Raw genomic sequence first — 72089 nt, forward strand, 5'->3', positions numbered from 1 at the left:
CAGCAGGGAAAACACGGTATTTAAAGATTTCTAGCTATGTGAAATTTCTGGAATCTTCTGTAAGTTCTGGAACTATCAGTTGTGTTTAGAATTGACACCACCTTGGCAAAGATTTGTTAAATCTATTCCCAAAATCCCTGTAGGTAAAAATTTGTAGAGCCCGAAGTATTTTTTTAAATCCTTTGTAATCCTTGCAGTTAAAAAGCTTTTTTCCAGTAGCTAACCTAAACCTTATCTGCTTGAAATTTAGCTAATCTTTTATTATTCTGTCTCCCCACTAAACATGGGAATGACTGGTTACCTTTCTCTTCAAAGAAACCCTTTACATTCTGTCATCATATCTCTTTTCCTGTGATCCTCTTTAGTTTCTTTTTTTCCCTCACAGATCTTTTATTTCCTATAGCTCTCCTCTGCTCTCTCATTTGGCTTCATCTTTCTCAAATCTGAATGCAGCATTGCAATTGAAATCTCAACAGTGTTGAACAGAATAAATAATTGTCATCCTTTTCTTGCATAGGGTATTTCTGTTAATGCATCTCAAAGTGATAGCTGCCTTTATGTATCATCCTAGAAATGAGTCAATGGTCTGTGCTCCTTTAACACTTCAAATCCTTTTCTTCAGAAGAGTTCCCTACACTAGTTTCTCAGATTTGCACTTGATTTAGCCTTAATAAATGCAGTACTTTGCATTTGTTTTTGCACATTCTTTTCATTGATGACATTGGATTTTTTTTTTTTTTTTACTGTAATAGCAAACCATTCCAGCTTGATGTCATTTGTACGTTTTGTGTGTGCTGACCTACCTTCTTCAGGAAAATAATTAACAGAACTGGACTTCTGCAGGGTCTGAGCTGAAACAGCCTCCCTTACCACAGAACTGCTGACAAAAATATGTTTTAATTTTGGCCCTTTATTATCAACAGTAAGTGCTCTACAGCATAAACAGTTCCAAGCTCGCAGCAACAAATCTTCATTTTATGTCATTTGTGACACGTGGTGCAATCTTTCAAGACAGTGTTCTGCATGAAAGTACATTTTATAGTCAAACAGAACAACTTGATAAAAATCTCCGCCATCAATGGGTTATTTGCTTTGAAAAAGCGTCGCTGGCAATCCAAAGATTCTAAATCCACCCAGGTGTTTCTCAAGGGATTACATGATTGACACATCTGTGTAAAATGAGAACTTGCCTTATTGAAGCGCTTCTTCTATCCCATGTTTTAAAGAGACCTCCACCACTTCTGTTTCTCTGGCACAATGATGGAGGCAGCTACAACCCAGAGAAGTTAGGAACAGCACTGCCAAGGTCAGGCAATGTGTCCCTCTAGCCCATGAGCCTGTCTCCAACAGTGGTCAGTAGCAGTGCCTCAGTAAAAATCACAAGTACAAAGGCAAGCATACAGTAATTGTTGTTCCTTCTCACCTCTTTTCCCCAGGTAATTTCTCAGTTTCCAATGCTTTATGGTGTCAAGAGCTTTCCTAAGCAGAGGTAATACTTTTGTATAGAAAATTATTCCTGCTTTTGTACAGATGATTTGATTGATTCAAATCCACAATCTCACATTTATCTGGATTAAGCTTTGCTCTTTTTTTTTCAATCTATGCTAGATTCAGAACAAAGGTAGGATGTAGAAGTTTGACATTTTCAAAGCGGCTGTCAAAAATCTTCCCTCCCTGCAATTCTTTGCTATATGCACTACATACTGTAGTCTCAAACTTTGCCTATTGATCTGTCCTAGCTTGTTTAATCTGAGCACAAGGACAGCAATATTGATGAGGAGAACGTGAAATATTTGCCCTCTATATGGCAGCTGTACCAGTAATTATACTCCCTTTCATGAAAATATATCTGAATAGTGTCACTGTAAATGAATGAGGATTCATTGTCAAATGATTTCCTTGTTACTGTTGCTTTTTTCCTCCCATTTTTTAGACACAGCTGTAAAGGGAGTTTTTTTTTTATTGAATTAATTTTAGACACTACTTTGAAATTGTTTTTTCTTAGTTCTAGAACTTTTTTAATAGTATGTGTCATATTTCATACTGAACTTAGCACATAAGCTTGAATTATCTGTGAGGAACTTTTTCTTTCCCTTTGTTTTTTGTGTTTCTTTGTCTTTGTAGATTTTGATGTTGGTTGGGTTTTTTTGGCCTTATTTATTCCATGGGAAATTAACAGTGAGGATGACAAAGGTTTGTCTCTAGCTGCTCCCACCATTACAACCACACTGGCAGAATCCTCCTTGCAGTGCTATCACCCAGACAAAGGGAAGCAGACTGTTCTAGCACAACTGTATGCCATTTTTGACTAATGTAGTTTATTACTAAATACTAACATTTTGCAGGATTTGCTTTACTGGTGGGCAGATAGGGGTTGGTTTCAGTTTTAGTTTCTTCTCTTTTTTTTTTTCCCCGCCAGGCTTGTAGCTCATAAACCACCTATCCAGCAAAAGTTTACAAAAAGGACCTGATGGAAAGCTCCCCATTTTGACTAGAAAATTAGTTTCAAGTTTTGCATCTTCTCCTTTTTTTTTTTTTTTTTTGCTTATTAGTTTTCTGCTGGATTAGCTAATTGAACAGGCCCATCAAGGGGTCAAAGAAGTGTAGAGCCAGAACCAAAGGAAGAGAAGCAAAGTGTGACAGGAGAGAAATGGAGGGAGCTGCTTGTTCTTGTACCTATTTTGGTAGCAGTAAAACTACACAGGCTTTGCAATCTGGTCAAACTGCACCCTAAAATATGCTGATTTACATGTTGGTTTTCCCAGTTGCTGGAAATAAGGATCTTCCAGGGAGTATTAAGCCTCAGTGAACTTTAAGCCAATTTATTTCTGAATGAGAGCATTCCCATAGGTATGTAACACGCTTTGGTTTCTGCATGCTAATTTCATGCCTTTAGCCTCCTTAACTTCTCAGTGGTCCCCCACATAGAACTGTACCAACTGCATTATTGTTTTCATTGTTTTGAATTAAAAAATGAAGGGGAATGTGAAAAAAAGCAAATAAGGCTAGAAAAAGTGCTTCAAAAGTTTTCAGCTCTTACACATCTTATCTTCGGTATCTAGGCACTGTGACTAAGCCAAATTCTTAACAGAGCAGTGGCAGATCTCTGCCATCATGCTTTTTCTAGACAATTGTAGGTTTCTGTTCAGCACAGATGCAAATTAAAGCAACTGCTCGGGCTATTTTGACTTGATGCCATGCACCCTCTTTTGCAGAGGCATTCCAAGGCAAGTTAATCCCAGCACAACATGACGAGCGCTCCAAAGGCGGGGCACTCTCTGGAGGTCGGTGTTGCTCTCCTGCTCTGCTTCTCTTGCACTGCACTGGAGTGGAAGGGGGTGGGGGCGGTGGCAGCGGGTAGTGAACCATGGTGACAGATCCGACAGCTGCAGAAGCTAGAAGCTTAGGCTTTGAGACAAAGCTCTGCCTCCCAGCCATCTGGGAGGCAGCTCTTTTTCCTTGGCTCTTCTGGTGGGTGTTGCCATTCCGACTGCTGGGGCATGGTCTGCTGCCTGTGAGCGTGTGCAGGCTCTTCATCTGCTATTAGGTTGCAAGTATCTGCTTGCTAACATATGGCTGCATTGAAAACACGCAGAGAGGAGAATAAGCTGTAAAGCAACAGTAAAAATTCTGTTCAATGCTCTTCCATGGTGAGAGGGCTACTGGCTCACCCTCCTCTTCCCCTAAGTCTTTACAGCTACTGGCTTAAATAGGTACACCTGCACCAATTATAAGCCCCTGTCACTTCTCCACTGAACTGCTCCAAGCAAAGACATGCTTCGCTGCTTGACACTCTGAATCCTGTATAATTCAGGGTGCTTTTACCCTCTGCTACTGGAAACAGGAGGCTAAAGGAGGAATTAAGAGAGGTGGGATTTGCTTTGATTGAGATATTTTGGAAAAGTTGCCTGGCTTGCTGGATTGATCTGGTGAAGCAGTGGAGGCTCTTCTGTCCTCTGAAAGTGGCTAATTCTCTCACACCACAATAGGAGAGAAACATGTAGCAGCATCACTAACAACAGAAATAGGTTATTTTGCAATATAATTGTCTGTATGGCTGAAGAAGAACAAATGCTTTCCTTGTTCCCCATGGAACTAATAAAGAAAGGCAAGTTGAGGCGTCTAGTATAATTATTTAGTCATCTTAAATATTTATGAGCTACAGCATACAGTTTAACAGGGACTTGACAATTGCAACATACATCATCTTGTTTCACAGGGGCTAAAAATACTTAATCTTACTCCTTTAAAATAAAAGCATTAATCCTAAATATGTCTTATGCCAAGAACGAAGCTGTAAACTGTGAGAGGAAGGAGAAAAAAGGTTTTTTTCTTTTTTATCACTGCAAACATGCAGGCTGGGGAAACCACTGCAGGAATAAAAGTTTTGTTGAGAAGATTTTATGTGAACTTTCTGAGAGTGGTGATGGTGGTAGGGGGTGTGTAATTCTTGATGTTAAACAGTTTGGCTTCACCAAGATCTGGGGATTTTTTTCTGTTTAGTAGGCTGGAAAAGGGATAGACTTTCCAGCTTTGTTTTGGTGACAGTAAAATCATTGTTGCAAATCCAAATAATCAGTTACATGGGATAACTCTCCCCTTGCTATCTCTTTAAAGGACTCTGGAGCCACAAATCCATAACACAAAGTCTCTTCTCTCACTTTTTCTGGCTTTCACATGGTTTTCTATTCCATGTGTGACTTGATGCACAGCTCTTAGTGGAGAAATTCTCATTGAAGGACAGCTTCCACTGGCCGTGGAATCCGACATAGTAGAACTTAAGTTTTCTAGAACAGGTTGCTTTATGTTGGGCATTACGATTGCTAGAACAGACTTGCTGAATTTTGGATTTCATAATTTCTGTCTGCATCGTAATCTCCAAATTAGTAGTGGTAGTAATAATAAAACCTCAGTTACATGGGCTTGTAGGTAGTTGTTAGTTCATTTTGATGAGAGCAGCACTGATGTGGAAGAGACCTATAATGTCTCTGTTTCTTATTTCCTCACAACTTGCACAGTAAACAACTTTGTAAGCATGAACGGATTTGGTCTTATGTATTTTTCTCCATTTGCAACTCTGTGCAGTCAGCATAATTGAAAATGTTTCAGTACTGCTGAATTTGACAGCCTATTTAATTTTTGGCTCTTACAATTGGCAGTTGTCTTCATCCATTGTGATAGCTCAAGAGTGGCCAGGATTAAAGCTACCAGGCATTTGGGTTTCCTCAGACATATCTTACTTTTCTGCCAGGAAATTTTATCTTGGAGTAATTTGAATGCCTTGGCTTTAGGATAGAATGCAAGTCTATATGTGCAACTAGAGTAAGTTTGCTTGCTTTGTGATACCTGGGATTCAGTGTGCATGCACATATTAAATGCACAGAGGCATGTCCAAAAAAACCAAGTGCTCTGAGAGTGTCTTTGCTGAGAAGATGTGCCTTTGCTGCTCAGTGTCACAGGACACACGTGAGCTGTATGTGTAGCATGAGTGCCAAGGAGCTGCCTGGTACTAGAATTCCCTGTCTGACTGCACACAGTCAGCACATGCATTGATTTATGCTCAGAAATCCATGGTCATGCTCTGAAGACAGTCTCTGCTTTGCATCAGTTATAACTTATGCATATGGAACAATCTGCATTGGAAATTATCAAGGAGAACAAATGTTCTCCATCCTAGCATCTGAAATACTTGATCTCCTTTGTGCCAAATGCAAAGTGTTATATGCTTTCACAGAAACGTGAGGGTTTTAATTTATTGGAATGAAAATGTAGACAGTGTAAAGGGAAAGACATTGATTTTGATCAGTGTAAATTGTATAGGTGGGCTGAATGTGCTGTATATTGAACATCTCAGAGCAGGGAACCCAGGAGGTTGCTTATGTTGCAGCTCACTTTCCATTGCTGGAAAGTGGAGGGTTTTAAACAGAACACTTGCCTGAGCTTATGCCTGCTGCATACCATGATACATGCTCACATTTTTCTGGCTCAGTGGCAGCAGCAGTGGAATCTAGAGCTTGCTGCAAAAAAAGAAAGACAGAAAAGATGAGGGAAAGCTAAATGTGCTTTCCAATTAGATAATGACAAAATCATACTTGTACTTGTGGAGGGTCAGAAAGGTAACAGCTGAAGGAGTCAAATAATAGACAAATTGATGATGGTAACTAAGGAAATGTAAAAGAGACTCAATCTCTCTCTCACTGATAAAGCTGTTTGAGGTGCAGTAGATCAATTTAGCCATGACTGTTGTTAGGAAATTGCTCTTGTTTGATGTTCCACAAGCAGATCATGCAGTTTCCTAGGAAACATCTTTTTCCACTTAAAATCTAATTTTCTTACATTGCTAGAACTGATGAGTCACCCTGCCTGGCTTTTACTTACTTCCCCTTACCTATTAAAATGTACTCACCAGATAGAAATCCAGGGATTTATTAGTCTTTATCACTTGGCTGTTCAATTAACTCTTCTAATTCCTCTCTGTTATCAGACAGTGTGCTTGATATGACAAAACAAAAGTCATAGGTTAGAAGACAATCAAAATCTGAAATAAATCATGGATCTCTTAATGGGACAGGCCTCCTAAGCTGCAAAGAATTCCCATACTGAATAATGATCCACTATGAAATTCTCCATGTTCCTTTGTCAATAACATGCCATCATATTTTCATTACTGTTTTGTTAATAATTCCCTTATTCAGCTGATTTATAAGTGGGCTTCAACTTAGCAATGACAATTGCAGCCAGTTACTGCCAGAAATTGGGTAGGTTCTGTTAAATATTGCAAACTATGGTTAAAATCTAAAAGCCTCACTTGGTTGAGATGCTGAATTTTAGTTTTAGGTAATGACTGGCACTTAGGCTGAATGGAAAGTTGCCATTGAAAGAGGCAAGGCTTATTCACGGCTGTGGTCAGAAGAACAGAGGTCAAAGAATGGGGTGGCAGCCTGAGTTTTCAGTGACTTGTGGAATTAGTTCCAGTTTGCCAGTACAAAGGTAAATGCTACAATTAACTGTTACTTGTTGTTTGGGCTATATATAAAATCCTTGTAGTTTGCAGATGCCTAATGAGCCCCTGTGGCTACATCATTAATAAAAGGTTGGTCCAGCAGAATACAGCTTCCATAAAATCCTCCATGGGCTACAATTCTTACCCTTTTTCCATATGCAGCTGTGTCATAATCAGTATTCCTGCTGTTTCCCAGTGCCTCTGATGCCTCAGTTTTCAGTATCCTACTGATGTGCCAAACCCTAGATGGTAGTGCTGTGAAGCTTCAGCTGCTGACAAATGGTTTTCTATTCAAAGGGCAATCTCTCTGCAAAAGTAAGGCTCAATGTGACTCTACATCCCAAGAAAAGGATGGGTAAAATAATTCCCCACCCTAACTTTGTTTTAAAACTTATGAAACTTTTTGATGTAAGATTTTGGTGTAGTTGTTTATTATTGGATGACATATTTGTATCTTACTGTGTGTCTATTTGTCTCTGCTAGCACATGGCTTGTTCAGCTGCAGCTGGTGAGTGGGTGGCCTTATCGTATAAGGCTATGCATAATGCTTAAAAAATGTGGTAGGCTTATCACTTGCATGGGTTTGCACTGGGTTTAGCTTATATTTCCTAAATATTAAAAATTAGAAGGAATGACCATAGCTTTCAAGCAGCTGTTTCAAAGTATGGTTTCAAAGCAATTTCTCTAAACTAATACTAGATTATGAAGTCTGTGGAAATGGTTCTTACACACTTGTGATCTTGTAGACTTTTAAAAACTGTCTTTTTCTTAATTAAAAGCTTTGACTTCTTATGATTAATTCAATTAAAATAGGCCTTTCAAGCTAAATTTCAAGTTATTGATGACTATTTTGAGGATTTTAGGGACTAGAAGACTGAGTTTCAGCAGAACATAGGCTAAAAAAAGTTCACCTGGCCCAAAGAGCAGCAAGGTTCAAGCCATACATTTCTAGTTTGATGGCTGTGTTTGCACCCAAAAGGCATGTGTAATATCGACAGAAGGATGCTATGTGACTTAAGACTTCAGTGAGTGTAAGTTTTGCTGGCTTAAAAGACCTGTATAGATTGCACATTTGCTTTGAAATCTTGCAAATGGGAAAGATGACCTTCATTCAGAGTCTGGACTCTTGAAAAATGTTGCGTGGAAATGTGTTGGTGGCTTTGATTATTATTTTTTTTTTTAATGAGTTACAGGAAAGGAGAGGCAAGGGAATAATAAAAAGGACATGCTTTAATGTTGTCATTGCTAAATGAAGTATTTGCCAAACATAAATATTCACTCAGGCTCTGGGACTCACCCTTGTTGAGGGAAAATACATTGAGCCATACTCAAGCCATTGATTGCAGGCATTTGCTGAGGCCATTTGCCATAAATTAACTTTCTGCGCTATGCTACAATAAACTCAGTATAACTTTCCCACTCTTTAAAACAAGAAAACAGGTTGCATCAAAACTCTGGCAGCATAATCCACTGCTTCCAAGTAAAATGATGAAACTACTGGTAATTTAGGAGAACTGGCTGCTGCACTCCCCTTTTATTCTGCAGGTGATGTATAAGTGTACTTGGTCTTTTCATTCCTGCCTCTAGCTCTCTGTCTCCTCCTTGATTAAGAATTGTGGTATACCACTGTGTGCTGCCTATGTGGCATCTGGTTCAGGTGTCTGTCACTCCAGGGGCTGGTTGCATCTGGGTATGACATGAAATGCCAGCCTGATGTCTTTTATCCTGATCAGTGGCTCTTCATGGTCTAAGGTGAAGGCAGCTGAATTATAGCTTTATTTACTTATTTGTGGAAATGTGCTGAACGTCTCAATAAAACATTCCTAATACACAACAAAGGCTTTTTGCTGACCTGTGGGTCACCAGAGTAATTCACAGCCCAAACCACTGACCCACTTCAGAAGCTGTCCCCAGACCACAATTTGTTATCAAGGAGTACGGCACAAAAAGGAGGCTAATTTACAAAACTTATGCAAAGCATCAGCACTTCTTGGTTCTTCAGTTAATGTAAACTTTTTCCCTTGTTTTGATTCACATGGGTCATGCCTGTGTGTTAAGATCAAAATGAAACAAATTTTCTCTTGGTCTCCAAGAGAGAAATAGTTATATGTTTATTTCCTATCCAACCATTTCACAAACTGCACATTTATTATAGCAAGACTTGCAGAAGGCCCCAGCTCTGCTGAGAATCTTCCTGCAGTTGTTGACCGGTAACATACCATGAATAAGTGGGTATAATTTATATGTATAGAACATCTAAATCCTGTTAGGCCAACAAAGTCTATTGGTGAAAATTCTCACCATTTGTTCTTGTTTCTTTTGTCTATCCTGTTGGCAGGAAATCATTTAGCCTAACCTTAGTGTAGCTCACGCCATCTCTGTATAATCTTTACTTCTCTTGCATTTGTGTAGTGAGAAGTCATTCTTGTCCAGAGACACTCTTGAGATTCTGGAAGTAAGGCCAGACTTTTCTCTTATGGATGCAGTATTGCTCTTGGAGAAAAATGGAACTATGCTCACTGTGCTAATGGTATAATTATGGGGTCTCTCTTCCAGGAGTAGAAAGAAGATATTAGTTATAATAATGTGCATGAACTTGGGCTTCAATGCAAAATTTATAAAGACGAAACAAATGAATAATTTTTACTAAATAAGGTAGGTCTTGGTGAATAATAGCATGCAAAAATGTGCTCAATAAATGTAATCTGTGCACTTATAGATGTGCTTTTTTTGTTTTGTTTGAGGCTGTGTGTTTGAAGTCTTTGCCGTAATGCTGATTGCAAGTATTTGAAATGTAGTTATTGAAATTTGATCTCTCATTTAGGGGTAGCAACAAATCACATATTGTTGTTTCCACTTCTTGACTATACTATCAGAATTCTTGTAATCAGTGCAATGTCTTAAGAATGCTACTGGGAATTTTAATCTATCCTTCTTAGTAACAGAAAAAAATAGAGCATTTGAAAAAACTTGTCAACCACTTTGTCAGTCCTGAGTGTCCAGCCCTTTCCTGAAACATTGCACATAGAACATTTTAGTTCCTTCCTGATATATTGGCTTCACACAGAGTTTAAAATTTACCTTGTCACCATATTTGCACAAAAACATTACATATGCAAGAATGGTCCTAATTGAGATAGATATTTTTCTACCTTTTTAATTAGTTCTATAAAGGTCTTTGAAGGGGTTTACAAACTTAGATTATGCAGTGTCCCAATTGCCTAAAATCTATTGCTTGTCTTTCATTCATATGCGTGCTTAAGATTACTTGTCTTTGTGTGCATATGAGAATAGATATTGATTCCTTCACAGTCCATGTTAAGCAAACAAAAACCCAAAGGAAATAAGTTTTCAAGCCTTTGTGACAGGTTTTGCTGTGTTTGCTGTGTATAGAGATAAAAAGATGAATGATTTGAGATGAAACGAAGGAACCTCAAAGAATTAGTGAGATATAAGTTTTAGCCAAGGTGAAAAATTTCCAGTATATTTCTAGGTTTGTCCTGGAAATAAACATTCTGAGCCTACACGACTGAATGAATAATCTTCCAGTTTAAAAATAGATATGTTCAAAACTTCCTACTTTTGGGATATATATACATCAACATTATTCTTCAAAATTTTGCTGTATTGTTTGTTCCCCCCTCCCAAGACACACCCCTGCCCCCATGTTCCTTCCTACCCTAGGAGGTGGAAAGTAGTATGAAATATCCATTCACAGGAGCAACATGCACAGTTACCATACACAGATAGTGCTGCCATAATGATACATCAAAGCAAGAATTCAGAATTGGAACATTTCAGAATTGGAACATTTCAGAATTGGAAATTACCAGAATGTAGGATTTTCTAAGTTTTGAGGAATTAATTTTTTAACCTCAATAATGCTATTTTAATAGAATCCTTTTTATTTAAGAGGTGGTTTTAAGCTGCTTAGAACAGCAATCTCTTCTCTTCCCTCATTTTGTTTTTGTACTATACTATCATATGAGACAGCTGTAAAAGCCATCAAGAGAAATAGACTCTTCAGGCTGATGGCTCCAAGGCCTGGTACCAGAAGAAAGGTGGTGCAGCGTCAGATCTTTGTTCCCTGTGTGAACAAGTACCCAAAAGGGGAATTAAACATTTTCTACGTTGTGGAGATCTGTGGGCGACTTGGAGTGGTGAGCTTCAGGACTCTTTTACTCTGATCTGGCTGAGGAAGAATGTGTCACCTGCCCTTTTGCTCATTTCCTCATGATAATACCTCTTCCATCCCTTGTGCTTCTGGGTTGTCTGAGTCCTTTTTATTCTTTGTTATGATGATTATGATTTGCATTGGAAGGAACCTTCAAGATCATCTAGTTCCAAACCCTTGCCCTGGGCAGGAACAACTTCTTCCTCACTAGAACAGTGGAAGGTGCTCAAAACTCCATCCAATCTGGCCTTGAATGCTTCCAGGGATGGGGCATGCGCCACTACTCTAGGCAACCTCTTCCAATGCTTGACCACCCTTTCAGGAAAGAATTTATTCCTAATGTCTTATCTAAACTCACCCTCTTACAGTTTAAAGGCATTCCCCTTGTTCTGTCACTGTATGCCGTTGTTAAAAGTCCCTCTCCAGCCTTCTTGTAGGCCCCTGTTTTGTACTGGAATGTGCTTCCTGTTTTCTTCTCCAGGCTGAGCAACCCCAGCTCTCTCAGCCTGTTTCTACAGAAGAAACCATCTTTGTGGGTTCATCTGGACTTGCTTCAATGGGTCTATGTTTGTCTTACATTGGGGCCCCCAGGGTTGGATGCAGCACTCCAGGTGGGGTCTCATGAGAGTGAAGTAGAAGGTGAAAATCACCTTTGACCTTCTGGTCACACTTCCTCTGGTGCATCCTTTTGGCCTAGCTGTATACAGGGGACCCATTTTCAACTCTTCAGTGGGTGCTTTTTACTGCTAAATACCTTTCTTTTTAACCTTGCCTTGCTCCTATGAGTCTGGAGGTTTAACTTCTGACAATCCATGTGTTGCTTCCCATGCCCTTCACCAAGTTCCTGCTCCCATTTCTCTCCACTCCTTCCTCTTGTAAGATGTGTCCCTTCCTTGCTACTTCCATGTACCACACTAACCATGTTTCTGATTCCCAGTTCTCTTATCAGCCTCCTTCCCTGCTCTTATTCTATTACCTCCTCGAGGGAGATCTCCCAAGTATGATCACCAGCTCTGTGTGTGATAAATATTTATTCGTCTACCACCTTACATAGCTGGGTCTGATTTTAGTGAACTTGAAGGTGATCAAAAGAAGAGACAAAACTTGAATGAATTCTACAAAGCTATTTGCTGCCTCTGAGAAGCTGGTTGCTTGGTTTTGTTTTTTGGTTTTTTTTTTTTTTTGTTTTTTTGTTTGTTTGTTTTTTTTTCTTTAATTTGATTGGTTGGTTATTGTTTTTTTTTTTTTTTTTTCACAGAGTATTTCTTTAGTTGTATCATTTTCAGATACAAATATTATGTGGAGGCTGCTCTTGGTGCCCCCATTTTTCTTGTGAATAGTTTTGTTTCCCAGCCCAAGATGGGATGTCTGGCAAATGACCTTCCCCTAAGGGTCCTTTCTTTTGTGCTGAAAAAGGCAGAGCTGGAATTAGAGTCAATGTAACTGTCAAGGCAATGCGGCACCCAAGTTAACAGTGACCTACTAAATAATGTGGCTATAATGCTATTTTTTTTCTCCATATAGCATTGGCGTGAGGGGATAGTCTCAGCTATAATGTGTTGCAAAGTGTGGACCATGGAAATTTGCTTCACTATAACTATTCACCAGCTTTAGGCTTTAGGGTGAGTGCAGTAGCTGTGTACTAAATGTCCACTATTAACAAATAATTTATAACCCAGGTGAGTCTCCAACAAAACACCACCAATCTCATGTGCTAACTGTGTGACAGAGACAAATATAGTAAAAATCTCCAGGGCCTTCTTACTTCCTGCCTGCCAACTTCATAATGTGGAGACCTTATCACATATAGTATGACAATGTGTGTCTTTCCCCTGAGCTTCCTTCCAGGCATTGGGACTTTGGTCATCCTTTTGCCCAGGAGACTTTATAAGCTTGACACCTTCGTTGAAGGCAGAGCATATGAAAATGAACTGCAATGCAGCATGTGGTATGAAAATGATTTAAAATTCTGTCATTATCACAGTTTAGCATTGTGGCCAGAGCTTTTCCTTAATTACTCCCTAGAGGGAAAAACTGCTGATACTATGACTAGATTGAGGCCATCTACTAAACCCAAAGCCCTTTTTTAATTCTGAAAATTAAATATTTATTGTCCACAGGAGCATTTTGTTAAAAATAAAAAGAGAGACAGAGGAAGAAATAAGTTTGTGGGGTTTAGTTCATCGCCTCATGGGTGTGGGTTGGCAGATATGGATGCGCATTGCTTCAAGAGGTCAGACTCCCTGTTGGCAAAAGCAATCGGATATGTGACTCCAGACAGGTTAAAAAGGTAAATTGTAGTTATGTATATTACAAGACTTCACGGCTCTGAAAGTTGAATTTCAGGAGCCCAGCAGCAGTCATTTGATCTATACCCTCTCACTTTAAAGAGATTGTGATTTTTTAAACCTCAGCTGCAGAGGACATTTCATGTGAACTCCATAGACTTCAGAGCATTAAATTTGCTCTGAATGTCTTTGTGATAACTTAGGCCAGCATATTCTAGCCTTGATTTTAACCTTTGCTTTCGTGTGTCGTCCTATATGATGATGAAACTTTTTCCTAACTTTCCTATGCTGCTCTCTTCATAACTTCCATTTCTCCATATTTCCATGTACTCTTTTTCTCCATCTTCTTTAAATAGTTTTACAATGAATAAATGTCTTAACAAGGTGCATGTATTTTCCAAGTGAGAGCTGTCCTGCGGTCATTAGCTCTTAGTCTAGCAGATGACATTCTAGCAGTGATGAGATCTTGGTATTACTCTTAATCTTGCTTCTAATTGGGTGTATAATTTTAGGCAAGTCTTGCCTGCTGGCATCGATTTCTAATGAAGGGGAGATTAAAGCTGGCAATTGGTAACTTGACTAAGGAACAATCTGGCACACAGGGCAAGAAGGCCCAACTACAAGAAAGGGTTAAATTGGCTGAAAGGAATGCCAGAGGCAAAGCAGATTCCTTGCAAGTGTGGAAAGTTTCCCTTGGTGGTGAGAGAAAAAACAGCCTCAGCATTATCTTGTGGCCATTGTGGATTGCAAGTGCTCAGGGGCTACCTTTGGGCAGTAGAGCCAGGGCTGGGATGAGGTGCCCAGTGCAATAGTTCTCAGGATGGTGCTAGTGCAAGAGTATATAATGAATCTACTTGTGGCACATCTTTTCAGACTCCACATTTGAACTGCATGGTGTGGTAGGACTCTGCCCAGTGCATTGTTTATTACATTTTTCTTTTATGTTCAAGTATACAAATGTGTTTTTAATTCATCTTGAGGGATACCATAAAAATTTCTTAACATTTTCTTAGTGTTTGTCTCTTCCATGTATGGTCTTCCTTTTTCACTATGAAGGACTCTCTTACCATGTGATTTTGATGTGGTTTTACACAGTAAAACACAAACTTTTCTGGGGCTTGGTGCTGATGGTAAAGGACAACTGAGCAAAACACTGAAATAAGATTCACAAGATGAGCTCAGCTTTTCACAAATTAAAATAAACTCTCAGTTCAGCTGGCAACATTTTTCTGGAATTCAAATGTTTCTGCAGATCTTTTTAAGCAATGTAATACTTAGCAGGCCCTTGCATGGGGAACAGACTTGTCTCCTCTCTCTGTAGACTTTCCCAATTCATCCTTTTTTGGTTTTAGCTTTGCTGCCTGAATAACAAGTTCTGTGTAGACGAACCAGTTTTGTTCAAGTTTAGAAAGATTACAGTTTGGGGATTAACACAAGTGTAGGAATGGTCAGGGAAAGTGAAATTCTCAGAGACTTTGAAGAAGTAGTGCAAAAGGGAATAAGTACAATGAAAGTAGGGATATTAGCCTTGCCTCAAGAAGAGCCTGTAATTTTTGTAGCTGTAGTCACCTATTGCAAGATGCAATCCCAAGGAAGATGAAGGTATAAATAATTTTTATTTTATGTTGTTAAGCTGTTTCTCTAAGGCCTTCTTTCAGGGTTTACCTGGAGCTAAGAGGCTTACAAAGCACCTTGTCCATATCAAGGTCATTCTATAAAAAGGCTTTGTTTTAACTAACCCTAGACTTACTGATCTTGACCCTTCCAATAACCAGAGCTTGTGTTCTGGACTTAATAGGCCTTCTGGAAGAATGGATAGGAAAGTTAAGCTTAATTGCTTCATTTAATTTTCATAAAGCTTGGTAATTTTCAGTGAGTGTCTTTATGCTAGCTCTCAAGCCAATTTTTAATTATTTAGCAAAACATTTAAGTGCATACTTTGATCCATGCTATTCATCAAAGCACTTTAGAACCTGCTTATGTGCCACTTGAACAGGTTGAAAGAGATACTCAAGTGTCTGCTGAATAGGGAAAGTTTATAAAGTCAGGACCTTAAGAGGGAGCTGCTTGAATACAGTGATCAGAGATACCAAAAAGTGACCATCTCTGAGAGCATTGCAAAGATTTGAGACCAGAGTTGAGTACATAGCAATGTAAATGCCCCCCTCTACTTCCCCCCATATGCTTTGGGCATATTTCACACACAGTCTTCAGCTGGTTTTGCTCATAAATTGATTTTTATGTGTGTGTCTGTGTAATTTCAGTGTCACCAGCCCGGCATGCCTGACACTGCAGTCTTTTTCAGAAGCAATAAGCCATGCAGTCTGATGTAGAAACAAGTCTCCATGGAGCTAATCGGCTTTGGTTTTTTTGCTCTGAGCACTTGCTGTTTTTTTTCCCTTGCAGTGGTATTGGAGCACTGTGTTAACTCTAAAAGAACTACTGATTGACAAATTAATGCCATGGAGTTGGCTTATAAGCTAAACTATGAGAGTAACTTAAATCTTACTGTGTCAGAGGGGCAAAAGATAAACAAGCTCAGTTGGGGTTACAGTAATTTTTAGATTAATCATACTTTCACTTTTCAGTGTTTTAAACAGTAAATAATTTTAGGAATATTGGACCAGGGACATGGCTGAGGGCACATCTCCGCTTTCATTTTATGCTGTTTATTGTCAGCTCAGGCCTAATTTTTTTAGTCTGCCCTGCAATACAACATGTATTTTTATCAAGTCATTGATGTGGTTGCAACAAGTCAAAATAGGCTAAGGTAATATAGTGAACTTTCCTATGCAGGTTTTCTTTCTGCAATCCCTGTAGCTAAAGCATATCTCCAGAGAGCAGCACAAAAAATAGATGCTTTTTGCTCTTTTAGTATTTTCTTTTGTTCTTGTGATTTCCTTTAGAGAACCAGGGTGTTGTCTCTGCATAATATCTTTAAAATTCCAGAGAAATGAAGAACCTTTATTGAAAAAACTGCAATGACAAAATTCATTTCACTGGCAAGGCAAGAGGTCCTTGGGGTTTTGAGCATGTGTACAGGATCACGTATGTTGAGGCAGGAGTTGTGGGGTATTTTATGAGAAGGCACAGATATTTTAAGGCATACTGGACTGCCCATACAGACTTGCTGAAGAATTAATAATGAAACTTGAATTTCAACAATTTTGTTCGCAATAGAAGTACAATCCCTCAAAATTAAAAACAAACAAACAAACAAAACACGGCGAGGGAAAAAAAAAAGGAAAATAAAAGGATAGGTTTCCAGGATAATAAAGGAGACCTGGCAGTCTATTAGTGGGACGACTACAGCAGCTGACAGGCTGATAGACTGCTCCACAATCCCAGCACACCTGTGTGGAGCCACCTGTCATAGGAGTGAAAAATGTATCCTCAGTTATAGAACTGCAAATTCAGCAAAAATTCTGCAGGGGATCAGAGGAGTGAAATGGCCCTCATGCTAAGGTTTTGTTGCCATAAGATTTCTCACCTAAGGAAAAGAAAAAAAAACCTACGAACAACTCACTCAGAAAGTAGTTTTGTCATTTTTACAGTGTTAGGACTACTAGAAAAATATATTACCATAGTAATGAAAAATGTCCACATCTAAATTATCATGTATAGTCTATGTAAGTTGGTTTAATCACATAAAAATACTCTCTATATATTGTTTTACCTGAAAAAAAAAAAGCTTCAGGAAAATGGTGAGCTGGAGAGTGGAGGGAACACAGAACAGGAAAATCAAGGCTTGCAGAGGGATCAAGGAGGAATCATCCTGTACTCACTATGGATGGCAAATGCTTCCTAGCTCTCAAACTAATACCACAAATGGACTATGCTGCAGAAGAGATCAAGGCTATGGACAAGGGCTATAATCTACATAAGAAATCTACTAGGTAAAATTCTCAGATGATTTTAGGAAACTGAGGGTACACCAATGGACAGGAAAACAGTCCTTATTTATAGAATCCTGGAATGGTTTGAGTTGGAAGAGAAATTAACATCAATCTATTTTCAACCCCCTCTACTATGGGTGTTGATAATTGATCCAAATAATCTGACTTCAGGGAAAACTCTTACATAAACTGATTTCTGCCTGTTTCCTAAGCTTATGAATGCAACTCTTTGCCTAAAAGAATTTTGTGGGCTTGGCAAGCCAGTTTACATAGCCCAGTGTTTTCTCTCTAACTGTGGCATGCTCCAGTACTGCTGTGGGAAGTGAAATAAAAACAGCAGAAACTAGTTGTGGAAGGGCTTTTTCCTCGTAATTGGTAGAAGGTTCAAGCATAATTGCTTGTAAAAATGATGTAAACAAAAGATGATTGAATCTCCTCCAAGGCACTTAAGTTATCAGCGCATCAGGTACCAAGGACTCAAATTATAAATTTAATTTCTCATTGCTGGGATTTTGTAAACAGTCCCTTTCAGAAATTTAGAAAACTCACATCTTCAAATGGCATTGATCCCTTCTCCTGATGACTCTTCTTAATAATTTCATCACTCTCCATATGATTAAAAGTTTCCTGCATTAATTTACCTCCAGCATAGTCTAGTTTTTGTCTTTTGGTTTACACTTTGCTGCTATTTTCATATTTATCCCTACAGCATGTTATTAAGGAATTAGCATATATCATATCAGCCTTTGGGTAAATGTTACAATCAGCTCATGTAACTTCATGTTAGATCTTTTGTATTATGGCTATTCCCATAACCAGGCATTATACATTTTCTTTACCTGCTGTAGTATAAATTTACTTTTGTTACCATAACTATCCCAAGCAACTGTTCCCAAAGACAGTAACGTCTCATTTCAGACACTGCTACTGGATGAAATGCTTTCCTTCTTTTAAATATTTTGCTTTATGTAAACATGCTAAACCCACGTTAATTTTTTCACAGCTGTAGTAAATTATGGGCATTTCCTTAAAGCCTCCAGCTGATGAGCCCAGTTCCAGATTTATGTCTTGAAGTATTTACATTCAAAGTACGTTTACATTTATTCATCTTTGGATACATTTGTACTTTTGTCTGTTCAGTACTACTCACGCCTTCATATTTTTGGTTCTGTTGTAAGCCAGAAGGGAAAGGTTTTGTGATCTTGTTCCCTTTCTACTGATGGTTCACATAAGGAACTTCTCCCCTAAACTCTGTATGCAAGACATGGAGGCTAAATATTGGAATGAGAAAGACACAGGAAGGGGGCAAGTTTTGTTGTTAAATGTTTTATTTATTGAAAAGTACAAATCTGGGTTAACTTCATCTATTTATGAACCCAAATATACTTTGATTCCCTATCCAACATTCACCTGGAAAAAAAAATTTGGAATGTTTCATTGAAATAAAAAAATCCTTAAGTCTGTACTTTGATTTTAAATAAAATTGTTTTTATTTTGAAAAAAGCAGTGCTTCTCTAACTCAGAAACATAATGGGGTGATTTGAGAATATTGACATAACCGCAGATGTTTGCTCAACAATGCTTTCATTTTCACTAGAATCCAAACATTTTTTCCTTTTGGGTAATCTGAAACCAAACTCAGGCAGCAAGTGAAAACCAATCGTATTTGTACAGCTTTAGTTGATATTAAACTGCTCCTATTTCTTGAGGTGATAACTGTGCAGAGAGTTCATAGAAATCTCACCCCTTGTGCCATATGTTTCTTTTTGTAACTCATTCTTTGCTAAGCAGAAATAAATTTCATTCTTTCTAAGAAATTTTCCAATTGATAGTTTTCCATGGAAACTCAAACATTTGTCAGAAACTGTGGAACCACTGAATATAAAATGTCTCCTTCAACTCCTCTTCATTTTTAATCAACTCCAGCCATAGCTAAGGCTGCTTTCTGCAGAAGCAGCCCTTATGTTGATGCAATTGCTGAATATTCTAGGACATGATACCTAATCAGAAAGTCTCACTCAGGATTGAGATGGAAGGTGTGACCAGACGCAGGCTTTCTCTCCTTATTATTTATTTATTTCCTTGCCATTAAGAGCAAAATGGAGAATATTCCCATATTTATAAATTCAAAACTTAAGTGTCTTGATAGTTATAAAGAATAAAAAGTGTGTGGTAAACATTTTTGTCTGGAAAAAGCAAAACTAGTTTCAGTTCTTGTCTGTTACACTACTTTCCAGTGTGACTTTGGTCAGCTCAGTAAATCATTCTCAGCTTAGTTCCAGCCAGCTGTAATGCCAAGAGAATAGTGTTTCTTTTCTTCCACCTGTTCTGTAATTTATTACAAACTCTTTGAGGCAGCAACTGATTTTTCTTGTATGGCACTTTCTGTGGACACTTAGCCCAGCTTTCTGGAAATAATTAATTTTTCCATTCACAATCAATCTAAGTACTATAAAAATTGTATGTGGGTTAAAGGAACAACTTTCCCCTGTTTACTGCATTAACCAGGTAAAAAGTAAATTTTGGTTGAGTTCATTACAAACCATTATTTTTGCAATTTAAAATTAATGTTCAAATAAACTGTAAGGAAATAGTAATGTAAATAATAGCTTAAATATATATAGTATTATATGACTGAAAGCTAAGTTTGAATTAAAATTAGGAGAAGATTTTGTGACTAGAGGGATATTTTCAGTTTTTAAAAAAAAATTCTGGAATGAATGTCTGAAACATTAGCATTATAGTTCTTCTAGAAGAACATTTTTCAGCATATGATCCAAAATTTGATCCAGCTGTGTCCAGCATGGTAAAAAACTGTTTTTTTTTTTTTTTTTTTTTTTTTTTTTAGGGGAACTGGAGGTGTTCTGTAGCAGTATGAGATATTGACCTCACCATGTTTTAAACTCAGCCCTTCCCTGTAGGGATGTAATGAGGACTCAGAGTCTGACCTGCTGATCAGGTAAGGGAGTTCAGAAGCCATTTCTTCAGCCTTTTGGAAAATTGCCTTTAAATTTGGTAGTGATTTCCTGTGTGTATACATGTGCATGTCCTGACATGGCTCAAACACTGAAGTAATAAGGAAATATTGACTTCCACCCAGATGTCTGCTTCACTGAGTGCGTGTTGGTCAATGGATTGATGCACTATTAGCAAGCATCTGACTCCCTGCTAGGGGAGAACTTCCTGCAAACTCGCAGGCATTTCTCTGCTGAAGTGTCTTTGGAGTAAAGTAAGGGAGCATATGTGGTTACTGGATATCAGAAAGACTTCAGTTATTTGAATGACATTTTTAAAAAATACATCAGTTTTAGCATTTTAATGAATTCTACTGGTTTTCATGATGCCTAGATTAAGATGTGTGGACTTTTAACCCATTAATGTATCCCTTTAAGTCAGAAATGTGACAAGGTGTGCAGTATTAACACCAAAACTATTCAAGGATACAAAAGCTAATGCTGCAGTAGTAACGTTATCTCCACTGGGCTACACTAGTCAGTGTGGACTACATTCAGCCAAAGGCTTGACCAAAACTCTTAAAGAGTGAATATAAACTCCAATTAAAGTCAGGGGACTGCAGCTCCATCTGCTCTGAATCAGTGTAATTCCACCAAAAAAAAAAGAAAAAAAGTTGACATAGTGTCAGTTTGTATGTGTTGACCCCACAGGCTTGGCTCAGTTTAAACCTCTGTTAAATATGGATGTGGATGCTTTCAGAGAATGGCCCTGCAGCATAGTTGGCAAGTGGATGGATAGTTAATACCCTGACACAGAAATACTTCTTGGACATGTGCTTAAATGCTGTTGCTAATGAAGCTAATGGTCCATTTAGATCCACAGGAGGCAATCTCTGTCTAAACCCCTACATTCACTTCTGAGCATGGATCATGGTTTTATTTGACTTAAATTTTGGTGCTGATTTGAGGGAGATGCGTTTCAAAATGTGGATTTTCTCTGTGCATGCATAGTCCTTGCTGTGGGATTGAATTTCACGGGCGTTGTGTGACTCCTCCAATGCATCTGTTAATGGTTGCTGATGTACCACAGCCTCGCACTCTTAACTGCTAACAAAATTGCTCAGGGTTTATGTGCAAACACGTTAGAAAGCAGTGGCTGGCTTCCTATGTGTCAGAAAAATGTCTTCAGAAACAGTTCAGTGGTAAAGTCACAAGTTAGAATTGTTTATCATCATCAACAGGCTGAACTAATAGCTTTTGTCATGAGAAATGTTAAGATTAAATAGGAGCGTAAGGGAGGAAAAGCTTTTATCTTTGGGAGTGCTAGTATGCATAGTGTGTTAAATACCATCTTTTCACATGGTATGACATCCAGGTATGAGGAATACCTAAAGGATTTGCTAACATCACTGGTCTGCAGTCTGCAGGAATTAGTACAGTTGGAAAGGAACACAGACCTTGCTAAAACACAGCATGATCTAAACTTCTTCAGGTTGTTTTAAAAGTAGGGCTCTGATGACACAGACTCAGTAAAGATTTCAGTGCACCTCCTGTAGAAACAGAGTGTGTTAGATCATCAGTTGTGGAGAAATCTCAACTGGGTCATTGCATTTCTCAAGCTTTTCAAAATTCTTCCTACTTTTTCATGGGGAAAATCTTGTTTCAGTTGTATATGGGATTTTTCAGGCTCATATTTAGTCTGTCACATTATGTGCCAGTGTTTTCTTTTGCCATGGACAAGGTTATATAGCTGTGACACATATAAATTGTTTATTATGTGGCTAGGACATGAGAGAAAAAATGTACCTGAGAAGAAATAGATCTATTGTAATCCTGTGACTGCATCATTTATCTTTTGCTACTGACTCTAGACTCTACCTTTTCTGGGATTTATTTCAATATTTTCTGTTCAACTTTCAGGACCAGCCAGTCTTGTAATACACATCATTAAAATTTATCTTCCAGGAGTTATGTGTGTGTGTGTGTGTACGCATATATATATGTACGTATGTATGTATGTATATGTATACATCCTTTGTTTAAAACCTCCTGAAGTACAGCTTTGCTGTTAGGCATGTGCTCCACAGACTTTGCAAGATGGCAGAGCACAGGGCCTGTGGTCAGATCAGCTTCACTCCTTGTCAGCAGTGTGGCAAACCACAACACACAAAAATGAATGAGCTGCTCAGGAGGTAACAGCCTGAATTGTTTCGCTTTGTTTTTCCCCTCTGTGCTGGAGTGGGCCTCAAGCATGCCCGCACTGTGGCTCCAGCAGAAGTTTAACAGTGTGCCGAGACATCCAGTTTGGCTTCCCTCAGTGAGGGGAGAGGTCTGAGGGAAGCCTAGGAGCAGTTTTTTTCATCTTCAGCTGAAATATCCCATGACTTTGCTGTGATGTGTGGGCAGTCAAGAGGAACTCAACTCCTGTCAGTGCTCTGGAGAAAATCTTGCTGGACTGTCCTTTTATTTTTCAAAGTGAGCATGCACTTTTTGTCGCTTTGTTGATGGTTAAAGTTTTTAAAAATCCATTTAAGGCCTTATTGTTTTTTGTTTGTACTTGAACCTCTTACCAGTAAATAGAAGGATCTGTGGACAAAAGCCAAGTGTATTTTCAACCTGTTTATTTACCAAAATGTGAAGGAGGAAGGAAGACTAGTGGTGCTTGAACAGTGATTATTCTAGATTCAGAAACATAAATCTTTGATGGCAAACTGATGCTGACACTTCCTTCTAGCAGTGGTTGTCAGATCAAGAGGAACTCTATTAATACTTTGTGTCCTAGTAGACAAAGAGGTTTTTTCCCCTCTCCAGAACAGAAAGTTGTCAAGACTTAATCTGTATTGCGTTGAGTCCTACGTAGATGAATTTGCCTCTGGAAGACAATGAAATGTTTTGCTTTGAGGTCTCTGTTCTCTTTCTGCCTTACTCCCCCCACACTGGCATTCTTCAGAAACTGGTATGATTTCTGACACAACCCCTAGTACAACGTCCGTGGTTGAAGGGATGTGGATTCATTTGGGAACACATAAGCAAGTTCCAAAGTCACATTGGCTTCAGACCAAAAATGTTGTTACTGGATGTAGGTTCTTATTATCTTCATGAATAAGAGAAATAACTAATAGGTTCAAAAATTTGAGATGCCAGGTGAAACTGCCCAAAACCAGGATAAAAACATTCATGAACATACCATGACATAATAAGAAGTTTGATACAGTTTTGGAAAAAAAATCAACACAGTTTCACCTTGTAGCAGAACATTTATGAACTATTCTACTGTTATTTTTTCCATGGGATGCTACTGCATTTACTTTTTTCCTTACACCTGATAAAAGCCAAAATAATATCTTTGTTGCAAATCCTGTTCATTACTGCCAGTCAAATTCTCCCTCTAAATTTTAGTTCATAGAGCAACTATGATTCTTGCCATAAGCAGAGAAAAGTTCTCCAGGTTTACTTTGTTGTGAAACAGTTGAAAGAGAAGCTGGGCCCTGTGGTGGGTCCTTGATACTTACCACAGCCCACATCCAGCTGTGCTCAGTGCATCCTCTGGACAAGTACATGCAGGTGTTCCAACTGTACATGCCCAGGACTTGTTTTCAGGCATTAATATCAAAAGCAAAGCGAACAAACAGAGTGAATTTTAAATATGAAGTAATATTGTCACTACATCTTTTTAGAGACAAAGGTATATTCAGCAAAGTTAATGAGAATAAAGTGATTCTGCCAGATTATTTAAGTGCAAATTGGATTTACTCAAAGGCTATATAGAGGATGACTGTGGATTTTGTAATTTTTTTTGTTTTTTTCATTTAAACTTTGTCATTGATATCACAGATCTTCCTAATTTTGATGTTCTATCAGGACAGAATAGCCAGCAGAGGGAGCAAAGCCTTTTTTAACAATGAACTGTTGGCAAGAACTATGTGACCCTACAGGGGGATCAGGAAGGAAGCAAACTTTCTGTGTGTACTTTCTTTTGCTCAGGATGGAAGAAGAGGTGAGAGAGAAAGGTTTGCAGACTTAGAAAATAAATAGTGTTGTGTGTTACTTTCAAACTTGAATTTAAAGCAGAAAATGTTAAAAAAAATTGGAGACTCAGCCCCATAACTAAAATGCTACCTCACTGCAGGGGGGAGGAGGAGGGAGGAAACAAAACCAAAACCAGCCAACCAAAATGAATAAAAAAATTAAGATTCGGTTGCTATTTTTTCCCCTATTTGTTCATGTTTTCAATGCCAAAACCATTTTCATCTAATGGCCAGGATCATTATGAAATGTATCCTGTGGTTTTGGCCACTTACACAAAGTTCTGTCACAGAGGGCTCTGTAATGAAAATTTGCTGTTAATTGCTATCTAAAAGGGCCAACCATTGTAATTTCAGCACAGTCTTATTCATAGATCACCATCAGTTACCGTGGCCAATCCCAAACACTTTGGGAAAAACATCAAATTAAAAAATGAACGAGAAAATACTGGGGATTTTGTTGCCACTTCTCCCCTGCTTTTTAAATTTTTTAACTCTTCCACCTGTAGTCCTTTGGGATTGCATGTAGATGATTAAGGTCCTCTATATTAAGATGACAACAATTTCAGATCTGGCTAGTCTCTGCCCTAAGCCTGCTTTATCATCTTTGGAACAGCTGCAGATTTTTGTGCTAAGAGACTGCACCAAACACACTGAAGAGTGCATTTGGTATGCTTTCAAAGGGGTAGGCACACTCATCCCCAGCCCAGGGAGCTGGAGAGGAGGGAAGGGGCAGAAGCATCTCAAAGAAGGAGAGGGTCTGCTGACGTGAATCAGGGTTTAATGAGCTGACCACCTGCTCTTGAAATCATCATCTGTAAGATATTTGAGCCTATGAATTCAGACATGATACCTACAGGCTTTTCAGCTAATCTTCTTGTCTGACAGCACAGTCAAAAAGAATGTGACCTCAGGAATAGAGAGGATACCTACTTGATATCCTGGCAGAGCAGTTTAATAAACATTTTAGCATCAGCAGTGCCTGCTCAGCAGTCTGTAGGTTAGGGGACACATAAGGTTACTTCTTAGCTCTAACATTCATTGTGTTTTGTAAACTCCTAAATTTCAGGGTTTGGATTCACTTGAATCCTCAGTCTCAGCTGGTAATATGCAGTGTAATGGCAGAGAGGGAGATGTGTACACAACATCTGCAGACTTGTGCATGCAAGTACAAGACTAACTTTTGGAAACGACAGGAAGAGCCACAAGGGTTGTTTCCCACTGCTCTGCTTTAACCTTTCTGTATCTGTCTTCCTCTGAATGTGCCAAAAGTGAATGGCTCTGCATCCAAGATAACTGTGTGGCACACGGCCCCCTTCTGCTCTGTTACCAGCAGTGCTTGTGATACTGTCATCCTTACACAACATTCAAATAACTTAAGAGAAGCTCCAGCTTAAATCCAATAGCTGTTGTACTTATGGAGCAACACACCAATTAAGCCATGCTAGAGAATATTCCTGGAGCTCAAGCCATGCTACAGAAGATTCGAGGGCTTCCTTGTCCCAACAGGGAAGGTGTTGCTTCATGCTTGCAGAGGGATTCCCCTGAGGGCCTTCTGCCCACTGCTTTCTTGGTAAAACCCATTGCTGTGGAAAGCCTGACTCCATCTGCTCCTTTCTCGTAAGGAAAATGTTTCTTTTAAGGTCAGGAGAAATGTGAAATCTTTATAAGAATGGCTGGAATGCAGCATTCAGAGCAAGGCTTGTGTTTTTTTTCCCCCCAGTGTGCCTCTGCAGAGAAGTTTAGGCATAATTTCCCTTGTTCAGGAACATTAGTCCTTGTTATTTTTCTTCTTACTCAAACTTAACAAATTGAGCTGGAAATATATCCATTGTCTGATTGAATGGGAACATTAGCAGTATGATTTCCTTCCAGAGGCTGATGGCTTTGATCCATTCTTGAATTCTGAGTGTTGCAGTGTCAGCAAGTTTTTTGTCTGTGATTTCTGACTATCTTTTGCATTTGCATCTTCAGCTGTTCTTGTGTTGTTCTCGATTCAAGAGCACACAAATACAGGTGTGCCACTAATATGTAACTTTGGTTATTTCTTGCAAGTTAGGAACACAAAGCAATCTGAGAGGACAAGATGTCCAAGGTGAGTGAGGAAAAGAAGTTGACTTTTCAGCTCCCCCAGACACCTGTGACTATGAGCAATCTCATATAGGTGCCCAAGTACCTTTTTTTCAGAGCCTCACAGTCTACTCTGTAGCCTAACATTACACAAAAACCTCTCAAGCTCCATTTTAGAAAATGGCTCATTATTCTGCCTTTGTTACTATTTAAAAATCTCATAGCTCAGAAGGCTGGACAAATTCTTATAGTCTTCAGTCTAAACCATTTTTGGCAATTTCATACCTATTAGTTCTTGAACAGATGTGCTTATTTTTATTAATTCTTTAATTCCCTACTATTCCTTCTCTCATTCCCTGATATATTTATAGGTAGCAATCATATGCCCCTTAGCCTTTCTCTGACTAGGTTAGCCAAGTTTTTTAGTTTTCTTATGTAAAAAAAGGGTTCCTCGTTTCTCCAATTGTACTAGAAGACTTTCACTGCACCTCTTCTGGTAACAGACTCATCTTCCTGAGTTTGGGTGATCAAGGTGCATTTTTTAAGGTTTCATTGGTTCTCTGTGCAATCATGTTCACCATTTCTGCTGGGAAAGCTGTCTCATGATCCCATTTCAACAATTTCCTTAAAACAATGTACATAGTTTTTGTTTTAGAAATTATCATTAGAGCTGTTCCTACTGCATAAGATCGTTTGGTGAAAACTGTTGACCTAGACATATCCAGCTTCTGAATAAAACAAGTTAGGGACCCTATTAGTCACATCTGTTTTTCCCTTAATGATTTCCCTACCATGCCTTCTGAGTGAAGAGCTTCAGGGGAGGGGAATGAGGTAAATAAAGGTTATGTCACAGCACATGCATACTAGGGAACTAAGTTAAAACCTGCATTTTTGATTGCTGTGTTTTGTAGACACAACATATTTCTTTCAGAATCATGTAAAGTACTGTAGGCTGAGACAGTGCTGTGCAAATGCTGGCATACAGTTGGAACATTTGTTTTACTTGTGAGGGATGAGCCTTTTTACAAAATTAGGCAGATCATCCCAATGGATGTCAATGGGATCTTTAATACTCACCCATACCTTTAAACACCCCTCTCTGATGGATGTCACTCATTTTGTCAGTCCCATTGAAACACTTTGGTACTGAAATCTCAGTTTTACCATGATGGGTTCATGGAAGACTACACTCTAAACTTGTTGATGGTAGAGAAGGGAAGAAATTCTGCGTGAAGGGAAGAAAAAACTTTCACTCAGATCAAAAGGAAAGGTGTTTTGGATGTTTTTATAATTTGTCCTGGTTTATTTATTAAAGTATTTTTAAAAGGAAGGTCATTCATACTGCTGAAGGGCACCTAATGGTTAAAGAAGCCTTGAAACTGCTGAGAAAGACTTGGAGGTGCTGGTGGATGAGAGGCTGGACAGCAGCTGGCACTGACAGCACACAAAGCCAAATTTATCCTGGGCTGCATCAAAAGCAGCATGGCCAGCTTTGCCACCTGCATCCAGCTCTGGGGTCCCCAGCCTAGAAGGAACTTTGGCCTATTGGAGTGAGTCTGGAGCTGGGCTACCAAGATGATTTGAAGGGTGGAGAATGCTCTCCTATGAGGAAAGGCTGAGGAAACAGGGTTTGTTCTGCCTGGGAAAAAAAAAAAAGTCTAAGGAGTGACCTAATTGCAGCCTTCCAGCACCTGAAGGGAGCCTATGGGAAAGATGAAGAGGGATTTTTTACAACAGTATGTAGGGACAGGATGAGAATGGATTCTAACTGAGATTAGCTTTAGATCACATGTTAGAGAAGAGGCCAGGGGAGTTAGAAAGTAGATCTTTAAAGTCTTTTTCAATTCAAGCCATGCTATGATTCTAATAAAATCTGCTCATTAACAAGATGAGGCCTTTCAAACACTTTTTCAACTTTGAGACAAACATGCAGAAATCTGAAGTAAAGTCCTCCTATTCTTATTTTGCATTGCTAGTGTGCACCTTACTGATAGCACAGCAGCCCCTGCGCTGAGCTCTTCCACTTCTGCATGGTTGTTAAGCTCAGCTGATGTCAATGGAACAGTGGTGATCCACATGAGCTGAGGACGTGGCCTCTGGAGTTCTGAGGAGCTACTGTAGAATATCAGGCCGAAAAGTGACTTCTGAAGGATTTTCAGTTAAGCTAATGCCCAAAACAAGTAAAGAGGAGGTTTCTTTATGTGTTTAAGTGCTTTTATTTGAGGTATTCAATAAGCAGTGTATGTCTTGACATAAACAGAAATATACAAATATGACAGGTGAGTGTTTACCAATTCCATTTACTCTACATAGCAGAGTAGATGTATTGCCTATGCTAATCTATGAGTTTGGCTGATGTGATCCACAGAGGAGTAAAATGTTTTAATAGAAGTAAAGTATAATTTAAGCTTTATTACAGATCTCAAGTTTATTGAAGTGTGATGCAGAGAAGCTTTTTGGGATGTTAACCGTGTATCCACAAAGCATGAAATAAAGCTAGGAACAAAATAAGGGTGTTTTCAGTCTTCTTTCTTTGTCAGATCAGCTAAAACCCAGATTTTATTTCCAAGAAGAAAGGATACAAAAGGACTAATGGCTTCTTTCAACAAGCATGGTTCAGTTTAGGACATCTGTTTGGACAAAATATATTTAAAATGGTGGCTGGTTATTTGTTGCCTTTGCTGTTGTGTTTGGGTGTCTTTTCTTCTGTTCATAAACCAAGCTTTTTTTTTTTAATATTTTCTTTCATTGGGAAACAAAAAACCTACTGACTGTTAAATCAGGGGATGACACTTTTAGTTTAACACATAGTTTTAACTGCAGCTAGCCATGAAACTTAGGTCTGGATTTGGATCCCAAATTCCGTGATTACTTCCAGAGCATTTTTTCCAATTAGTATTTGCAAGTGTTCTATACTTTAGAGAACCTACTAAGTATAATGTAAAGAATGGGTTATATTTTTGCAGAGTCTCTTAGCATATTAGGATGTCTGTCCTGCTCGTTATCATTGGAACAATTCAGAAGGATATTCTGGCAATGAGTTAATTTATCTGGAATGTAAAATGATCATTTTTTTTCTATTTCAGGGGAAGGAATTAGGCTTTATACCAGTAATCTCAAAAAACATATCTGAACTGCTGATCCCAAGGCATGCTGTGATTGTATGAGGTGCTTTAATTGGATATGTGGATCCGAGTTCACTGTTTACATGCACGCAGCTATTTGGAAAGGGAGCTTGTTAATGAAACTAGAAGAAAAACTTGAAGGAAAAAGCACGTTTGGCATTTAACTAGCAAAAGATTTGCTTTCTTCATTAAAGTCATTATAACTGAGCTCAAGAATTGCACATGCACAAGGGAATGACTTGAATTAAGTTAATAAAGTTGTACTTTATTAGGTGTGAGGGGCCTGATTATTCCATTAGTAGTGCAACACAGCCTCAGTTCAGATCTGTGGACTGGAGAAAGCAGATTATGAGGATGAAGCTGTGAAGCTCCTGTCCTGTGCACCTCTTCAACTGGGTAAGAGGAAGGCTTTTGTTTCTGTTTTTATGAAACAGGACAAAATAAATTGGTGCTGTGCTGGCTAAACCAGTAATCAATAGAGTTTGTTCTTAGGAAATTTAGAGGAAAGCCATTCAATTACTTGGTAGAAACTCTATATGTCCCTCAGCTGTCTCTGAACATGTCAGGCTTGGGGAATATACAGCAGGGTTTGAAAGTTATAGCATGTTCTTTTCAGTGCAATTGGCTTTTGTTTTCTTCTTTTCTTCTTTTTGTTTTCTTCTTTTTTATTCAGTTCTTGAAGCAAGATTCAAAAAATAGCATTATCTATATCGCTGCAGAGCACATTGGGCACTGGTAATAAGCTGCTTTCAAGCATATAGTGTTATCTGTAAGGTGAAATGCTAAAGAGTACCACCTACTTGTTATGTACATATCTTGCTAAAAGGTCAGGTGAATGCTTTTTTTGGTCTGGGAAATGCTCTTAAAATTTTACCACTTGGGTTAAAGTAGATTTGATCAGCCTTGAAGCCTGGTAAACTTTAGTATCACACAACAGTGAAGAAATTATCTGAAGTGTTGTTGAGTCTGAATGATGAAACTGGAATTCTCCAAACCCTCTTCATGAAAACATATTGAGAATGAACATATTAAGTGGTGCTTCCCAGTTCACTGGCAATAGTAAAGGAGAACAAAGACATGCAAAGTAGGATTATTAATAATTAAGGACAAAGTGAACAGTTTTTTGTGTGTTTTTTGAATCGCAGATAACATGAGAATGTGATGGGCAGTAATACACATTGCATAATGGGCCCCACTTCTGAGTGTACCTTAATATCATCCTGATCTTAAACAAGTGCCTCCCCTGTCATTTGTCACTAAGTATGGAACCCACCCTGAGCCGAGCAGATGAGTGTGGCAGAGCACTGCTCTTGTCTGCTGGGGGCTGAGTTGTGCTATCAAACATGTTATGTTGGCTTTCCATTAGATTTATTCTTCCTGAACCACTTTTTGAAGCACGTGAGTTAGAGTGGGTCTTTCCAGCTGTAATCGCAAGATCAATAAAGTGGAAGAAAATGTAATGTTATTACTACCAATATATTTTAATTTGGCAATAGTTTTCCTAGTGAGGACAAAATCCGCTTGCTACAAAATCTGCTTTCACTACAAAACCATCACATTATGAAACATATTGCTCATAGTGAAAATGATAGGCATTTTGCCACAGCTTTGACCCTGTGTTCACTACTGAATGCACACAAAAAATGGTTTAGCCTGATGAGTTAAGGAGCCAACTAAGAAGTTAGCTTATTAGGCAGATTGTCTTTTCTATAATACACCATTCTTTACCAAATATTCACATCTATAGGCCAGCAAAGAGTTAATAATCAATTGCTACTTAATGAACCTATAACCACCTCATTAAATCTGCATTGAATGTGTAGTTAAGTGTACTCAGAGTATTTTAATTTAAATGTTACCATAAAATCTGCAAGTGGAATTAGTGTAGTGCTTTTGAGATTACATTAGCAGCAAAACAGGGGGTGGATAGTTATTGTTAATTAAACCATACAGGCAACATCCAGTAGAGTCCTAACAAGTGTAGGATGCATCTATTTGTTTAACATATTACAGTTTCAAGACTCTTTGTCCTCCAACTCCTTTCCCTCTCCACCATCCTTTTTAAATTACCAGTGGAAATTTTTGGGCTGATTTTGTTATTCTGTAAGACTCATGAAATGTTGAAGTGAACCTTTCCATTGTCTCTGGAATGGGCTTGACATTAATGCCCTCCATAGAGGGATGGAACAATATAATTTCACAATGAGTTTGTTTATTAAAGTATTTTATGACAATTTTTTTCTTCTGTCTAAGCAGTCTCTGAGGAAAACTCTAGGTTTGATTTCCCCTAATGAAAGTGTCACCCTTATAACATATTCATGACCACATGAGTCATGACATCCTATATTTTTTTGCACTACTGTGCTTAGGTTAAATACTGCAAAAAAGCCGCCTTACTCCGCAGTCATTGTTCTTTATTTTCCTTCTTTTTACATATCTGTGCATGCAGTATGTGAGACTGAGAACAAAATTCCTGTGGAATTTTTTTGATTGAGGGAAATTTCTGTCAGACTCAGTGCCTAATCTGTGCCATAGTTCTTCTGCCTTTTGAAGGAACAAATTTTTTCCTCTCTGTGATTACCCTCAGTGTGACACTCCCTTCTTAAGCTTGTTTTCAATAGCAGCTGGGCACTCATGGAATAGTGCATACCTGTCCTCTTTTAGCTGATATATTCCATTATTTGTGTTAAAGACTTCAGGTCCCCCAGACCTGCCTCCCTGGTTGTTGCCTCTGCTGATTGTAATGGGATAGGTGTCCCTGTGCTCCGTAGCCCTTTTTTAGTCGAAAAGGAAAAGTCTTGCCCAACAAACCTTTAGTTAAATCATAAACCCTGGTAGAGATAAGATTCTGCAGGTTTTACATCTTGTTCCCATGGTCTTTTAGAGCTGTTACCTGGTCGTTATTGTGTCCCCTTGCCCTCCAGCCCTGACACTTGTGTAATACCTTGCTAGAACTCCCTTGTTAGTAGTTCCTACTTTGAACTTTCACCTCGTTGAGGAATACACTGAGTGCAGGCAGCTAGGTGTACAAGCTGCAGATTGAGCTGCTGTCTCTTTGCACAGCAAAGGGCACGGGGATGTGCAATAACAAAGGGCTGTGTCACCAGCTGGGAGACATGACAGCCAGAGACATGGCAGGAGCTGCTGACTCAGTGAGAAGATGTCAGACTTTGCATGGATGAGCAACTTGAGCTGTTACTGTGTTATTACACCATGAATAAATTGCTTTATGGATCCAGAGGTTTTAGGTTCTGCTGTGGGAAGCCTGGTCTGACTGCATGAGAGTGGGGAGTCAGGTGTCACACCCATCAGCTCACTGGAGCCACCCACTGCAAAGGGGCTTCAGTCTTCCCAGTGAAAGTATCCAGTAGTGGGAGTGTGACTGCCAGAGTGCCTTCTGAATGGTCAGACAGGGAAGTTTCCTTAACATTCCTTATATGTGAATGCCTCATCAAAAGACTTATCATAGAGTCATAAAATATTTTGGGTTAGAAGTGACCTTAGAGATCATGAAGTTTCAATCCCACTGCTGTGGGTAAGGACACTCTTATGCTGCTGCTATGTATTATCTGCCATGAATTTCCCCTTGTCCCCCAGGTCTTTTTTCCACAAACAGTTTCTTGCCTATTTCTTGTACAGAAATCCCTGGCAAATAGATCAGGAAGGTGCTCATTCCCTTTTATTGCTTTCTGAAGCACACAGACCTGCCTAAATAACAGTATTTGCAGTAGGAGTTTTTGTGCTCCTATCCATTGGGGAAGTTTAATTTAGACCCTCTGCATCTTTCAAAATTGCTTTCACTTTTCTGTGAAGGACCACGCACCTTCTAGGCACTAGAAGAATATGATACAATAATAATGAACATGAGACTTCACTTCGGCTGTTGAATGGGTCTTTTTACCCCCAGCTATACAAACCACGTGGTTACTCTTCATTTTCAAAAAAGGCAGTGAGTCAACTCTTCTAAGCAAATCTGTTGTACAGTGTGAAGTGTTCTTTCCTAAACACTCTTAAGACTATGTTACAATTTGACTCACTGGTTGCTTTATTTTAGTCACAAAGATCCAATTCTAGGTATTTTCCTTCTGCTTGCTGTAGGTCATAGCCTGGAAATCTGAAAGTTAAGTCAAGTGCTTGACCCCTGTGAAGTCAACAGGACCTCATGCATTATTTGGTAATCCTTTCTGTTCATCCTCTGTGCAGTAGTGCATTCGTGTACAGGCCACAAGTAAGGATTTGCAAAATGGAGCCCTGTTTTTGTAATTGAAAACCATTGTGGAAGAAGCAATGATTCAATAACCTTTTCTGAGGCTGGCCTAATGTCTCTCTCCAGAGACCATGGTGAGCACAGTGGTAAATTGATTTTAAAAAGAGTACAGCATTTCTAACTCTTTATGCAAGACTGACTACAGTTTCAGGCTTCTACTTAATAGCTTTGGATAGTGCAGGACGTCAAGCATTGATGTGAAGTGTATGTGTGCAGTAGCACATTCTATTATCATCTTATTTCTTCAGATTTTACCTACCGTAAAAGAAAAGAATCAATAGTAAGATGAGTGAACAGATCATTTAAATGAAGAAATAAGTGGTAGTTGTTTGATTCCCCGTTGTACACAATGGTGATATATGTTTGGAAGCCACCCTTTTTACATCTCTTGAGGGAGTTTTTCTTTCCATTTTCACCTTTCTACTGGGCTGGTCAAAAAGGAAGCTGAACAAGCACAGAGAAAACCAAGAAGGTCTAATAGTGGTGGGCAGGTGGAAGAGCTTTCCTTAATTATGTATGAAAAATAAAGAAAATCTTTCCTTTCTTGAACTAACAGAACTTAAACACTGATTCAAAGGTACATGTGTGCTCATGTGTCCTTTATCTCAAAATAAAAACCCACCCCAATGTACTCTGATGGAATAAGATTTGCTGGAGCTTAAACTAACAAGTATTGTGAAGATTGACAAAAAATTCCCCAGTACTTCTGCACCAAAATAAAAACTAAGAAAAGTGTGAACCTGCTACTCCATGGACCAGGATACATAATGACAAAAGACAGGGAAAACCTGCTCAGTCCTTGAGTTAACTTTTTTTCACCTCACGTTCTGTCCACTGGCCATCAAGTTCCTGGTTTTATTAGCAGGGCCTAAGTGAAGCCTTATCCACACTACAAGAACATAAAGTAACGAGTGCCTCAACTAATTGAGTGTAGGCAACTCTATGAGATCAGATAAAATGCATTTGAGTAGCTCAGCAATATAATTTTAAGGCCACTCTCTAACACATTTAAAAGATGATGGCAACTAAGAAGGGTTTATTTAAAAAAAAAAAAAAAAAAAAGACCAGCACCACACTCATCTTCAAGAAGCGCAAGAGGAAGGAAACTAAAGGCAAGTCAACTTTACCTTAGTTCTGTGGTGGTCGTGGAGCAAATTCTTATTGGAATCCAATTCCAATAAGGGAGAAATCTGACTGAGGATAGGAAGAATGGATTTCCAAGTACAAATTATGCAGGACCAAACTGACAACTTTCTGTGAGGAAGGAATGCTCTGTAGATAAGGTGAGATCCATGGATGCTGTGCATACCTTGATTTTAGAAGGTCTTTTAATATGGTCTGCTAATCTCCAAACAGCCAAACTGATGATATGTAGAGTAGATAAACAGATAATAAGGTGGCTGGAAAATTGGCTGAACTATCAGCAGCAACACAAAGCCCCATCTGGCAGCTTGTTGCCAATGCTGTCCCTCAAAGATCAGTATTGGGGCCAATGTTATTGAGTGTTTTTATTAATTATCTGGATGATGAGAGGGAGTGGACTCCCATCAGGTTTGGGGAGAATACCAGTATTTTGGCAGGGAGAGCTGCTATTCAGGGGGAAATTGGCAGGTTGGAGAAATGAGATGATATAAGCCCCATGAATTTTAAGACAACAAAATTCTGACCAGAGATAAAATAATCCCTTGCTACAGAGGCCATGAGCCTGCTGCAACAGCAAGAAGCTTTGAAGGAAAATGGGTTTCTGGTGGGAGAGTTGAACAAGAGCCAGCAGTGCATCCTGTGCAGTCAACAAGGCCTGGGACATAACAGGCTGCACTGGCAAGGGTGCAGCCAGCAGGTCTGGGGAAAGTGATTCTGCTCAGTACAGGTGCAAGTTTGGTACCCCAATAGAAGTGGCTTAACCTCATCCACAAGGACTACCTGAATCAATTTGGATATCAACATAGATCAGTAGTTCAAAATCACAAGGTGTATAAACAAACATACAAAACAAACAAACAAACATAAACAAAATTTTGGGTGGCTTAAGTTTTTTGTCCAATTTATCCAAGTCAGCTGGTACAGCAAAATTGTTTACTGCTCTTTACAAATCTGACTGCTTTGAATAATTACAGAGAAGATGGGTTAGTTATCCGCTTGCATTGAAAATGTTTTAGTTCCACTAACTTTGTGAGGTTAAAGCAGCTCATTCCATCAGCAGATCTTTTGACCACCACGTATGTTAAATGTGCCAGTCATCAGGCTGGGCTTGCTCCTCCCATGTGGCAAACTTCAGTTCAGGGAGAGGATGAGTGACAAAGCAAGGAGGGTGAGGATATCCGTCATGTTTAGTGGTTGCTATTAGAAGAAAAACACAACCTGTCAAGGAGGTAGGAAGAATGAATGAGTTCAACCCTGACAGGAATTGGTGGGCAGGTGATGGCATCTCTTTGCATTACGTGACTAACAGAGGTAATTTTTAATAGCTTGCAAATCAGCCCATGGCATTTTTCTCTGATATGCCAGGGCAACATGCAAGACACTGATATGTACTTTTCTCTTATTTAGAGTTATTTAGAAAGCACATTGATATATTCTTTTTTTCCCTCCTTTCTTTTCTTACGTAGATATACATGGCCTGTTATATTTAAACTTTTGTAACTACTTGAATCATACTCACTACTGCATTTTCAACTCCTGGACTAAATTGTGATGTAGAAGATGTAAATTACAAGGGATTATATTGAATTTTTCCTAATAGCCTGCATTCTGTAGCAGTTTTATTTGTGTTTTCAAAAAGTCTTCTGCAACAGATATAGTCTGGTTCAATGAGTCCATTCAGAAGTGCTTTCCACTCTGCAAGGGTAATTATCTTTATTAGTTTTGTACCTTGATAGTGTTTCAACAGAGCATTTAGGAGTGTCAAATTCTATTAAACATAAACTAGCTCACAAAGGAAATAAATTGGAACTGTAAATGGTGATACCCTAAGAGGTTTAAGTGAGTGTTCTGCTAGGTGGTTTTGCCACTTGATAGCAAAAAAAAAAAAGTCTAATTTTTGTTTATTTGAGGGGAGGGAGCTTTGTATCTTTTGGAATGACATCCTCCCTCTCATGAATAAATGTGGAAAATTTAAAGTTTTTACATGCAAGCAATCAATCACTAAGACTCCTAAAATTTTTCATCATCATTATTCAAAAGTGTAATTTTTTTGGTACACTAAAGTTTGAGTCACAAAGGAATGCTACACAAACCACAATGCTTTTCTGAAATTTCTCCTTTTCCCAAGGGCTGAACTGCAAAGGTCAGGCAGGACAAAAGCACAGTCCATATTTGCATGGCTTAGCAAGACAAAGATGCTTCTAACTTCTATCATGTAATGTTTGTGAAAGCTGAAGTAACTGTGGTTTCTATGGAGCTACACCCACATTCAGTAAGCAGGTCCCTGGATTTGTCTCACCTGAGATACAGGACTAACTGTGAGAAAACCAAGGGAAAGTGCTGAGATGTGGAGAAAGGATTTTGTTAGTGGTAAACACGACAGTTAAACTCTAGAGGAAGGCTGTGGTGTTGCAAAGTGTGTCCTGCTTGATTTCCCTAGACAGCTCAATTTCATTGCATGCCATTAGTGCTTACATTCAAGACTATGCATGTATTAATCATGTTGGAACTGCTGTCCTCAGCTCTCAGGAGTTGGTCTTTCTTCCCTCCACAGACTCTTTAGCATCTTCAACTTGCTCTTTCGCTCATTTTGTCACTGTTCATATTTGCCTTGTGGTTAAAGGGAACTGATACGGAAAAGACAAATCCTTTGTACTAGCAGAAACCTTTAAGTATTACAAGCTGGAAGAGTGTTTCCCTTGGCTTAAAGTGCTGCCCTTCTCACTGGTTATCTTATTTTGAAGCTGCTGTTCTGTGGAAAACCCCAGGAGGAAAAACCCAGAAGGAACTGGCTTTAGCCAGTACTAGTGCTATTTGCCTTGGAGTCAGGCCAAGTGAAATGGTGAGGGGACAAAAAGGCAGATGTTTTTGACCACCAGAGAAACAGATGGCAGAAGCTCTTGCCCACACTGTGGGAGACAAAAAGGTAGGAGAGAAGCAGTTGGAAGGAGCAGGTCTGTCTAGGTTCACTAAAACATACACAATTCTGCACTATGCCTTTGTAAATAGGTTTATATTGCATGCTTTGTCTGTTCATAATCAGGTAGTTTTTGTGCTTCTTTCTTGGACAAACCAGAAACACTTGTGCAACCCTTTTCCTGATTTTATGTCGATTTTTGGCTTACCGTTGCTTGGCTAGGCTGTGGTCTGGCATTCTGTTTCACTGGCACTGGCCAAGTGAAGACCTTATTCCCTCCAGACTCTACTGATTAACCTCCAGTTACTGCTGAGTTCTGTTGGTGTAATTTGATTCAGTCAGGATGACCTGGACTGGAAAAGGCTATTATGCCATAGACTGGTAGGTCTGGCAAATTTTTCTGTTCTTTAACACAGGTCAGTGGTAAGGTAGTCTCGTAGTACGAGGGAGCTGTGATTTTTCTGAGCATAGCTAGCATGAGACACATCAAGATAATGTCAGCATCTTTCTTGACTTGCTGCTTCTTGCCCTTTATCATCCACTGTCTCAGAAGCCTCAATCTGGTTTTCATTCCATACACTTGTGTAGCCCTGTCTGACTCTGTGGTTTTCTGAGTCCCAGAGGGATGGTAGAAAGGCTTCTGCCCAAAGATTCTTTTATCTCTTTCCTAGCAGGAGGTTTGTGGAAATATGCCCTAATCTGCTTTTGGACTAAATGACTTGCACTAGCTGGGTGTTTTAAGTGTTTCAGGTAAGGGCCAAATTTGCCTCAAGCAGACTAAGCATCTTTAAAGCAGACACGCCTCAATTTCTCTCAGATGTCCCATGCTTTCTGGGAAAAGGTGACCTCCAACTGGAACAAGTACTTCTCTGACCAGCCAGCTTGGGTGTGAAAGGGAACATCTGCACATGAGCTGACCAATGATGCAAATTGAAGCAATGTGGATTGGTTTTAAAAGAGAGTGTGTATAAGTTCCACTGGTTTGACTGTTTCTATTTAAATTCTGTAATGTTATGAAAACCTATTCATATGTTAATGGAACTGATCCATCTTGCCATAAAGAAACACTTACTTTACAAAGCAATATTGATATTTCATTTGTCTGATGGCAATTCTATTTTATGCTCCTTTAGACTACCCATTTTGAAAATCCTTTTTTTATCCCCTCATGCTTTTGCTTTATTGTAAGCACTTAAAACTGTATCTTTCTTCAGGTATGTGAACAGTCATAATGAATGTTACTGGGTTTACCATCATACCATATACTTAAAATCAACTACTTTTATTGTGCTGGTACAAAATTCAGTGAAACCTGAATTTTGTACTTGTCTTCTCAGGGAAATTAATCCAGGCTAATTGATGTTAATTGATGTAAATTAGATTAATTAAACCACATTAAGGTCATGCAAAGCCTTTCTCATTTTGGGGAAAAAAAAAAAAAAAGAAAACCACCTTAATTTGCTTTTGTTTGATTCACTTCCAAATCAGAGAAACCACTCTGATCTAATATCACTTTATATTCCTGCTCAGTAAGGTCTCTGTGTAGACAACCCATAGTGTTTATGTGAGTGAAGGAGGGAGAGGGTGTGCTACTGCTGAGAAGTATCAGCTTGTCTAGAATTGCATGAGGACCAGGTTTTTTATGTTTTTTACAGTTGAACTACTACATCATTTAACTTTCCTTTCTTACCTTTATGGCTGAAGCTTTCCTGTTGGTACGAGTTTTGGATGTGGAAAGCAAGGCAGATTGTGGTTCAGGAAATTAACCCAGAGTCAAAGTCAAAAATTTTACTTGTCTGGCAATTGAGTGTTCTCAATTGTGAGACACTCAATTGTGTTGTGAGCTGAGTGTTCTTCTTTAGTCTGGACCCACCAAACACAATAGAGCCCTCATGTTCTCACAATCCTTTCCAGTGCATAAGATCACAAAGAAAAACCCAGCTGTCCCAAATAGGGCTGAATGCAGAAGATAGTAGTGAAATGGGCAGTTTGATGCAAATCTAATTCGACTGCTGAATGGGAAGGACACTTTAAATATGTGGGGGATGGTGTGGTGATTTGGTGCTTAAGAGTTTCTAAAATATTCAGCACTGAAATGTCCTGAAAATGCTAGAAAATGGTTTGGGGGAATTGCATATGTATTGTTCAACCCTACCATGGTATAATCCCACCTTTCTATGATTCATCAGCATTATTTTATTAAAAGTAAATTCTTCAATTAAAATGAGAAAAGTATTTTAAATTTTTCAAATGTCTCAATTTATTTACCCACCTCTACTTTTGCCGTGGTAACAGCAAGAATTGATATAGAAAAAGTAGTTGACTTAAAATTTTTGTTAACATAGTAAGTTGTAAATACCAAAAGAAACTTTAGGAGTTGTAAAAGTCTATCCTAAATTCTTTATGAGGTTTTTGTGTTGAGAAGGTTCAAAATAGTTTGAGTAAGAACAAAATAAATATCTAGAAGTACAAAAATTCAGAGGTTAAATACAAAATTTTCTCTGGTGTCTGCTGTCCTGATTCAGCCAATGCAGTAGAATGTAAGAAAGCTATACTGCTCTAAGTAAATGAAAAAAATATGATTTGATAATGGTTTCCATCTCATAGGGACTGGAATAATACACAATCTGCAGACAAGTAAGAGGTCTACCTTTTGACATAAGTCAGCCCCAAAGTATATGTTCAAATCTTCTGAAGTTGAGAGGCAAGAAATTTTATTAAGTGAAAAGGCAGGTATTATTAGAAATTTTGGTCTGCGGGCAAGTTTTGGTTGCTTTGTTTGTTTGGGTTTTTTTGTTTGTTTTTGTTTTGTTTTGGCTTTTTTGGTTTTTTTTAAGAGTTCGTTTACATTCTTAATAAGATTTTAAGAAACTCAAACAGTACTGAAATAAACATTGCACAAAATGTTTAGAAATGTTTCATTTAACACATTAATATTCAACACTGAATTCAGCCTCAAGACTTGTGTGGTGAGTTATGATCCTGTCTCCTACAAATGCTGTTTCCCATCTCAGGATGAAGCTTCATTGCTAGATTACATCTCTCTTATTTGTGCTTGTGGTTGAAGACTTTTTGTGGAATACCTCATTATCTTGGCTAGAGCAAAGTGATCTGACTGGTGAATCTGGACTATAGATAAGGAAAGAACCTTGAGACTCTCTGATGTCTCATGTCAATTTGCTTTGATATTAAAATATTTGATGAATAAATCAAAATATTTCAGTTAAAATATTTCCTGGAGAAAATAGAAATAAAAAATTGCAAAAAGATTTTTTCCTTTATTTTTACTCGGAAGTTTCTGTCTAGTAAAGCTTATCTTAAGCATCTGCTTGAACAGAAAACCTTTGTGCATCAGATTTTAAACTGTGTACAAATGTCATGATTCCCAAGAGAGGTACCATAAGCATGATAGATATCTTTAAATGTCTCTGCTGCATTAGAAGTTGGACAATTTTCTTGTCACTTGAGATGGGTGGAAACTTTAGCTGTTGCACATTTCCCCTTTTCAGTGCTGATTCTTGCCCTGTTGGAGTGCTAACCTATTATCCCTCTTATCTACCACCTCTTTTGCTTTGACTCATGTCTTGAAAAGTCTTGCAAGATAATTTGCCTAGCCTGAATATGTGTTATAAAGCAGCCCTACTCACCTCCTGATGGTACACTGGTGGGGTCCAGTTACTGAAACAAGGAGATACATTGCCTAAAATAATTGAAACTAAATTTCTGTAGCCTTTCTTTCAACTGATTTTGAATGCAGAGTTTGGTGAGGGGATTGAGGAGTTGGTTTTGTTCTTTCTACTTTTGTCAGCTTCATAGAAAAATAAATATTAATGTCTTGTCATGAAGAGCCTTGACAAATTCTCTCTGGTAAAAAAAAAAAGACGCAGAGCTTTGGGTATCAGAGTTCTCTGAAATGATAGAGAGGAACAGAGCATTAAGATGAGACAAATGCCTAACTACCATGTATGTAAATAGTAAGAAACACCCTTTTCCTTCAGTGCTTTGTCATCAAATACCAGCCTAAAAGCAGAAAAAGGAAAGATTACTACCCTCATTTCACAGATACAGACCTGGTCTATTATCAGCCATCACTGTACTAGACTATTCATCACAAAACAGTGAAAAGCTTGACTGAATTAGATAAAAACTGTTACAGAAGCAGCAAAGGATAGAACTCAGAAGAGGCATTGATGAAACAAGTGATTTTTTCCTTCATTTTGTTTTTTTAAAATCTCTTGAGAAGTTTCTGTTTATGTGCTTATTAATGCAATTTGCAAAAAAATTAATAGAATTGTAGCACATGTACTTGATTATAAAAGCTGAGTCCCAAAGAGCAAATTATCACAGTTTTTCGGAGGGCACTCTCTCAGGCTTTACCTGCATGTAGGTGGTGGGAAGGTGCTTTTCCCCCACAGCTGCAGCAAGGCATTCAGAATATCCCTCAGATGCTTTTTGTTATACTTGCCTTCTCTGGTACCATTCAACCTGCTTTCCCAATAATAAAGTTAGCTGTGTTTTAACAGTAAAAAAATGCTGTAACAGGGATAATTTGTAACCTCTGAGAGGAAAAAGACTGATCTTTTCACAGAATTTAGGAAATTATTGCTTTCAAAAGTGGATTATAAAACTACTTTGATTGAGTGACAGTGGTGCATTGTACAGATGAATCTTTCTGAGCCTTGTAGAAGGAAAAGCTGTTCAGCAGTTAGAATAATCAGTCTCTATCATAATTTTAAGCAGTTTTTTTTCAGCTCGACATACAAGCAATCTACTTTAAAAAATTTTAGTGTGTTGCTCTATATAAAGCCATTTATAAAGCACAAGGAAAGAATTGAAGGTGGAGTTCTCTCTCTATATTCTCTTTGTCCTCTACCCAAATGCAGCTGTCAGGGAATTTCTGTGAAAAATAGTTCTGGAGATTTAAATTTTTTTTTTTAAACATGTTGGTTATATTAAGGGCCAAATTGACTTAGCTTATAAAGGTTATGGAAGATACAATGAGGAAAGGACCTCTGTATTTCTATTTTATTCTTTCAAAATGCATTTTTAGATTAAGCTGACAACCAAGAATGGTGAATAATTAATGGACAGATCCTTCTTGTGATGACACAAAACTGCCTTTCTGAACAGGAAGGTTACTGCTACATTCCTTTTTAACCTTTACCATACAACTCAGGTGTCCAGTTCAGGAGTCTAAAATCCCCTGGTCTGTCCTAAAAGAAAAAGGGAACAGTCCCTTCAAAATAGGAGCCAGACTGGAAGTGAATCACCTGTAAACAGGAAAGTGTCCCACTGATGCTTGTAGCTGTCTTTCTTAGCTGCAGTGTTGCTTCTCTTGGAATTTGTTTTAAACTTAACCATGTATTTATGCCAAAGAGTCTGAAATGAAGGCTCCAGCATCCCTGATATGGCCTAATTCCCCAGTGATGCACCTTGCCAATCCTCTGTTGAAAGAAGTTGCTTTAGCTTAACAAATGAAGGGTTGGCTCAGAGCTGCACATATCTAACAGGAAAAAAAAATCACTTGGGGCCAGGGCTTCTTAGAATTCCATTAAATAATCACTATCTCCTAAATCAAGTATCTCCTGGAGCAATTATTTACCCTAGAAGTAGTCCTGCTGGGCTGTTATTGTTGCTCAGTGTGGAATGGTCAGAGTCTCATGATAAACTGTTTCTGTTACTCCTTTTAGAAATCTACATTGCTATGAAATGGGGGGAGGAAGAGAATGAGAATCCTGAGGGATTTAGAGAAACTGCCCCATTTCATGGCTTCCTCATCAGAATTTCTTATTTGTTGTCATTTTACCACAGGAACAAAACCCAGAGCTCCTAATAATGGTCTGTATTACTGATCTCCTTTTTGGGCAGGTTACCCAAAGAAAAAAGCTGCATGTACTTTCACCTTAAAGCCTTATGAAGAAATGTGTATGTTTATCCAATGTTCCTTCTCACTGCCTTTTCTGGATTACTCTTATATTCTACTGTGGCAAGCATAATGCAGATATAATAAAAAGCCTAACCCAAACAGACAGAGAAATGAAAAATCAGGATTTCAGACAATATCTGCTCCTTTCAAATGCCATAATAATAAAAGCTACTTTCAATAGAATAAATATATTTAACCTCCAAAGAGTTATCAGTGCATTACATCCCTACCACTTATGAGAAAGAGATTCAACTGGCTCATGAGTTATCTGTGTTTTATGCTCATGACAGAAAGATAATCATCCTCAGGGGTGAAATATGCTAAATACTGCATAACTATGCTGAACTGGAAGCAGCTGCTCTGTTCTTTATGGGAGTGCCATTTGCTCCCACCCACACTGTACAGTCTCTGGACAACTATTGCTTTTCCTTCTGAAACCTATTTCACTGTATTTAAAACTGTTGTTAAAAGTTCAGCTCTCTGAAGAGCTCTGTAAACTGGGCCACTGTTTGTAAACATGGTGATTCAAAATTAGTTCCTTAATTTCCCTGCAGTCTGCTGGAATGTGGGCCGATGTTATTTTATTCGCCCACAAATGCACTGAATGGATTGCACTACAAAAGGAGAAGCAGCAGCAAAGGGTCAAGTAAGAGGGTCACCAAACTGGGTCAAATATGCCAAAGTCCCTCTGATTCCTGCCACTGTCATTCCTGAAGGGCAATTTTGGATCTCAGCCTAGAGCCTTAAGAATGTGCTAGAATGCTCCCTGTGGGTCTGTGTTTTCCTTTATATGTGTTAGGCTGTATTCAATTTCTGGAGATAAGTGTCATTTTATTTCTGTTTTGGTGTTTATTTCCTGGTTATCTGGGTTGGAGAATGGCACTCTCAGTCATCTTCTTGATTGTCTAATTAGTAATTATACGGTTTTTACAGCATGTTCTAGTGGAATCTAACCAGAAGTAATCCCACACAGAGATGAGTATTTGCTTTTACTTGCCTATTTTGAACAGGCATATGATTGTTTAGGTTTCTTTTTGACAGCTGCCATTTAAGAGATTGCAAGATTATAAACAGTAAAACAAAGGTACAACATGAATGAGGTATAAGGATGAGGCTGATTCCTCTTGGGCCATTCTATGGGTTAACCTGCTTCTTACAATATGTTGAACATATTCACTTATTTCAGCCCAAAATCCAAGATCTACTGGTGTCAGAAAATACAGAGTTTTTTTCTCTGTAAACCCTAAAGATTAAGAAGTAAAACCTTCATTATTAAAATTTGTTTTTCTGATCTTGATACCTTTTTAATAATCCTTACTGGATTTACAAGTGGCAGCTGGAGGCAACAGACAAGAGGGGGAACAGTTGGAGAGAGAATAGATTTCTGAATAGAAACCTCATCATGAAGCTGCTGCAGAGGTGGTTTTATGCTTAGGTGGACTCTAGTAGAAGAGTGGAAAATTGTCTGCCCCTCCAAAAGCATGAGAGAAGCTTCTCCTTCCTTACAAACACCTGATAGCCTGTGCTGGGAATCCAAAGTTAATCAAATAGATGACAGACCCTGTGGTGTCTGATAAGAGAGACTGTATTAACCATGCCCACCAAGCACTGTCTGTTCTTGTGCCAACTTTATACAACTTGCATTTTCCCTCATTTCCTGCACTTGCCCCACCACGGCATAAGATATGTTACACTGAATGAGCCAAATGGTTTCCCTTTCTTTTCAGAAGTGAAATTTTTCATTCTTATGATGACCATTCTATTCATTCTTCCTCATGCACATTCCAGTTTGAATTGGCTTCTTAAGTGTGCTTGGCCAGAGCTGTGTTTCACATGATGTTTCAGCACAACTGTTATTATTTCCTTAACTCCCAAGGAAGTGCCTTGTGTCTGGCACCTTACTTAAGACTGCATTTCTCCCAACAACAGTACATTGGTGGCTTGTAGTTCATCCTGAAATAAACGGCTATGTTTCTTTCTTTCTTTTTCTTTTCATTTTATAGGATGAACTCCTAATCCTTAGCTGAAATTAGTGATATTTGTCCTGAAAGCTGTGACTCTGCACTTAAAAGTAGTTATTTTCAGCCCATAGTTACATCTATTTCTCAGTCTTCCAGCTCTTCCAAGACAATGCTAGAATCCTTGCCACTTTGAGTTGCTTCTCAGCATTACATCATCCTGGGATTTCACCAGCATGCTCCTACCTATTATGGCGGAGTTGTTAATGAAAATGTGAAATATGGTTGCCAAAGATCCATTCTCCCTTACTGGTATTCTTGTCTTGTCTATAAACTGTTTTTATAAGCATTATAATATTTTTACTACTACCAATTTTCTCTAGTTTAATAATTTTCCCTTATGTCCCTGCAAAATGCTTTAATTAAGTCCAGATAAATGAGACGTATAGCATTTCCTCCATTTAAAAAATCAGGTTCATTAGCAAAAGTGATAATAGTTGGATGCAGTCTACACCATATACTGCTGCTACATTTCCGTTTTCATTTACCATATATTTTAATTGTTTTTACCTTCAAAATTTGTTTCAGTCTTTTCTATCTTTGCAGGCAGACTACATGGCCAAAACAACTTTTCACCTATTCACTTAAAAAGTCGAAATATGTTGGTTTTCTTCTACTATCATTAACTCAAAAGACAGAAAATATTTACTGCTAGATCTATAATTTAGGTTATTAATTTTTAGGCAATTATCTGGTCTCTCCAATTTTAACTACACATTCTAATATGCTGTTTGAATAATTTCCATGCCCATAGAGTTTTCATGTCACTTAATTTTCCTCTTTTTTGCCGTCTGCTGGTCTTGTGTTGCTGTAACCTTGTTCATCTTATTCCTTTTCCATAAACTTAAACAAGCCACAAAGATTATAAGTCAAATGTCTTTTGTTCTTGTCACCTTTCCTCTAAGCCTCAAACATGTCTTATGAGTCACACCAGGCTTGAATCCTAAAGGTCAGATATGCCACCTACTCAGGGAATTATCCATCTGTCAAGAAGGGTCCTGTGCCTGTGAATACTTTCTGGGGATTGGATATCTGAAATTTTTCTCCTACTTCCAGTTCTTGAGCCTCATGTTGATCTTCAGTGTCTTGTCCTATTTCATCCTCCTTCTCTAGGGAGGAGTTGTAACTACTCTTTTTAGAAGCTGTTTACCATAAGTGTGATTCTTGTAATACAAATGTGCCACTAAGTGGAAGGGATTGGGGCTTTACATTTTTTATTTCCTGTGAAATAGGTAGTCTGGGAATATAGGAGTACTTTCTTGAGAGATGGCCCTTTTATACTCAGAAAAGAAGATTGCTACTGAATGGATTTCTTTCAGGTACTTCTCTAAGTATGCCTGAGTATATGAAGTACCAGCAGCTGTAATAGTCACGAAATAGCTTTTTAATTTGAGTCTGACAGACACACAGGAATTGAAAATTGTAATTTGCCTTATGTAATAATTGATAGATTTAACCTTGCCTTAGTGGTAGAAAAAACCCACAGTATTTTGTCAAGTTCCCCAAAAGTTATTTATTTACAATAAATGCATAATTTAGTAGGGAAATAGTTGAAAGCAGTGCTTTTCTTGGCTTTTAGAACTGCATGGTCTGTGATGTAATAAAAACCTGGAGGGCAACTTGCATTACAACAGCAGGATCTTGTGGCAGCTAGATAAATTAGAACAACTTACTCAACAAAGTGAGGAGAACCTTGAAATTAGTAGTCTTGCACACTAAAGATTCAACATTGCTTATTTTCTCTGGACAAAAAAGTAAAGTCCAGAGTACTCATGACAGGAAAGCTGTCTTCAGCCCAGTTATGTTTTACGTTGTCTTAAAGAAGAAAGAATGGTACCTGTTTCTTCTTTATGGCAGTAGGAAGAGCCTGTCTGACTAAATTTAAGTAGATCCCTAACTCTGAGATGGTCAAAGGACATAATTTGTAGCATGTGAATACCAGGGTGTTTTTTGTGGTTTATTTTTTTCTTTTCTGATAGTCCAGAAAGAAGAGCAGAGTAAAGTGAATTACAATATTTCATTGTAAAAGGGCCAAAAAAGAGATGGGGCATTTCTTGAGCTGCAGAACTCAGTTTGGTTACAAGTAACAGCCTACACAGGTGCAAGAGACAGTTGAAATTTACATGAAACAGAGGGATAAACATCACCTGTGACCACAAATTTTTTCTCTGAAAATGTCTACAAAACCATTAGCTGTTCTAGCTTAGCATATAGTCTCCCACAGCTAGGGTTTCATTTCAGAAAAAAACTTCCTTAATATTTCCTGGGAAAACTGTTCTAGATTTACTGACAAGCTGCACATGTGTGGCTCAGCTAGGCATTCTAGCAAATACAGCCGGACCCCAAATCTTGGTATTTACTAATCTTGTGTCATGCCATGCAGTTCCTCAATGGGATGTCTCTCAGAACAACTGTTCCCCTGTGTTTACTGGAATTTAACATAGGTCATCCTCTCCTACCCCATAGAAAAAAATCACCCTGGATCTATTGATCTATGAGTATCCTTGCTTGCTTCAATGGCATTTAGAAAATAAAAGATGCTTTAAATAATAGCTGAGATTAATAAATAATAATAATACTTAATTAATAATGAATAATACTTGAGATTCCCTCTCATGAGATATTTCTGAGGCCTCCTGAGTGTGGTTACAGAGTTAGAATTCACACTTACCTGTCATATATAATTTCTTTTGCTGTACAAATTGTCAGAAAAGTTGTCTAACTTCCATATCTTAAAGGTACTAGATTATAACTTTAAAACTGGAGGGAGAATGAGGTGGTATTTTTTGGTGGTTAATAATTTCAGATAATGGCCCATTAAATGCTTCACCTCCAGAAAAAGCTTTCCTTGTCTGGAGGAGCCAAGGTACTCTCAGCCTGGGAACACTGAACTGAGCACCTGTCTTTTCCTGAGTGTTACTTACACTACATTTGCCAACCCAGAGAAGTAAAATGACAAATTTAACTGCCAGAAATAATGGATCTTAAAAAAAAAAAAAAAACCAAACCAAAACAAACAAAAAAACCATGCTAAAATCCTTATGAACAAATGATCTCCCCAAAACAGGACAAAGGTGTTTGGAAAGATTAAATGGCTAAAATTGAAGCAGATATGAAAAGACAGTAAGATGGAGACCTTGCGATTAATTTTTAAGTGGAGAGACTGTGTGTGCTGCAGCTGAAAATGGGACTGTGATTCTTGGCTTGACCAGCTTTAAATAAGTATCATAATACCAAAATACCAAACTCTTTTAAATACCAAAACAGTTGATGTCAGACATAACCATTGCAGACATAACCATTTATATATTTTCCCAGCTTTTGAGTGGTTTCTGTAGCCCATGGTGGACTTGCTCATGTAGCAGCATGGGTAAAGCTGAGTTTGTGGTGTCAGCTTGAGAAAAATCAGCTTCTTAACCACAGTAAAATTCTCTGAGAAGCTGTGGCTGTGGCCAGGACTTTTCAGTTCTTATTATTTGGTGACAGTTTAGCATCTGCTCCTGTTCATTGGCAAGATGGAGTGTTAAGGGCTTCTTGAAAACTTGAGTTTTGGTTCCTTCTCCTCCCCAAGACAAAATGGAGGTACTCAGGTGGAGAATTTTCATAAGTCTATCCATTAAAAATTTACATTTTAATGGAATTTGAGCTACTGGGATAAACAGGTGCCACCAGATGTAGATGTCCATCAGATCAGCACCCCTTATGACTTTCAAATGGCAAAAATACTTACATGTCATGTGTTATTTTGCAATGGTGTCCTTGATCAGTTTTGTGGGTTTTTTAAACTTCTAAAAAATGTTAAAAATATAGTAAATATTTCTGAATTTTCCATCAGTGAAGCTTACAAATGATCCCTTCTCTCTTGGGTCTTGCTTGGTTATTGGTTTCCTTTTCCTAGCTGGACAGAGAGCAGCAGCAACTGAGAGGGTGCTGGACTGCTTCAGGTGCTAAGGCTGTGGCCTCCTTCACCTTACTCTTTTACATGCCAAACAAGGTGCCAAGGTGGGCAGTATGTGACATCTTCCCTTCATGAAGAAGGTGAGAGCAATCAAGGAAGCACAATTCCATATGATGCTGGCAGCACACAGCCTGGCTCTGACTGCTGTATCTCTCATCAGTTGCATAAAGCACTTCTACCCAAGAAGGGGCTCCTGGCTCCTGCAGTGTCTTAGCTGTGATGAAATTACCACTGGTCAAATTGCTTTCTTCACTGCCATGGCAGGATTTCAGCCAGTGCTGAGAGCAGCTGTCCTGCATGAGGTACTGCCCTGCTTGCCAGTGCCTCAGCATGGTAGGAAGGGCAGGTTGGTCTTAGACTACGGCAGCAAAAGAAATAATACTTTGTGTTTGCCCTTCTCAGCACAACTGGAACCACTTAATCCATTACTGAAACATTGCTCTAGACCAGAGCATTAGCTGTTTTAGCTTAATCCAGCCACATATGTAACAAAAGCACAGCTTTCCTACTGAATAAAACAAGATAGCTCTGACATGTTGCATTATTAAATTATTATTTTCCCCTCCCAGTTCCTATCAAATACATCAAACAAACTGTTAAGAACAGTTTGTTGGAGACAAATGACTTGTAGCAGGTTGGCGTCAATCATGAGCAGCTCACGCAGATCGCTCTGTCAGATGCTTGGCGGGATGTGTGCCGACGTCCATCACAGATGATTCAAGTCCTCCGTGACACACTGCAGAGGTGGTGGGGTGGTAATATGTAGCACATGTAGGTACTATTGTTAGGATTCATAGATGCAGAAAGATAAATAAACTTTCTGAGGTTTTTCTTTCTTTTTTTGAGGGAACGTGTGCCTGTTAGTTGTTTGTCTCTGCTTACTATTTGTTGCTTGAGAAGATCCAGAGTCCACATTTCTCAGAAGTCAGGGCTGGACTCAGTCAGAGCTGAGATTTTGCTGATGATTCTCTCCTGGGAGAATTGTAACTAGGTGTCAGGGGACAATTTTTATAGATGGTAAAGATTTTTCTCACAACATGGGCTCCTGGTGGAAAACCAGATCATTAAATTGATTTTTTTTTTAATGGGAATGTCTTTGCAATTGCTTCTAAGGAGCTTCTTCCAGATAAAAGTAAGGAGATGGGAAAGTTTTGACTGAAGGGGGGTAGATGGGAAAGAAAGGAGACATCATAGGCAAATACAGAATAATCTGCAAACTTTTTTACTTCATGTAAAGAACTCTAGTGTCACTGGGACAGGAAATTGGAAACACTTTCCTATGTCCCAGGCTACCACCACTGGACTGGGGAATAATCTGTTCCACTGGGTATAAATATTTAATGTTTTCTACGTAGCCAAGACTGACAGATCAATCACAGAACTGTCAACAGCCTGGTGTTTGGTTTTGTGATGGATTTTGAAGTTCAGAGTTTCAGCTGGTGACTAGAAAACCAGAGATCAGGTGTATGCCTACATTTGCCTCTGGTTTTCAAGACAAACTGTGTAAGATTTTAGGATTTCTCTGAGGCACTATAAGAACATTTTTTAAAATTATTATTTTTAAAATATCAGTTGTCCTTTTCATTTTAATAAAATTCATGGTAACTTTGTATAAAAAGAGGAGTTTAGATTTGGTCTTGATATCAAAAAGGAAGGTCACAGTGTAGGAAAAGGGCATTGTATTGGTCTGCCTATGGAGAAAACTGTTCTTACATTCCAGTGCTTCTGAACTGAAAATACACATGGAAATACTATACAATACTTTCTTATTGTCTTTATATGATTAAAAGAGCATACAGATGGAGTAAATTACAACTGTGCACAATAACATGAGGATCTTAGTTTTCTGATCAGATTCCACATGATGTAGAAGAAATGCTTCACATAAGTTCAGCCTATCTCTGGCACATCTTACAGGTTTGGTTTTTTTTTTTTCATATGGCTGGGAAGTAAGAATACCTTTCCTCTGATGGAAGCTTAATTTATAAATAATTATAATATATATTTGATTATGTGATATTCAATAATTTGAATTTAGAGCAAACTGAATTAATAGCTGTCAGAGGGGTCAGTGCAGACCTTGTAAGGCTTATGAAGCCTTTTTCTCACTCTTCTTCGCTATCTTCTCTAGTTGTCTGCTGTCTCCAAATGATACTGTTACCTTCTGTGCTCATTTTGAATTATTAGTGCCTTCCAGATAGATACTGATGGCTTATAGACACCTGCCTGGGAGTTTTCTCAGACTGCTGTTAATATAGCCAATATGTTTTTCAGATTGTCAGAACTAATCTTATTATGGAGTGAGTTTTCACTTACCAAAGCATTTATAATTATTATGAAACAAATTTTGCCTCCAGATATGTCCCTGAGTTTGCATCCTTGAGGGCTGTTCTGCCTAGGCTTTCATTTTTCAGGGTCATTCCCAATCTTCCTTCCAACCCCGCACTCGCATTGGTGAGTCAGCAAGATTCACTTCCCACTCCCAGGAAGATCAGCGCTTGCTTAACACAGTGAGTTCCCAGGCAAAACCAGCCATTTGTGTCATTATGGATTAACCTCAGAAACAGATTCTATTGTGTTGTGCCATAAGTAATTTATTTCCAAGGACAGCTTTCTGTGTGAGCATGGTGCTGTCTCCAGCTCCCAGTCACAAGCAGGCTGTGGGCATGTTTCTGAGAGGCATCAGTGACAGTGCTGGCTGCAGGATGTTGGAAAATTGTCTTTTCCATGGAGACATTTAGAGTCCAGTGTATGTTCCTTAACACATATAAAAAATGGGAGTAGGTCAGAACTGGGCAATGAACTCAGGGTTTTCTCATATGTCCTGGAAAATGCTTTTAGTAAAGCCCAGGTTTTCTGATACTTGCATGACTGTGAATATTGATCCTGCAGTGTTTTGTATTCAAGAATTACTACAGTTTGATTTGGCTTGAGCAAATTATACAAGAGCCCTCTTCAGAGTGGAACTGTTACTACTCTGATGATTAAATAACCTTTATTTTTTTGGCATTTCAGTCCAGCTAGCTAAGTCTCATGATCTAATTACAATTTGGTATTTTACAACTGAAGAGACTATCAAGAACCTCTAAATTAAATATTTCAGAAACAAAATGTCTTGTCTGAGAGTTAAATAAAAATGGTAAAAACTAAGCAGACTTTCTTTTATTCATCACTGTTTGCATTCTAGTTTATTCATTAATGTTTAATGCACAGAATGAAAACTTAATGACCCTAACATGCAGAATTTCACTTTGTCCTGTGTCTTTGTCTTTCTTCTCTTTCATTTCTTGGCCAAAAAATGTCCCCCATTTGCCATTGTCTAAAAATATTGGGAATAGCTAAGCTGTAATCCCTGGCAGCAAATCATTTTCGGTCTTAGTGAATGTCACCATAGAGATGATGACCATTGCTCATATATTAGTGTGACAGAATAATTTGCTACCTCATGTAATTGTTGTCTATTAGCATAGGTTAATCAATAGGATTCATGTATGTCAATAAAGCTGATCACCCCCTTTATAGTGTCATTTGAAAATTTGGCCTGCATCTGACTAGTAAGTCAAAGTGGGTGGCTACTAGCAGATGTTTTACCTGTCATTTCATAGTAATCATTATTTTCTTTAACAATTTAACACTGGGCCTCAGTCAGCAGATGAAAAACTATAGTGAGCTCAGGTTATTCAAGTCTGAGGTTATCATTTAAGATCATTCAGTGTTTTACTTTTCACATGTAGTGAGAAAAAATAGGTAGTATTCCAGGTAACAGGAAGCATCTTTTGCACTAGCTTTAGGAGAACAGAAAGGAATCAAAAAAAAAAAAGTTATTATTTTATCTCTACTTCTATCTTCCTTTTTAGTGGTAGGGCTTAATTCTCTGTACTCCTATTGAGGGACTTTTGTCCTATGGCTAGTTACTTGAGTGAAAGTGGTAAAACCCATTTTTTTTTGTCAATCTATGGCAAAGAGAATGTATTCTGTGCAGCTAAGCAGAAGAATCTGAATTATATACTAGAAAGGGAAGGATGGCTGGTGTTTATAAATTCATGCATAAGAACAAATTCTTCACACTCCTGGTGCCTCAGTGGTGACTGTGGAGATGGGGCAATGAGTATATTGTGTATGAAGAAAGGAATATGAAGGTATGTTTTTGAGGTCTAGCTATTGCTGAGAGGTCACATTGGTAACAGGATTTTACTTTCAGGCTCTCAAGACTGCTAGATAAAATGTCTCTTTTAGCTGTTTTAAATCCATCTCTTATCTTCAATACAGTGGATCGTGCAGTATTCCACTGAGTAACATCTGGTAATTCCCTTTTCCCCTATTCTTCTCTGAACAGGCTAGACATTCTTCTATTGCAGCAAAGCTGGCTGGTTTTGACCACCTTTTGCCTAGGATGTCTTTTGAAGAAATTGTTGTACACCTTGTTTAGGGATTTCAGTTTGCAAATAGCATGTTGATTTATGCTTACTTTCCTGCAAAAACAAAGGGCATCATTTTCCTGTTGATACAGTATAGGAATAATAAGCTTTTGGTAAGGCAGAAATGGTAATGGATGTTAGAGGGGCAGAACTCAATCTTATTGGTGTTCAAACTCAGCATCCATCACTGTTGTGTCTGACTGCCCCTCAAAATTACAAGTGCAGCATCATCTATTCCTTCATGAGGGAATTGAAGTTGTTTGATGCTTTTTGTTTTTCAGAGAGAGTATAATAGGTTAGGTGGGCAATTGGACTTTTCTGGGGGTTCCTATGTGATCTTTTCTAGTGGTAAATTGCACTTTTGCCAGGTAACTTCTTTTTTCTCCTCATCAACATTTCTTTCTTGAGCTTGACATTCACTTTTATCACTTAAGTCAGTGCAACTGACTTCAAGTGAGACTCAGCCACACATTTAAAAATAAAAAGGAGGTATTTTTACCTCACCTTACTTTAGATAACATTAAAAATAATTTCTCATTCTCTTGTATTTCCAGCATCCACTCTCAAGAAAATATATGGAAATGATGCCTCTGATATCTCCTTGGTTTGACTGGAAAAGAAAAGCTTGAAAAAGGCTTTTCATATGACTGTTTTTATAGACAGCAATGTGGCCACACGGAATTGTTCATTGCTGGCTTTTACTGATATGGCTCACAGCCTCCTAAGATAATTTTTTATCGTTGAGCATTTCATCTGCCCATTTTTCTAGGGCGCCATGCAAATTAAGTAGTGTGCTTTTCTATTTCCCTGCAGACACATGCACACATAGTTCCACCAATAGTTTTGGAAGTATAGTATTGGAACTATACTTCCAATAGTTTTTGGGGTGTTTTTTTTTCAGCTTGGTGGATACAGATAATTCAAACTTAATTCCAAGAAAATATGAGAGAACTATGGTTAACAATAGTACCTGCAAGCGCAGCTGAAACAATGCCTGAACTTTTCTAGGTCGCAGATATTTTTTTTGCTTCCATGCCACTGTTTGAGAAGCAAAAATATAAACCACGGAAAGAAAGGTTGGTACACAGGTGCAGTAGTTGCTATTGAACTGAAAACACAGTGTGGTTTTTGTGGCAGTTGCCATAGAAACAAGATCATTTACAGAACATAATCCCATTAGGAGAAAACATTTTTAAACTGAGCTAATTGTACATGAGTTTATATTGCTTCACAACCTGTTTTTGGAAGATTTCATTTTTAGGATACTAATAAAAGACTGATTAAAAGCATTACACATTGTCCTAAATTGCCTACAGAAAGAGAGGAGATAGGAATTATGTAAATTATTGCAGGTTTCCTTAGATTGAAACAGAATGATCAAGGAAATTAATTCATGTTCTCATTTCTGTATTAAAAGTCACAAGCTAGCAGCTGTACCTATATTATATTATCAGCTTGGTCACATTCTGGTCCTTCTAAAAGCATTCCTTAAATGGCTCTTTTCCTTAGAGAGTCTGTTCATTCCTTTAGATGTCTCCCTGTTCTAGAAATTTTGGTGACATTTCCTCTGTACTGATTTGTGCACTAAGAGATGTAAAAAGCCTGTTGGTAATTGACAGAAAGCAAGCTAATGGATCGTAAAAATGCAGAATGAATAAAACTAAGATGAAATGTTTCACCTGTGGGAAGGCAAAGTTGGATTTAGGAAAAAATCTGAAAGTAAAAAGGAATGCTGAGATCTGTAGGTGCCATAAGGAACTAGGGATTTCCAGCTAAATACCCTAGAAGTCTTGTTCAAAAGCCTGTCCTTTGTATTTTAGCCTTGCTCCAGAGAAATGTTGCTGCCAAATACCTGTATAAAAGAAATAGAGATGTCAATGGTTAAGCAGCAGGACTGTACCTATTGAATTATAACTGATGGAACTGTTCTGCTTAGTAATGTTTCTGGCCACCAGTCACATTTTCATTCAAGATGTGATCTGAAGATTTCATTGGCACTGCAAGTCAAAGAGGTCAAGAGCTCAGAAAGTTTCAAAAGGGATTTGGATATCTGTGTAGCAGCTAAAAATACCAGGAGTTATGCAATATTGGTGATTATGCCTCTTTGTCTTCTCTCCCTTTCTAAGCCTCTCTGCTTCATTTAGATCCTGTTACACCTAAAGCAGATGGGGTCAGTGCTGAGGGAAGTCATGGTGTGATCTATATGGACCTAAACTCTCATGCAATACAGCAACCCTATATAGCTTGGGAGCAGCAAGCACCACAGCTCTAGAGGCCAAACTGGATCTTGGTATGTGGGTTTATAGTTTTATATAGGCATTCCCTAATTTTAACTGGATCTTTTCCAGCTTACATAGATCCCTGGGAAGCTGTATTTTAAATATACAAGCAGACTAAAAACATGCATTCACCGCCAGCATGAGGGGAGGCAGAGAGCTCAGAGCCCAACTTATCTTGGTCAGGGACACATCAGAGACTGTTTTATGGAATTGAAATGTCTATAAGAAGAGGTTATGGAACAAATAGTTGGAGTTAGTGGTGACCTAACACTGTAATTGAAGTCAAGGATAAAACAGTGGAATTGTGAGCTGTGGTATGTTGACTCTTGTCTAAGACTGCTGGAAGCCTGGAAGATGGCAAATGTGACACCAGGCTTTTCAGAGTTTTTAAGGACTTTTAAAAGGTTCCAGAAGAGATCATGGGAACTACAGGATGTTAATCTGGAGAGATAATCTGTCTATACCAGTCAACAGAAAAGGAAATAGAATAGGTGTCACCCTGTTCTTTTAAAAGTTTCAAAGTTCTTCTAAAAGTTTTCTATGCCTTCTGATGTTCACATATTTCTACTGGAGTTCCCACACTGTTCATGTAAATAATGATAGTTTTGCATTCTTCTTTGTGGGAGGAGAGAATTGATGGACTGTTGGTTTGACCAGTGTGGTCGGGGAGGTGGCAATTTCATCCTTCAATCCACTGTCACTTTTGGAATTCTATAAATTGTGGAGTCAGAAGTAAACTTCCTCTTTTTTCCCCTCTTTTGCATCTAGTGTGTGTGCGTGAGTTATTTCGTGTTGTAGTGCGACAAATAGGAAATTTATAGAATTAAGAGATGGGAGCCATGAAGCCATGAACTTGGCTTTAGCTTAAAATACAAATAATTAAAAAAAGGTCTGTCTCACAAACTCATGTCAACAGCCATGTGGACAAGGAGTTCCAGTTGATAAACTCCACTTGTAACATAATACTTGCATTTCTAAAAGGCAGTTTGTGAGGTCTATCATCAAAAAAAAAAAAAAAAAAAAAACAACCAAAAAAAACCAAAAAGAAAATTAAGAAGCTATAACAATGAATGTCTTTATATAAATTGCCAAAAGGTAGAAAAGACAATGGGTATCAATCACGGCTTTCTATCATAGAGAAGTTACTGATGATGTTCTGTAGGGAACTGTGCTATTGAACACATATATAAATGACCCAGAAAAGGTACTGAACAATGTTACAAATCATTTTTCTAATTGCACTAAAGGAAACAAGGCAACAAAAAAAAAAGAAAGAAAACTGCAGGAGAGCCTTATGAGGCTGTGTGACTGACTTAAAAGGGCAGGTGAAATTCAATGTAAGTGTAAAGCAATGTATAGAGGAAACAGGATCCAAACTTTACATATCAATTACTTGTTCTGAGATGACCTTTAGAGATCAAAGTGAAATTTTAGGATTAGGACTGTAAGGGTTAAAAAACTAAACAGAGAAAAACCCAAAATTACAATCTTTAAATTACTCAAATCTGGAAGAGTATTCAGGGATTGTTTCATCTACAGATACCGACCTATTGGAGCAATTTCAGAGGAGGGATAGCAAGATGATTAGAGGAATGGAACACCTCTCTTATGAGGAAAGGTTGAGAGAGTTGGGATTGTTCAGTCTGAAAAAGAGACAGCTCCAGGGTAACCTAACTGTGGCCTTTCAGTACCTGAAGGGTGCCCACAAAAAAGGTGATGACAGACTTTTTACAAGGGCATGTAGTGACAGGACAAGGGCGAATTAATTCAAGCTGAAAGAGAGTAGGTTCAGATCAGATATTAGGAAATTCTTTATTGTGGAGATGGTGAGGCTGGAACAGATTGTCCAGAGAAGCTGTGGATGCTCCATTCCTGACAGTGTTCAAGGCCAGGCTGGATGGGGCTCTGAGCAACCTGGTCTAGTGCAAGGGGGGTGTCTGTGACAGGGTATTAGAACTAGATGATCTTTAAGGTCCCCTCCAACCCAAACCATTCTATGATTCGAGGTGTTCTGTGCTTTCTTGGGCATCTGCTTTTCAGTAGAACATGATTGAAGAGGCATCCTTGACCTGTTGCCTACAGCCATTGTTAATCTAGATGCCCTTTTATCTTGAACTGGAAGTGTATACAAAATTCTTTTTTAGTCTTAAGTTCCTCTTCAGAATGAAAATCCTCCTATGAATGGTTTTCAAATTAGTGAAGTAACTTTACAAAGTTTGTTCTTTTTTTCCTTCTCAAAAAATAACTGCTATACTAATAGGTGGCAGTACATCCACAAATACCAAAGAGAATATTTGATGTACTGACAGGATTCAAATATTTGTCCTCTCTGAGTAGAAAGCATGGAAAATATAAATTCATTCAGAAGAGCTTTCTTTCTCCTCTTTGCAAGAACTTTAGGGAAGAGGGAGAATAGGTAAAAAATAGTGTAATGCATCTGAATTTGCAAAAGACTGTAATGAATACAAACAATAGATGGCAATATTTTTTAAAATCAGCCATTAAATGATACACTGAGGCATTATTAATGCTGTATTATTTAGAATGTTTTTATGTAGTCAACATAATATAAATTATTGGGATGGCATATGGCTTATTTTTGTCATGATCTACTAAAAAGTTCCTTGAAAACTCTTTAGCTATAGTTTTTCTACTTAAAAATTATTTTCTTGCAGCTCAAATTTAAAAAATAACTCTTCTGCAAAAATCTCTTGTCAATTTAAGAAAAAACAAGTTGTTTTTGGTTAGCTGAAGTGTCTCACCTTATATTTTAAAAATTGAAAACTAAGTGACAGGTCTATGAAAAGGAAGAAGTAGGACTCTCTAAAACCTTTTATTTTTAAAATTGTCTTATGATAAAACCAAGCAGATTCTTATGTAAACATGTGAAAATAGCAAAATTAAATGGCTTAGTTAATCCAAAACAAAGGCAAAAAACCCCATTGAAAATATTGTATACTTTCACTCTCCATCCTGTTTGAAATCTTAAAAATTATCACACCTTTGCCTAATTCTGCTAGTTAATAACTAGCTTCTTGGCCCAAACAGAATGTTTGCATTTCACTGTTCATTGCACCTCATTAATCTTGTTCTTTAAGGTCAAAGCATAAGTGACTCTCGCTCTTTATTCTTTTTGGTTTTCCTTTTCTAAATCAACTAAAATATCCAAACCCTAAGGGTAGCTATTATGCCTTCAGTAAGAAAAATGCATTGCTTGCAAAACAACTTTGATTCTTGTTTCCATGGGATTTTTTTAGTCACATTTAACATTAATGCCAAATCATGTAGTGCTGACCTATATGGTACTCAGTTGATTTTACTAGGTCATTAAAAAGAAATTTTAGACAAAACCGTTTTAGTTTGCAGCCTTTTCAGATCATGATGCTCTGTCTTACTCTGGACAACAATAACATTTTATACAGAAATAAATCAACAATTATGATAGCAGAATAGCATTAACCCCTGCACTCCACATTGTTCAACTCTTAAGATGACATGTCAGTGACAAGACATGTCAGTGTCGGAGCAATTTTTAAAGCGAGGTTAGGTCTGCTGTGTCACTACTTAAATCAGACACACAGTAAAATACATATTAGACTGCTGCCCATGAAAGTTCTGAATCCTGAGAAAGCTTTGTATCCCTGATCATCTAACACTTGGATCATTTTAGATTGCTTAGGGTGTTAGGCTCTCCAGAGACAATGTCTCTCAAGAGACAGCATGGCCTCCTATGAATTTATTAAAACACTCCAGTTTTAACCCTGAAAGCTATTTAGGGTACTGTTTTGTTTCCCCATCATGCTTAAGTGAAATTTACCCCTTCAAAACATTAATGCTGTGAGCATTGAAGTTGATGATCTCATAATGTAAATTGCTATTAAGCACGAGGGATCTTCATCTGCACATTAAAGACTGGTCTAGATCCCTAAATGCTGAACCAAAAGGTAAGCTCTTTCTTCAAGGTTGTGGTAATTTGTGCCATTCACTCAGCCACTGCTCTAATGGGGTCTCATTTAAATGATAAAATAGAAAAAAGGAATATTTTATAAATCTTAGCTTTCTGTAATACATGCCTTTCAGTTGAAGGATTTTCAGATGGCGAATTACCTTGAAATCTCACCTTGAATACTGTGTGCAGTTTTGGTCACTGCCATCTAAGAAAGATATTAAGTTATTGGAGAATGTCCAAAGGAGGGCAACAAAGATGGTGAAGGGCCTTGAGGCGAAGCCATATAAGGAGCGGCTGAGGTCACTTGGTCTGTTCAGCCTGGAGAAGAGGAGACTGAGGAGACACCTCATTGTGATCTTGAACTTCCTCAAGAGAGGAAGAGAAGGGGCAAACACTGATCTCTACACTCTTGGGACCAGTGACAGGACCTGAAGGAATGGCATGAAGCTGATTCAGGGGAGGTTTAGGTTGGGTATGAGGAAAAGGTTTTTCACCCAGAGGGTGGTTGGGCACTGGAACAGGCTTGCCCAGGCACCAAGCCTGACAGGGCTCAAGAGCATTTTGACAATGCTCTCAGGCACATGGTGTGACTCTTGGGGTGTCCTGAACAGGGATAAGGGTTGGACTCAATAGTCCTTGGGGATCCCTTCCAACTCAACATATTCTATGATTCTGTAATGAGTGGTGAAGTTCTCTCGCTTTTCATTTTTCCTGCTCCAACCACAATTGAGTAAAACACACTGGAACATTCAGATGCAGTCCTCCATTGGCCCGAGACAGGATGTTGGTGAAAGAAGATACTGATTGGCAGTTACTGATTCAGTAACTTTGGGGCTCACTTTCTAGACTTCTGGTGTTGCTTTCCTGACTTCCAGAAGACTGCTTTAACTTCAGCATTGATTTCGGCGTGAACAGCCCATGTTATCTGTCATGGTTTGACACTGGCGCGAAGCCAGCGCCTCCATGAAAATGTACTTTTTAAAATAATTGCTGTGAGATGTGATCAGGAACAGAGCAGAGCAGGCCCAAACTTAGTAACAAAGAAAAGAACTTTATTAAACTACTACTACTATAAAAACTACAAACACTAAATCCTGGATGAAGACTTTCCAAAACACCCCTCCTCCTCCCACCTAATTTCCAAACAAACTCAACAGTGAGACACCACCCAGGATCCTGATCAAGTTGGCACCCTTCAGATATTCAAATACTCAATCTTTTAAGGGAGACAGGAGTCTCTGTCTTGTGCCACAGACTCCCCAGGAAACACAATTGCCACCTTTGTGTTTCCATGTCACACATGGCAACCACTCGGAGAAAATCTGCCATGGTGACACTCTCCTTTCCATGTCACAGTGCTCTCACCACCGTGCATGGACAGACTGCTCATAGGGCTCCTTTAAGGGTGCTTTGCCATGGACCAAAAGAGACAACAGTTCAGTTTCTCATTTTGGGACTACAGTCCCCCCCATTTTCCCCTGGGGCTGAGGGTCTAAGAACAGAGGTCTTCTTCTCCTCTTCTTCTTCCTTGAAGATAGAGGGCTTCTCCACACCTTCTCCAACTCTCCTCTGTTCTCTCTACTCCTCTGCTGGTAATCACTGAAACAAGTCTCTTGACCCACCAACGCACCCCACTAAGTGCAGCTTCTGTCAGGAGAATTTGGTTCAGTCTATGGCTAACAAGAAAAGTCCAGCCACAAGCCACTCCATCATCTCCTTCCAACTCAAGAATTTCTTCTTCCATCATCTCGGATCCCAGACTGTCTCTCTTCTACTTCAAATCAAGGAGGAGTAATATTTTATAAAGCCTTCATTTCTCAGGAAAGGGTTAAAAGCTCAGACTCCCTGGACGGCTGATATCTCTGCCCAGCAGCCAATTCCCAAGGCCAAGGCTGGGCGCCTTCCCCCACCCCCCCCCCCTTCTCCTCCGCACCGGCAAAGTTACAGGTGCCGTCCAGACTCTCTGTCTCTTTCCTCTGCGGGGGGGATGACAAAGACATCTCCGCTTCTCTCCACCCTTCCGTCCACAGGAGCTGGCTCGGTTCCAGTCCTTCTACCCCTTGGCTCACCTCGACCAGGCCGCATGGCTCCCCCTCCCCCACCCAGCCCCATGGCTGGGCAGGGGAGATCTGCACAGCACCCTGACCAGAACCAAAGACAGCGAGCTCTTGGGAGTTCTTGCTTTTAACCCTCTGTGTTCTCAGAGGCATATCCCTATCTTCAGTGGTCACTTCAGGTGCCAATATCCAAACTTGACCACTGATTGGTTTGACCCAACTTCCTGAAAAAATCACTTCCATGTCAAACCACAACATTATCTTACATGAATATGGTAACATGAGGTCCAGAGGACAAAGTCATACACTGAAAAGAAACTGTGATGAACAACTGCATATATATTGGGCAACATTTAGTAAACACGGTTTTATTACATTAAAGAGACTGGTGACATTTTCTCTTTATTGCCTTGCAGCTGGGCTGTAGCACCCACTCCTTCTTCAAGTAATTCTTGTAGTTCTTCAATAATTTCCATATCATAGCTGTGGTATTTTTCTGTGTTAAAGTACTATGTATTGATCCTGATGCTGACTTATCAAAACATGATTGTTTTTGTTATTTTCAGACAGTTTATGAATCTACAAGTGATCTGATTTTTTTCCCCATCAGGATTTTGTATGGCTCAATAGTATCCTTTTGAAGGAATGTGTTGTCATTTTAAATTGTATTGCACACTATTCATTACAGTAGCTTTCTTTATTTAAGTAAAATATGATCTGTTCCTAAGTTGTCTCTCTTTAGTGCTAGAGCTGGGAAAAAAAAACAATAGTTCACCTGTATGATCCCTGTTTTTTTTTTTTTTTTTTACAAAAGAAGCTTGGACCATATATTTTGCAGATAGTGAAATGTTATTTTTGCATGTTTTCTCCTCAGGTATTTTCCCCTCACCTTTCTTTTCCTTGTTTCAGTTGAGACTGGCAGTAGAAGCCACATAAAGTCAAAAGCCTCCCTTATAAGATTCCCAGTCCAACCTGCATTTTGAAGCAAAACTAGTAATCTTGAATCAGAGTGATTTGAAACTTTCCAAACCAAACTCCAAATCTTGTAAGTTTTCCACATCAGGCTGCTGTAATACATTCTACATTTAGGCAGGAAATTGGAGCACCTTCAACTAGGAAGTAGAAATAGTTTACATATCTGTATTTGATGTTTCTGTTTGCTGCCTCTAAAAGTCTGTCTTTTGTTATTTCTTTTTAGTGTGGCTTTTTCCCTATAATGGATTATTTCAGAACTGTGTATTATGTAAAGTAATAGATATGGGTTCTGAGAATACATTAAATTTCATCTAGCTACCTCCCATTTTGTCACGCTAGCATTGAGCTGAGCAGTCCAGACAAAGGCAGCACTTATGGGTAAAAAGGATGCACGTGGAGCAACTGCTTGTGTGCAGTTTGCTTCTGGGCAATCCAGCAAAGTATCCAAACATCATCCTAGTTCTGTACATTTGTATATAGCCTGCTCCAAAGACCATGGAGAAGAAGGGTACGTAAACTCTAGCAGAGTTTGAATACGAGGATAATATTTTTTTCCTTTTCTCATGAGCAGAGACATCTCAATATCTTATTTTTTAGTTTTCAAAAGAATCAAGCAAACAAACAAAGGCCCTTTTGTTTCACCAATGTTGATTAACTTTCATACTAGAGCTTTTACTTTGTGTTGGTTCTAATGGATTCTATTATAGTAGCTACCATGGTAAATTGATTTCCAGGGAAGGGTAGCCTACTAGGTAGGTATTACAGTATTCCAATTAAATAAATCTTGTGGAATTAATTTTTTAATACTTTGTAGGGAGGAAAAAATGCTAAATTTTGAGGCTACACTTAATATACTCCACTTTCACAGAAAATGGCAGGTGTCCCTTTCCTTGCCAGACATTAAATTTTCTCATTTATCCAAAAGAAGTCTACAAGACTTTAGTTATCCCTTGTTATTTCTGAGGCAGTAGTTTCAAAGAAAATATAATTACTGAGTTCTAATATGACTTGCATTACTCCTGCCAAATGCTGTTAGGATCCCCCTCTACAACATTAATGTATAGAATCTGATGAGACATAATTATCTAATCCCTGTATTGTAAGTATGAAGCCTCAGCTTCTTTCACTCTTTTTTCTTAAATTATTAAAGTCATACAAATGACAGGAAAAAATCTTTTCTTGTTGCTTGAAGTTTTAGAATCACCATTCTGAGCCCCACACAGCTCCCCTTAATGAGTCTTTTGAAAAATATATCAGGAAACAAACTTGTCCCTTGAAAGAGATAAAAAGACTAGAAACTATAAACTGCATTTTATAGAACAAATATCTTTCTAGAGAACCCACTCTATACAATAATAAGCTGTGATATGGAAATACCTAAAAAATAAAATTCTGTTCTGTTTTCATCAAGGTCAAATCTGTCTGACTTTCTCCTAGTATTTTAAAAGGTTCTTGTGGGAGGAATTGGTAATGATTTTCAAAATGCTTCAGGAAGTGAATGTCGCATCTGAGAATATCTAGTCTAAAGGTAAATGTGTTACACATTGGCATTTGTATGTAGTTCAATGGGTTAACTCTCATTGTAACAGGTCAAAGGTGTTCAGATTGAATAGGTCTTTTCCAAAAATCCAGTAACAACCCTTTGTAACCACAGTCTCTGTTCTGTGTTGAAAAGGATGATGTTTTGGAAATCTCCATTTAAGTAAATCTCTTCCTCTTTTTAGTGGTAACTATGTATGTATTTTTACAATTGCCTTTAAGAGTCTCAGGCACAGATCACTTATACTGGAGTTGGTGAGCTCTCTTAATTGTGATGGTCTCAATCCAAAGAGGGAAAAAGGGACTCGAGTAACCCCTGTATCTAACTGTAACCCAAACACTGAAAACAGTTAAGATGGTGGTTAACCAGGAACCCAAATGTGCTTGCTTATGGCAATCTAAATGGAGAGGTTATGCGTTAAATAGTAATACATTGGGACTCAGAGGGTTATCAGAGAGATGAAAAATGCTGGGAAAAGGTATTCCTGGAAAAGAAATGACAGTGGTGTTTGAGTGCAGTGTTGAAATAGTCCTCTCTTAGAATAATGAAAAGGGGTAGTGCCATGTGAGAACTCAGTTAATCAAACTGTCCATCACTAAATATAAGGCCTACTTGCCTTTGATCTTTGCAATGTCTCCTCTGGGAATTTTCACTAAAGCTTTGGTTCAATAACTGCTGTGGTGGATTTTTTTTTTTTTTTTTTTTTGAGCGAGAGAGAGAACTAAACCTTGCTTCTAAGTAAGTAGTCTTACTGGTAGCTGTTAACAAAAAAATCTGAGTATGTCTGGAAGGAAAACAGGATGGCAAAGGAAAGATCTTTTTTGTCTTGCCAAGGGAAGGGAGCTTTTGGCATATTTTGGAATATGCCTGAGATCTTTGCAGTCTCTGAATTTTCCAGATTAAAAAAACCACAAAGTCAACTGACTTATTCAATTTTCTACTAATATTGCTGTGTTAGAGTATTTTGCTTTCAGATCCCATCTCCAGATGTTAAGATGCTAAAGACAATTATTGTTTTGTGATTATGCTAGGAAAATATCATTCCATAATTGTATTGCTTTCTATATTTTTACTTGTTTGTGCACTACTTTCCAATGTCACAGAATGATTAAGATAGAACTTTCATCTGACTGAGTATGGCTAGTCTCATGTCATAGTTTTGGTTGAAATCAAAACATGCTTCTGAATTTTTATTTTTATTTTAACACAGACACCTCTATCATAACCGAAAGGAACAAAACAAGATGCTTTTTAGTATCCCAGTGATGGAAAGTGTAAGAATAGAAAAAAGGAATAAGCAACTATATGTCCTTGGATCCTCCAATTTTCAGGTGGTTCTGAGGATCTTTTACACTTAATTGGCATTTCTGTGGGTTTCTACTAGAGCACATAGCTTTGTAGATGCCATTTTTGTTTGACCTCTTTGGTAGTTGTTACCAGAATTTAACAAGACTGGAAAAGAAGTGACTGACTCCATACATTTACCATAGTATAAAATCTAATGATTTCCTTGTCTCTCTTTCTTATTTAAGTGGTAAAAAGTATAAAAAGAATACTTTCAAAACCACATAAGTAATCCTGACTGTCCTACAGCACTTGCTGGACATTTCTAATACAAAATTAATTTGTTAGCCGCTCCAGAATATTTCTTGAAAACAACTTAGGGGATATGCTCTGAAAGTTCGATTCCATTCTGAAAAGTGACAATACTAAAGTGTCACCTTTTAACTTATCAGGTCTGTTCCAAATGTGTTCAGAGTTTTATCTGTTGACTTCTGTGGCAAAAATATGTCTCTAGTGCTTGTTTTACTCATGTTCATTCTCCAGAAGTGGCACGGCTCCATGAAGAGATCTTGATTCTGCTCCTTTCTGTGTATATTTAACATTAGAAGTGTTTTCTGAGTTTTAATTAAAGGATACATCAGATAGCCTCAAGAGACTGTATCCGACCCAGCAATGTTGTGCTAGTTCAATACATACATAGATGGAAGTGGAATTACTGAGATGTGATTACAGATCTAATTAGTTCTACACATACATTATTTACTGATGGTCATGTAGCAGAGAGGGAAGATCCAGACTGACTTCAAATGCACAGTAATTTTTTAGAATTGCTACTGGGAGAGGAACTGAGAAGCAAATTGCCCGTCTCTAAAACAGATTTGATTGGAAATTTCAGAGAGACATTAAATTCTGAACTCTATCCTGCCATTATAGGACTGCTTTTCTTAGAATAATTCTTTGGATTCCCAAGCAATGGAGTGTGTCCAAAGAAGGACAACAAACAGGGTGAAGGGTCCAGAGCACAAGTCTGATGAAGAGTGGCTGCAGGAGCTGGCTTTGTGCACTCTGGAGAAAAGGAGGCCCGGCTCCCTGCAATTTCCTGGAAGGAGGTGGTAGCCAGGTGGGAGTTGGTCTCTCCTCCCTAGTAACAAGTGACAGGACAAGAGGAAACAGCCTCTTGGCCAGCAGAAAGTTGCACGAGGGGAGGCTTAGATTGGATGTTAGGAAAAATTTCTTTATGTAAGGGGTTGTCAAACATTGGAACAGGCTGCTCAGGAAGTGATTGAGTCACCATCCCTGGAGGTATTTAAAAGATATGTAGGTTTGGCACTTGGGGACATGGTTTAGGGCTGGCAGTGCTGAGTTAATGACTGGACTCAATGACCTTAAAGTTCTTTTCCAAATGAAATGATTCTAGGTTTCTATGACAGTGAGGTAATTTTAAAGTTTCTTGATTTGTGTTTTAGCCTTGTGTACCTGAGAAATGTGAACGAAATGATCCTTTCATCAATTTCTGTTCAGAATTGTTGCAGAATGTTATTTTTAGCTTGCTAGTGAGACTTCTTTGTGTATATGACTCATGTATGCCATGCTGCTGAGCTTATATTTATTATTTATACAGCCATGCATATTCCATGAAATGGACATGTCTCTGTCACCTTCATTGATGTCTGAAGTTCTGTGGAGAAAAAAGCTTGGAATCTGTGGTAATTAATATTGTATAGGAGGGAAAACCTATAATGGGATTAAAATTAAGAAAAAAAGAAAAAAGCATTTCACCTCTTCTCCAAAGTTCTTCAGCCTCCCAATGTAGTACATTTGGATTCTTTAATAGATTAAACAAATAGCAATTACATTGGAAGATTCATAGGACTAGACTTATGCCATATTATTCAGTTGAATGTAGTTTTAGAAATGAGTTATTACAGAATTTTCATATTTTCTGCTTGCTTTGCCTTTATGCACCATTTAATTTACAAGTGTTATCTAGCTGCTGTTAGTAAAGTTTTCACCTAGGAGAGATCTATAGGCTTTTGTGGGTAGCTCTTGTTCACTCCCTGGATGATCACTTATTTTAATGAGAGAAATAAACATGGTGGGAAAAGCTCTTAGGTGAATTGTTTCTATCTCAAAATACTTTTCTACATTTGTATCATCCTCAATGCAGCAAAACCAAAAAAAAAAAATTCATAATTGCTGTGATATACTGCTTTTAATAGCCTGGTAAAAGAGAAAGAATAAAACTGAAATGATAGCTCTTGTAACTGAACAGAGAACAGAACAACAAAGATGGGTGGAAGTGGAGAATCAGGTTAAGCCAGCTCAGTGACTTCTAAAGCCAGCACAATATTGGGGCACAACATGTGTGTGACACCCACAAAAGAAGCTGTCCTGTAAATCTGTTGCTCTCAATGCATTCGTCTCTCAGGGGATTGCATGCAATTGATGTGATGTTGGAAAAAATAAATGAACTCTGTGTTATTCTTTGCTTAGTAGGCTATTATAGGGCTCATTGCTCCAGGCTGTTGACCAACTTGTTGATGACATTTTTGTCCATACATTAGGGAAAGGTGAATCAATATTGGTTATTAACAGCGCTCTTGTTACTGTGAGCCTCCCTTGCATATGGGATATGACCACAGGATCAGCTATGATGCTCCCAGCTCTAATATTGATTATACGCATGAAACAGAAATATAAACAGCAGAAGCCAGCTTCTACCTTTTGCTATAAATTATGCCCTGCTATAAATTATGATGGATCATTTTTAAGGGTCTATTTTCAGTTAATTGGGAAGAATTTTATTTTCCAGATTAAAAAATATTCAGCCATGGGCATTGCTGTTGATCTCAGTCATTGGAAATGCTCAGTCAGCAGCACCTTAAGATGCCTCTGTATTCTGATTGGATGCTGTCTCATCCATGAAGTATTCCTCTCTTGTTTCCTCAAGGTTGCACTCTGGATAACCTGGTCATTTTCTTGTCCCAGGAGCATGGGATTCATTTTGCCTAACTTTAGCATTGAACTGTAGGTGTTTAGTCAAAAAATCTGGGCCTACTGTAGTCCATGGAGGAGACCTCTCAATGGGCATTTGTAGATGTTTGTCTGAGATAAAGAAGATTAATTGTCCTCTTGAACATCACTTCCCACTGCCAACATAAGCAGTCTGGTCAGCTAGCTGTGTGTAGGGGCTTACTTTTTAAACTAAAGAAACATTAAGCTCATCCTATTTAACACTGTCTTCTGAGATAGTACACAGGCCTAGGCAACATGCAAGGTGTAATGAATGGTAAATCAAAACAAAAAGGCTCAAATTTAAATCATGCACCTTAAAAAATGGTATGCCAAAACATACAGATTGTATTGACTCTAGCATGTAAAGATAAACATATAAATATAATATCTAACAGTCAGTCAGTCTGTCTGTCTATCTATCTATCTTCTGACTTAATATCTAGAAGGAAATTAATACTAAGGAAATCTGAATTATTTGTTCCATTATTTCTCTCTACTTTAAATGAAATGTTGTCTCCTCTACTATGTTACTTGAGATGACACATATATTTAATATATATGATTTTAGTCTGAAGGAAGTAAAGGAATATAATCCCCATTTCACAGGTGACAAAGTGTGACAGGCCAACTAATGCTTGAATTTAGGCTCCTTTCTGATTCAATTTCACTATTTTTAGATGACAACAAATTATCTTAGAAGGAATTGTAGTAGAGACTTCAGCTGATTTCCCACAATACAGCTTCACACACCAGATCTCTTTTTTTTTTACCTATTTATTTGTGAAAGTCTGCTGGCTCATCAGTCTTAGTTTAAAAAGAGAGCATTTTTTCCTTGGAAGAATTGCACTATCCAATTGGACACAGCAGCAGCATTTACATGCGTCTTGAATGTAGCCTGAATAATCAGCCAGTTCTGAGAAGAAAAGTGGATAGAAATGATTTCTTTACTTTTGAGAGATGAGACACAGGGATGTTTTTAAAAATAAATATTCTTTTCTCCTGGGTTTTTTGGGGTGAGACGTTTCCCTCTCTTATTTCTGTCCAAAATTTTTTTCCTTATGTCTTCTCTTTTCCCCTGAACATAATATTTTAAGGATTTGGACAGTGTATTTTTCCTTTGATTTGCTGCAAAGTATTTGCACCACTATCAACTTTTTAGTTTTTCAGTAAGAAATAGTGTGCTAAGTATTTTGGTTGTGATTTTTCTCCCTGTTGATTCGGTAGTTTCAAGAAAAACTTTCTTATTTGCAGCATCCCATCCTGATTTGTCTTTCTTTGCTGACCTGATATTATCACAATGACACACTTAACTAGCTTTAGATGGTAGAGGATCAGCTCAAGCTCTGGTAGTCAGTGGAGAGCAGAACACAGAGCTTTTGGAGGATCAGCCCTGCTCTGAAGACTCTGATCTCCTTCTCCCTCCCCATGGGAAGGAGACATGGCTTTGCTGACATGCCAACAGTGAGGTGTGATGAGTCTGGGCCAATGAGTCTCTAGCCAATTGATTAGATGCTAACAAAGAGTTAACTGCTGCAAAGGTATAGTTTAACAAGTGTTTCAGGTAAGGATCACCATTTTTGAATAACTTGGGAGCGGGCAGCAGCAGGGAAGTGCCATGCATAAGAAACACAGACACTGGGAATTTTCTGTTTTCATTCAGAGCCCAAGTCATCACAGATCTTCCTAAATCCATGCTGCTGACATATATACCTGTATCCATTGTGCATGGAATTAATCATACTTCTAACAACATGATCAGCAGTTTCCCATTAATTTCAGTAAAGCTTGGGTCAAGCTTGAGTTAATATCTTCTTTTGGTTGCTATGAAGTCAAATTTGTTAAGGATTTCATCTGGTTTAGCTTCTTCTTCTCTGCTACCCCAAGAATGATATGGTAAAAATGAGACTCTCTAAATACTACAGCCCAAATTACATAATAACCATGGGCGTATAGAAGCAACTTTGTGACTTCTTAATATTTTCTGCCAGTTTCTGTTAAGACTTTGGATTTAATGTAGTTATGGCTTGGGAGTGACTGGCAAGATTCATTCTGCAGTTCTGGTTGGGAAAGAGAAAAGAATCCCCTTTTTCTCTTCATTTTTCAACATTAAGCCTTTGGTAGGCTCCAACAGGGTACTTCCAGGTTCCCCTAAAAGGTTTGAAATGTGTCAGCTCCAGAGACTTTCAGCAAGACCTGCAATCCCCTAAGACACTGCTAAAAATCTCTCCTGGGTGTCTGTTTCTTTTCTGCCAGTGATGGCGGCAGGCTGCTGATCTCTTCAAAGCAGGTCCTGTGGTCAGAAAGGTGCTTGCCTCCCCCTCCAAGGATGAATGTCTGTCAACAAGGTGGTTCATTGGCATTCTGCTGTGAAGATGGAGGAAATCTGCCTGTAGCGACACACCACTGGCAAGGTCGGTGAGACAGAGAGAGAAAGCAAGGCTTTTGCTCTCAGTGGGGGAAATTAAAGGTGGCTTGTGTTATAAAATATTAAATAGTGATTTAATCAGCAGTGAGATATGTAAGTGAGCTTAATTAGAAATACATATTATTCTTTGACTTTAAAGCACAAAATGAAAAATTAAAGCAATCTTAGAGGATATGTAATCAGTGAGGAATAATATGTTGGAAAATGAGCCTGATGTTGTAATTGGTGTATGCAATTAAAATTAATTAATTTTAGTTAGCATACATGCATGCAAATATGAAATCAACGAATTTCAGATATTAAACTCATAATTATGGTGATACTATTGCCAGAGCTAGTGACAGAGGAATTGACTTTTCAATGGTAAATACTTGCTCTTCACA

General features: G+C 38.3%; 1 long non-coding RNA gene across 2 annotated transcripts; it reads left to right on the forward strand.

Moving 5' to 3' along the window:
- Nucleotides 1–8208: 8208 nt before the first annotated feature.
- On the forward strand, nucleotides 8209–28156 carry LOC137481490 (uncharacterized). Of its 2 annotated transcripts, none has more exons than XR_011003512.1 (3): nucleotides 8209–8548; nucleotides 9560–9658; nucleotides 27726–28156. It is a non-coding gene; the product is annotated as an uncharacterized lncRNA (long non-coding RNA). The 2 variants fall into 2 exon arrangements; XR_011003510.1 differs by having other exon boundaries at nucleotides 8209–8503.
- The last annotated feature ends 43933 nt before the right edge of the window (nucleotides 28157–72089 follow it).

This window comes from Anomalospiza imberbis, chromosome 1 (genome assembly GCF_031753505.1).
Source record: "Anomalospiza imberbis isolate Cuckoo-Finch-1a 21T00152 chromosome 1, ASM3175350v1, whole genome shotgun sequence".
Classification (NCBI taxonomy): domain Eukaryota; kingdom Metazoa; phylum Chordata; class Aves; order Passeriformes; family Viduidae; genus Anomalospiza; species Anomalospiza imberbis.